General features: G+C 42.0%; 2 protein-coding genes across 2 annotated transcripts; both read left to right on the top strand.

Annotated features, from left to right (window-relative positions):
- The first annotated feature begins 13,530 nt into the window (after nt 1-13,530).
- LOC119655990 lies at nt 13,531-21,889 on the top strand. Its single transcript, XM_038062231.1, has 3 exons — nt 13,531-13,847; nt 14,776-14,940; nt 21,424-21,889. Exons 1-3 carry the CDS (start codon nt 13,787-13,789, stop codon nt 21,633-21,635), a joined length of 438 nt encoding a protein of 145 aa, XP_037918159.1. The 5' UTR covers nt 13,531-13,786; the 3' UTR covers nt 21,636-21,889.
- A 13,486-nt stretch (nt 21,890-35,375) lies between these two features.
- LOC119646638 lies at nt 35,376-45,671 on the top strand. The gene is made up of 3 exons (XM_038047151.1): nt 35,376-35,565; nt 44,755-44,919; nt 45,200-45,671. Exons 1-3 carry the CDS (start codon nt 35,508-35,510, stop codon nt 45,415-45,417), a joined length of 441 nt encoding a protein of 146 aa, XP_037903079.1. The 5' UTR covers nt 35,376-35,507; the 3' UTR covers nt 45,418-45,671.
- Nucleotides 45,672-55,796: the final 10,125 nt, after the last annotated feature.

Raw genomic sequence — 55,796 nt, 5'->3', positions numbered from 1 at the left:
ACATGATGTCTTCTCGATCTCAGAGGTTGCTGAGAAGGAAACATTAAAGATCGGAGAACGTATTAGTGAAGGTCAGGTTATGGGATTCCCCCATATTAACCGGTTGAACCTGGACTCGAGAAGTTCATAGGCACTTGAACCTTACATGGCGAAAGGAAGGGAATATCCGAAAAATTTGGGTGAATTTGACTAAACTGGATGGTCTTACTAAGTTAATCGCCTCATTAAGAGTTACCTCTTGAAGAAGTTTGCCTGGTATGAGATGGACAACGAGCTTCAAGGGGTATTTGACCTATGCGCTAAAGAAGGTTGCAAAGGTTACTTATGGCAGGCGTGTGCGGCTCATGTCTCGATGGAAGTGAATCGTGTTGAGCATGTGCAGCGCTCATAGGCAGTATCGAGCGGGGTAAGGTGTGCCATAGCAGGAATGATTTGTTTGAACTATCTCTTGAATGAGACGCGTTGTTTCTGCTAAAAAAGGAACGCAAATCTATTGAAGGATGTAAGATCTCCTAATTATTTTGAGCATGCCACTGTATCCAATAACACAGAGCATATTATGTTCTATCATCTGAGGTTCATGGATGAAAAGACGAGCTTAAGTGACATTCTCAATTTAGAGAGCGGGTCCCATAATAACCTAATGGAAATACTACGATCGGAATTGAATTGGTACGTGGGGAAAAACTGTAGCTGCCATTCAAAAATGGCTCCAGGAACTGGATCGTACCCGGAAAATGGGAAAATATATAATGGCCGTACCCTGGCACAAAAGCTCTTCCTAAGATTTCTAAGCTTAAACAATAAAAAGTTACACAGATAAGTTTTAACTTACTGTAGATTTGCTAAAAGATATAGGTTTCGTGCCAAACTTCTCATTATTTGCATCTCAACTGAAATAAAATGTTAAAATAAATTTTAAAGGCCCGAAAAAAAAGGAAGCATCTCTTGAACTAGACATAAAGTCATCGGGTTCACTGTACGCCTAGCACTTCATAGTTCCCATACTACCATTACATGTCCTAATGTCTAACCGTTTTTGAAATATTATAGATGACAAAAGTAATGAGTCAATTTTTATAGAATTACTTGCTAGACTAAAAAATTAATTTTGATTGATTGCAAAGATCCTCGTTACTTCCTGGTTTGTTTTGTTTGTCTAGTAATCGAAATTTCAGAGACCTACAAAATTTGTACTTAATTTTGTATTTCTTTGATCATTCAAAACTGCGTCTCGGCCAAAAGTATGGGTAGCATTTAGTAGTCATTCAGACGCATTGGACGAATTGGTATCCCCAACGTCCATGTTCTTCGCAATGGCCTTCAATTCAATAATTCTCCCTTGCTATTAATCAAAACGATTATCTTTGGAATTTGAACAATTAATATTTCGAACTAAACACGGATATTTGCATAATTCATTTCCCCATGGCGTCTTTAATGAATGTTAATTAGCTAAAAATTTGATATTCATTTTGATATTACACACAATAAAGATGACTCTAATTAGCTTCTGCAAAGTTACGTACAACCACTTCAAGCTGGCTAGGAAGCAGATGGCTGAATTTGGACAGAAAAGATGGACGGAGCAGATATTATTAGAGAAAATAAGAGCAAATTAGTACTAAAGCCGAGTGTATAGTCATAGTAATGGTTTGAACTATAATTTTGGACAAAATCATGTCTTTGGTTTTTTTGGGTCCCAAATTTGAACCTCTATGGCTACAGTTTCTATTCTATCATACTAAGTAAAAAGTTGATACCGTTTCAATTAAAATCTTTAACAATTTAAATAGATTGAATATTTCGTCCTGATCTAGAATGTTGGTATCTGTGTATGTTCTGAATAAATAAAAGCCTAACCTATGATTTGTATTATAAATCGACTTCAATTTTCCCTAATTCCGGCATTCAACAAGGATCCACTTCGAAATTCTAATGAAAATACTACACATCTTGATGGATTAGAATATAATTACCAGAATATGTTAACCCATCTATTTTTAGGACTTGAGTAACTTCTGCTGAAAACTAAAGCTAACAACTATGTTCCTAACTAAATTACGCGGAGGTAAAGTTCTGATGCGTAATAAATTAAAGCACTTTCAGCGCTAATGCTTCCAAGCCACGCAGGACAAAATCGTGGTATGGGAGTGTCGGTGATATCCAGTAAGCAATGGTATGGACACCATTAGACTGCTTCTCACTAACGTTGACTATCATCAAAAATTCATTGAACCGTCCAAACTTAAAATGAATGATGATTGGCTCATTAACAACTTTAATGTGTGTAGTCTACTTAGGGGTTGTTTGCTGATGTGAATATGATCTAATTGTGCCTTAATTACACTCCATAGACTGGTCTCATTCAAAAACCTAATGAGGACATTTTATTGTCAGTGTGTGCTGATAAAAAGCAGTTTTACTTTATTTAAATTTTTGGATGCAGGAGTTACTAAGGCACAATTATGGGAACAGTTTTGTAAACCATTTTATTTTTTAAGATTTTTGTTCAAAACAAAACGTTATTAAAATCGGTTGACTATCTGTTTATCCGTCTGTTCGTCTTCCTGTCTGTCTGCCACGGACTTTTTTTTTATTTTTAAAGGTGGTAACTATTGACATGAAATGTGGTGGGAAGGTATGGACTGTGAACCCTGACATTGGTCTACGTTGGGCTTGAGGGTGACCCCCATATATTCACTGAATATAGCCATGGGGGATATCTAATGAAAGGTTTTCATTATGACTTTCCGAATAAGGTTCTAGTTTTGACAACAGTTGTAAAGTAGAAACTGCGGGGGTTAGAAATTTTAAGTGGACACTCTCGGCACAATCCACCCGAAAAATGTGGAAAAAAATCATGATTATGCCAATATATGACATTTACGCCACGAAATATCTCTAGGACCGATATCAATACCAGAATATTACTATATACCATATATTGGGAATTTCCTGGAAACCCTGCTTTAGTTTATCCTAGAAGTACAAGAAGTAGAAAGCTTCTTTGTAATATATAAATCGCAATATAGAGCATCATACTGGAAAATTTGGTGCAAATTCTACCAATAATAATGGTGGTGAATATCAGTATCCCATTAAAGTAATAGTTTTACTAATTTAATATATATACCTTACGCGCTTTGTACAAATGGAACAATTAAGCACACAAATATTCTTGAATAAAAGTTTAAAAAAAAAATCGGATTTTCGGGATTTTAACTTGTTTTATTCGACATGGCATGCAACAGTTGGCTCACGTGCTCTTTGGATTTTATTAATTAAGTGAGCATCCAAATATTCGTTTTGAGAATGATGGGGTCCTAAGTCCGCATCAACTTAATGCTGGACTGGACCAAATGGGGAGCAACTTACTCCCTCTTTCCTGGTCCACGGACCCCTCGTTTAGGGCTTGAACCCAAACTTTTAAAAAAAAAAAAGTCAAGCGACGACGGCTTTACGGTTTCTTACCAGGGCAGAGGCAAATCGTCAGACGCTGCCTCACCTCTGCCTTGGGAGCAGCGTGACCGTAGCGGCTCGCAGGGTGAGGCAGCGTCTGACGATTTGCCTCTGCCCTAGTAAGAAACCGTAAAGCCGTCGTCGCTTGACTTTTTTTTTTTTCCAAGTGAGCATCACCTAAAAGTTGATTGCATTCATTACGTTAGTTGTCCGAGTCGCCAATTTGTACGATAGTTATTTAAGGTTTTGTGGACAATTAGGTGAGGTGTCCAATTTAAACCTGTACAGGTATTGACGGAATTCACCAAGGCCGGTGAGAAACTGTGTGAGATTATAATTGATCTCCCCATGCTTTTTCTCCAGCCACTCCCTGATGGAAGGGATCAACCTGTAAGTCCAACGACCCTTTTCTGACTGGTCCCATCGCTGGTGCCATCTGCTCATGGACCTCTCCTTATCGGCTTTTTTCACCTGAGCTAAGGAAGAGATGGACCTGGTGTTATAAATGTTCATCATTTCGGTTTCCATGATGTCAATCGGCATCGTTCCCGAGATGACGAATGCTGCATCGTCTGAGATGGTCCTGAAGGCAGAACACACCCTTAGGGATGTTCTTCTGCAAACCGTACTCAGTTTATGTGTATTGCCTAAAACCTGCAGTGCTTTTCCCCAAACTGGGACTGCATACAGCATGATAGAGCTCACCACCCACCCGATGTCTGTCTGTCACACCCGATTTATTCGGGAACGGCTGAACCGATTGCCACGAAATTTAGTGAGAACATGTGGTCTGTGAATCCCTTTATATGTAGCAAGTGGCACCATTTTGTGTTGAGTTTAAGAGAGGGGGCAAAATGTTTTTTCACAGAATATGGTCATGTGGGGTAGCAAATGAAAGGGCTGAATTAGTATTTTTCGAAACTGGTCCCATATTTCATACCGAGTGAAACGTAGGGGAGTCAGGGTTAAAAATATGACACCTAAGCTGTTAGCTTTTGTCAACGAAGTAAATCAAAGATATGTATACGATCGATTTATCGGAAATAGGCAAAGTTTATTTGTTTAGGGTGAGCATGATATCTACGTCTGTAATATGTAGGTACGCATATCTTCTAGTTTGAAAAAATATGAAGGAATATTTTGGGTTTTTGACCATAGCATCATCATCCACGGCGCAACAACCGGTATCCGGTCTAGTCCTGCCTTAATGAGGAACTCCAGACACCCTAATTTTGTGCCGAGGTCCACCAATTCGAAACCCCTAAAAGCTACCTGGCGTCCTAACCTACGCCATCGCTCCATCTCAGGCAGGGTCTGCTTTGTCTTCTTTTTCTACCATAGATATTGTCCTTAAATACTTTCCGCGCTGGATCATCTTCATCCATACGGGTTAAGTGACCCGCCCACCGTAACCTATTGAATCGAATTTTACCCACAGCTTGACGGTCATTGTATCGCTCATAGATTTCGTCGTTATGTAGCCTACGGAATCGTCCATTCTCATGTAGGAGGCCAAAAATTCTTCGGAGGATTCTTCTCTCGGACGCGGCCAAGAGTTTCCAATTTTTCTTGCTAAGAACCCAAGCCTCCGAGGAACACATAAGGACTGGCAAGATCGCTGCTTTGAACAGTAAGAGCTTTCACCATATGAAATAGGCTCTGTTGGCAGCCAACAACCGTGCGCGGTTGTGATTTTTGAACCTAGATAGGAGAAATTTTCAACGGTCTCAAAGTTGTAGTCTCCTATCTTTATTGTTTTCGTTTCACCAGTGCGATTAGCTGTTGTTCGTTCTTTGGTTTTTGGTTGTGTCTAATCTTCATTAATGTGGAGCCCGAGATCTTGCGACGCCTGCTCGATCTGAGGTACATCTCGGGTTGTTTTTCTCATAATGTCAATATTGTCAGCGTAGGCCAGTTATTAGGCGGACTTGAAGAGGATGGTGCCTCCTGCATTTATGTCTGCATTGTGAATCACTTTCTTCAGGACCAGGTTGAAGAGGACGCACATAGGGCATCCCCTTATGGCGCAGCAGGATTGACAACATTTTATTTATTTTGAATGTTGTTAATGTGAGCGGATAGATGACGCCGCCGGCGCTCTCCGCGCTTTTTAAGGTTTTGTGTAAAACAAAACCTTATTAAAATCGGTTTACTGTCTGTCTGTCTGTCCGTCACACGCATTTTTCTCGGAAACTGTCGCAGCGATTGACACCAAATTTGGTGGAAAGGTGGAAACTGTGAACGCTCACAAATATAGTGAGTTACGTCAAACTTAAGGGAGGGTCCCCATATATGCACAGGGGGGCGGGGTGCAATTTTTTTTTCACCAAATATAGTCATGTGGGGTATCAAATGTAAGGTCTCGATTAGTACTTTTCGACACGTTAATTTTGACATTTGTTGGAGAGGCTGGGAGTGCGGGGGGATAAAAGTGGTCATTTATTTAATGGGGCCATTTTCAGACACTGCCCGATCGAAGAATCTCAAAAAAATCAAGAGGCTGTCACTAAATGGTGGTTCGGCCCCGAAATACCTTCCATACCGATATCCCTTCAAGTAAAGTTAAGTTCTTCCTAGCACCACGAAATTTTGCGATAATATAGAGCTTGATCCTAGCAAGTTTGGTCGAAATTGCGCTATTACTAACAAAGTTATAATAGGTCAAATTTGTCAATTCTTTGAAAATTCAAGATTTTGAATGTTAATATCACCCGAAAGCGGATATTCTTACATAATTTGTGGGTTTATTACGTATTACGTACTAATGGGACAAATTCACACTCAAATGCCTTTATAAAAGAAATACACAAAACCTTTCACACCGCTTTCGGTTTCGCGATTTGTTAGAACTCGCCACAGGAGCGGTGAAAAAATTCCGCTGGCCGGAGACAGAGGGACCGCGTGGAAAACCAACCGGTCTCTTCTGCTCCAGCCGTCACCGAAGACGTACGCGTCGTTCGTTTTAGTGTTTGAATACTTCTTTGAAAATATATAGTAAATTCAGCCACATTAAAGTCGTTCATCCTTTCTTGATTTAAGTAAGCGGTGTACGAATAAGCTTTCAACATTCCCAATTCGATCTTAAGTGAAGCTATTTAAAGCTGCTGTTGAATAAATGGATCAGTGTATAAATAAAACTAAACCCTTGTCTTTAGGCGTTATTGATTTTGATTGGTCTCGAAAGTGATCCTGCTGCTTCGCACGTTGGTCGGTGTCAACCTAGTCAGTCTTATCAAGTTCGTCGGGATACCGAATTCTCTCATGGCGGTGTACAGTTTTACCCTGGCTATGCTGTCATAGGCGGATTTAAAGTCGATGAATAGCTGGTGCAACTGGTGTCCATATTCCAACCGTTTTTCCATCGCTTGCCGCACGGAGAAAATCTGATCTGTCCCTGATTAACCTGGGGTAAAGTTTCTTTGGTATGGGCCAATGATGTTTTGAGCTTTTGGGGCTATCCGGCTTAGCAAGATAGCGGAGAATATCTTATCGATGGTACTCAGCCACGTGATACCTCTATAATTGTTGCATTGCATGAGACAAATTGCCATCCGTCAGGCATTGATTCGCTGTTCCACACCTTGAGCACAAGTTGATGAATCACTTGGAGTAATTGGTCGCCTCCATATTTAGCCAATTCGGCTGTAATTCCATTGGCTACTGGCGACTTACGATTTTTTAGCCGATGAATTGCACGGATTGTTTCTTCTATACTTAGTGGTGGCAGTATTTGTCTGTCGTCTTCAGCTGGCGGGATCTCCAACTCGCCGATGTTCTGGTTGTTGAATAGTTCATCAAAGTACTTAACCCATCGCTCTAATATGCCCATCCTGTCGGAAATCCCTCTTTGTCTCGGCAGGATGAACATCGAGGTGTATAAGGCTTCGTCCTGCTACGATTACTCCCTGTACTTTTCTAGTTCACAGACCTGTTGGTTCTCCCTGGCTTCCTTTTCTCGTCTGTGAAGTCGCTTCTCCGCTCGCCGGAGTTCGTGATAAGTCTCTGCGCGATCCCGCGTTTCATTTTTTGACTAATTAAGAAACCCACTCCGAGTAGATGGTTTACTGGATGGCCGCTATAATATATGGTGTAGCTACTCTTCTCCAGGAAACCGGTCCCTGTCCAATGCATCTCCTGCAACGCTGTTACATCAGCCCTATATTGGGACAGGGTACCAGCTACCTGCTTGGCAGCTCTATTTCTGTACAAGGAGTGCACATTATATGAGAAAACGCGCAAATCGTTATATATTTTATGTGTCTTTCTTTAAACAACCCTTGCCATCACAAACATAATAGCAAAAAAGTAGTACTGGAAGGTAGCAAGGAACATATCGAAAGGCTGGCTGGCAGAGATTATCATTTTGCACTGACCACATGTGAGGATCATTCTGGGACAGTAGGATTTCCAGCAGATAAAATATGCCAATCGAAGAAATAATCTGCACCACATCATCAAAAATCAAATACGGACCATGCGTGCTTCCTAAAAGAAAGGCGAGAGGAACTTGGCGAGGGCTGCCCACTCCTCCAAACAAGATGACAGCGGAATAAGCAACTGAAGCTTCTCCAATTTTGCTGCTCCATAGGGTCCTTGTCAGTGGTAAGACAAGAATCACAAAACCATGTCTGAGCAACCGAAAAGAAGAAGGATATCAAAGTATTGACCAAGGTTGGGGTAGGACGAAACGGTCAATTAAAGAGATCTAAGTGCAACTTGTATTCCGGTCAAGTCAAGAGCAGATTGTTCACTGGTGGAACAAAAAGACTGCTGTTTGGACTATAAAAAACGGAGTATCACGATGATCTACAAAAAAATTTCACTCGAGCAAAGGTCTTGATGAGGTCATTACCAAATAAGGAATTTGCATAGCACTCGGAGTCAACTGAAACGGGAGGACGTGTGAGAAACGGATGTGAAGAGTCAGCGGAACACAAGCCCTAACTATATCTGTAGTGTCAGCTAGAAAAGTACTATTTGCGAGTGAAGTTCGCATCATATGGGTCGTGTGCAGCCTAGTTACGCGAGTAAATATCCCCAAATGAAGTGCCTTAAATGCGTCAGGTTGGGATACATGGTGGAGTGCCCGAACTCCAAATGGAGTGCTTTAAATGTGTCACACTAGCACTACCGGCAGGTCGAGGGTGTGTAGAAGAAAACTTTGATACCAGGTGCTCAGAGTATTGGATTGCTTTAAGTGCCTTACATAAATGAAGCTGAATTTGAACCACTGCCAAGCTGCTCAGGACATATTGGCACAGAAAGTCCATGAAAAGGAAACCAATGCTGCGCTGCTATTATCGGTAAAAAATGCAAGAATTTTCAGCAAGGTGTTTCGAAAACGGACGTAAATGGGAAGGCTGCGGCGTGGGCCTGTGGAAATGATGAAGCATTGCGGACACGACTTTGTGGTGTCTATTCCACTCCCTTAATGAGAGGAACCGGAAATCTGACTAAAGCCGGTCGGTCGATGACACTATTACCTAACTCTTCTAAAATAGGAGGGAGGAAGGATCGGGAGAAGGAAACTTTAGCCGCAAAGGAGAAGGGACTACAGGCTTGCCTATCAGAACCTTCTCCTCCGCATGCACCCAGAAAAACCGAATAAAGGGAAGCCGGTAATGTGAATGCAACTGGTCTAACGCCGATATGTGAAAATAGATCCATGCAGCCCGGACTCCATGAACCTGGGAGGGCTTCTAGCCGACGACAAAGGAAGGTACTGCGAAAGAAGGCGAAGTTTCTTGGGAATGAGGACATGGACATTGCTACAACACCAAATGTGGCGATATCCAGAGAAATCGGACGCAAAACAGCGGAACTTTCGGTGGAAGGTGAGGAAAAACTGGTAACCCGGGTGAGATCTACTCTGAACGCAGCAGACTTTTCAGTTAGCGGTGGTTTTCTTATAGGACTGCACTTATGGCTACAAACATAAGAGTTAGTCAAATCAATCTGCAGCATGCCAAAGCGTCTTCCCGTCTACTGACGGCAAAGCTGGCAAAGTTGGTATTGTGTTATTGGTATTGGATCAGCCAAGGGGACGAGGATCTTCTTCGATGAAAGATCCTCGAGACCGAGGGCCTGCGTTCTGATATCAAAATTGTTAGAGGCAACCATGCTGAGACAATTCTGTTCCCAGGACCTTGTTGCGGTCTACTTACAATACCAGGTAAATGGTAGGAGAAGAAACGTTATAGTTGCCTCTGCCTACTAACCCTATGATTCTTTGTGCTCTTCGCCGACGCAAGAACTAAGGGATCTGGTAGTGTATGCAGAATCAAGTGAATTTTTAATAGGTTGTGATGTGAACGCTCAGCATATTTGTTGGGGCAGTAGCAAATGCAATCCTGGATGAGAGAAGCTGTTTGATTTTATTACTTCAGCTGGTTTGATGACCGCGACGTACGCCTCTACGTTCGTGAGGCCAAGAAGAAGTGAAGTAATTGACCTAACAATCTGCACTTCAAAGTTGTTAGAGTTGATTAGAAACTGGCGAGTGCTAGATGAAGTCTCACTCTCAGATCACCGTTACGTTAGAATTTAGTCAAACTATTGCAGGCGGACAGCATAGATAGACGGAATCCTAGGAAAACAGATTGGACAAAGTTCAATGAACTTCTTGGCGACAAAGTTGAGCTCCCTAGGCGACCGAGGGCTCCTTTGGGGATAGAAGCTGAATTGAAAACTTTGAATTGCACACTTTTAGAGGGCTTTGAAGAGGCTTGCCCTATTTCTCGACGTGGTACAACGATTCCATGGTGGAACCGAGAACGGCAGAGATTCAGGAAATCAACCAGACGACTTCTAAATCGTACTTGTAAAAGCAATAAAGATGAAGACTGGCTAAACTTCCGGAACTCACATCGTGAATATAAGAAGCTCGTAAAACGTTCGAAACGAGACTCTTTTAGAGCATATTGTGAGAAACTGGAAGATGAAAGGGAGACTTCCAGGTTGTGCAGAGTCCTTAATAAGGATGAGTCGGCCAAGTTGGACTCTCTTAGAAAACCGGACGGCACTTTCACGATTTCCAGAGTTAAGTCTATACAGACTCTCTTGGAAGTACATACACTACCCGGGAGAACACGTCTCAGAAGTAGGAAGAAGAGATTTGGCGGTTTCTGCAAACACTTCAACACGACGGTGTTGCAAAGGAAATTGGGACAATGCGAGAGCGGTTGTTACCAATGAAAAAGCGAGAGCTGCTATACTATCATTTGAACACTTCAAAGCACCTGGTATGGATGGCATCTACCCAGCGATGTTAAAGGAGGGTATAGAGCACTTAGAGCAACTTCTAAGAAATATTTTTCGAGGATGTCTTGCTCTAGGCTACGTGCCTTCTTCTTGGCAGAAGGTGAAGGTAGTCTTCATACCAAAGCCTGAGAAAGATGACTATTCTAATCTAAAGAACTTCAGGCAAATCAGCTTAACATCATTTTCGCTGAAATGTCTGGAGAGACTGGTTGAGTGTCACATTCGGGAGAAGGCGCTAAAATCGAACCCCCTAAATGGGGGTACAACCCTTCAACTCTCCGAAGAAGTAAAATATCTGGGAGTTATTCTAGACAAGAAATTTCTTCGGAACAAACTTGTAGAGGTAAAGATGAAACGAGCTCTCACAGTTTATGGGCTGTGTAGGCGGACTTTTGCCTCGATATGGGGACTTAGTCCTCAGGTAGCATTGTGGATATATGTTGCTATGATTAGGCCGAAGATCACTTATGCGTCCGTAGTGGGGTGGGTTAAAGTGAAACAGAAGAGTTTTCGCTGTAAATTAGCCACATTGCAAAGAACTGTGTGTCTGGGTATCACCGGTGCCATGAGTACCACATCCGGCGCAGCTCTGAATGCATTACTCAATTTGCAGCCTTTGGATTTGTTTATTCAGAGCACTGCAATGATTCAGCTCATAGACTAATTCGATTAGATCTATGGGAAAACAATGGACGTGGGGAGCATAAAGCATTGGAAGAGTCATTGGGAGAACTGAATCTAGTTTTCACAATGCCTCCCGTTTCTCAGATCGCCATATATCTGTTTGGTAGAAAATATGATGTTATCTTGAAACGAAGAGAAAACTGGGACGACCCAGAAAAATGCATATCAGGATATATTGACGTCTTCTACACCTATGGCTCAAAGGCAGAAAATGGTTCTGGAGCCGGAGTCTACCTCTCGAATAAAAACGAGAAGTGGGCTTTTGCTTTGGGACAATACACATATGTAGGTCTTTCAGGTTGAAGTGTATGTGATCTTAGAGACTGCAACCTGGATGATTGACGAGCGGTTGAAGGGCAGACGCATCGCAATCTGTAGCGATAGTCAAGCTGCATTGAGGGCGTTGCGTAGTACTTTGATCACTTCAAAAATCGTTCAGGAATGTAGAAATCGATTGAATTCTGTTTCTAGATTCAATACGGTGGATTTACTCTGGGTACCTAGTCATTGTTATGTAGAGGGAAATGAAATCTCGGATGCCTTAGCAAAAGAGGCTTCAACTTTCCCCATGCTCGGACCGGAACCAACAGGGGTGCCGGTAGCATTGGTTGATGCTGCTATCAAAAACTGGGAACAAGCTTCCCATAATGACAGGTGGCGAGTCTTAATGCTGCAAGACAGACCAAACTCTACCTGTCAGAACCAAACAAACATACTGCGAAGTTTATCCTGTCGAAAAGCAGGAGGACTTGCAAATGTGTTGTGGGCATTCTGACTGGCCATAATGCACTAGTTGGGCATAGAAGTTATCCAAGATGATACGTGTCCATCCTGTAATGAGGAAGCGGAATCCACGGGACATTTTCTATGTCTTGTGGATGCATCAGACCTCATATTTTTGGTGCTCATGTGCTCCAACTGAAGCGAATAGCATCACATCCACTAACGGAAATTCTGGGATAAATGAACGAATCCGGGATATTCCGTTGAACGGGGCAATCGAGTACAATGAACCACTAAGGTCTGAGTGCTCAGAGGCTCTGCCTCTCCCCCACCTCAAACACCCACACATATAAACCTAAATATGCAAAGAAAGGTGCTGGGTGGGGAGGTCTCAGTCATAGTTTGGCGAGAGGTAGTTTTAGTGGGTAAAAATCCTACACTCTCAGTGATCGTGAACTCTGATATCTTTTGAAGATTTCCACCTCTTACAAACAAAAAAAGATGGGGAGAAGGAATTTGAACAAACTGCTGGGAAGGAGCATGATCCTGAAGAATATAGTTGAGGAGATGTTTAGGTCGAAGGGCAATTTGCTTGCGGCTTTTTCCGCAATCGTAAAATTAGCGAATAAGCTGCTGAAAAAGTAAGGAGGAGGAAAACTGAAAGGACAAAGAGTAGAAGTGCTTGAAGGCTGACTCACCCCGCGAAGTAACACTTAAATGGTGAGACCGCGTTGCTAGAGCTAGAGAGACCGGGGTAGTTTCTAGTGGGTGCGAATGCCGTCGCTCGCACGGCTGACTCTGAGGTTTTTGTTTGTTGTTATTTCACTTCTGAGGAACAGTAGTCCTAATCCTTCCTAAATCTTCATATCACAGGTGGAAATCCCTTGAATTTGATGACCAGCTGGATGTATCCTAGGGTATCCTTCAGTTATAGACGGTAACCTTACTTTAACTGGAATGTTATCGATGTTGAAACAAAGTTACAACCACTTCCTGAAATGCAATATAACTAGTTCTCAATGGCTCAATTTCAGGCATTCTTTCACGTTTCGTTCGAGCTACTATTTCGTTCTGAACTTTGTAAACACGCACATGACCAGCCCAAAATCGGTTACTATACATTATGTAACATTTTTTGGCATTGGATGTAAGCTCATTAAGAATGTGACTAGAATTCTGATTGATATATTCTCTAAAAAGTGGTCAGAACAACAAATTGTTCAATCAATTCAACACTTTGCCCGTGTAATGGGGAAGAATGCCGGTGCGTCCGTTTTCGCACACTAGAACCCATGATGCGTTCTTTCCCAGCCTAAGGCTGCCCCCGTCATTTTGTCTGAATTCGAAAGGAAAATCGTTCATGACATTGGCGTCTAAAAATATAAAGTTATAATGTGTATACCCAATTTTCGAAATGCACACAAGAAGTAGGAGTGGTTCACGCTTTTTGGCGCAGAGACACTGTTGTAAGTTAGCATTCAGTAATTGCGGTTAGCAGACGTAATTCGCTCGGCGGTAGCTCCAAACGACTCACCTGAAAGTGTTAGCATCCAGAACGTAATTCGCGGTGACATAAGCAGAATATTCGCCCAGTGAGACAGCAAAAAGGGTAGTTTTTCGTTAAGTAATTTGGAACAGTGAAGTGAACAAACACAAGATGATGTCCTTCAAACAGATGGGAATTTGCTTAATTGCTGCGATTTGTTTATTTGAAACCGGTGAGTGGGTCCCATTGTGATCTGAAACGGAGAATACCATTTCCATTACGCGCACTGAGTCGGATGTTTTTCAATGTTTTCCCAGTTTCCCTCGAAATTTTTCAATCTAAATTTGGGACTTTTCAAAAATATCTCATATTGAGTGGAATCAATTTCAAAATTGCTCCGCATTTGGGGCGTGAAGTGGAATTCCGTCCACATAGCGTGGTGGGCCCCTTGGTTTACTTAGTCAAAACATTCTGTATTCGCTATTATTTTGGGAAATATTGTGTCAAAGCGAATTCTGTATCTAAACCCGCCGCAGCCGCTTCAAAAACAGATTAACTGAAATTTACGATGACGGCACAATATGTAATTTACGGTGGCTATCTTCTATCTTTTGAGAGCGTTCTGAGACGTTCAAAATTCTATTTTGGAAGTACACAAGTTCCGGCTAGTGGAGTCATCATTGCATAGCCCACTTTAATGACTTGGCTATGTTTCGGGCTGAATATCAGTGCATCTGATGTTATGAAACATTCCTTAGAATTATTTTTAGGTAATATTCGCTAGACCGAGATATGTTGACTTCAATGTATTTTGCGAAATATCTAAAAGTGCTCGGCTCCCAGTTTAGACAAATATGTAGAAGAATGCTTCGACTTATGGGGAGGTTCTGATTCTACAACAATCCCAATATGTATCGACTCAAATTAATTCGTCGTCCAGATGTTCTTTGCTAAAATATTCTCCAATTTTGGCATATGACATAAGTATCTATGACAAACTGGTCGATCTCGACTTCATTGCGACGACATTGAGACTACCTTCGACACTGAGCTCGAGAAAATTGCATTATTCATTCAATTGATATTCATCGCCTTCAACCATTGGAAAATTGAATAATAATTTTCAATCATTTCTATTTTCATTCTATGATATTTCCTAGCCAATGCTGTCCGATGCTTCCAGTGCGAATCCAAATTTAGTCCCGCTTGCGGTGAAAGTCTGAATATTGACATGCTACAAGTCGTAGATTGTTCGAAAATTGCTCGACCCAGATACATCACCGGCAATAAGAACTCAACGTCCTGCGTGAAGATGATTACAGAAGGTAAGTGGTAGTTCTAGTTCATTAGGACAAATTCAATTTAAAAGTTAAGGAAGTAGTGAACGTTGGAAGGGGTAGGTATAATATTTTCTTGTTTCTTATTGTTCTGCAATATGCATGGCCATAAATTAAGGGAAAGTTCGGGTCCAGTATATTAAAAGAAAGGACATTTTTATAGAAAATTCAATCAATGAGTGCAAGCGGAATAACTTTGATGTATTTGAGAATGTTCCTTCTACTTAAAAAAATTGTCAAAAAATATAAATAAAATTAAAATATAAAAATAGGCAGCCGTAGCCGGTCAAAAACTCGGTTGTGAAAGGAGAGGGATAGATAGTTCCAGTCTAATTGCCTGTAGGCCACCACGGCGTCCAGACACTTTGTGGTCTTGCAGATACACAGATAATCCTCGAGAATTGTCTAACTTGGTCCCTGGAGCGGGTTCCGGTAATGGATAGCATGGCGTTGAAAGCGCTATTTGCGCGGTGGTCGCACGTCTAGATGCCACGACGACTAAGGGCAAGGTCCCGCCTACTGAAGCAGTTTCCACAATTTGGTGCAACCACTTCAGCAGGTTCGCTTCGGTAGCCAATGAAGTGGACTGAGGAACTGAACCTCTGTATCATCCAATCCTACTATCAAATAACAAAGGCGGGGGCAGGTGACCTTTTACCTCCCCTTGTTGCAATAGGTGCATCTGACTGTGCAGCGAGTTGCAAATCACTACAGCTTTATCACGCTCACCGAAACAATCCCGGTCGCCATCAGAGAGCGTGTTTGATTTGACTTCATACAGGAAATTGGTGACTAAAAACTGATGATCAGCACTGCGGACAACTTGTTCAGTACTCGTCGAAGCTGAATTTTGGGATAAATTCCAAGGAGTATACATAGAATTTTCTGAAATGGATCTTTTGAAGAGACTAAGTATCTTGCATCTCCAACAATTCCGAAAATTCTGCCTCAAATTACTGATGAGATTGCGCCTCCATTCTGCGCCTCCATTCTGCGCCTTCATTCTGCGCCTTTTGTGTATAGTGCTGCAGTTGCGGCTGTCAGGTTGCACTGCCAGAAGATTCACTAGCGTATTATAGGTTTAAGAGACCGAAGAGACCCATGGAAAATTCGTCTAGAAAGTCGGCACGATTCATTGAGGTAGGACAAGCAAAAGATTATTGTGATGGACTTTGGGGGCTATCCGCCCAGCATACTGAGTAGATTATTACCAAAAGCATCCGTCATGGCACTAGCTGGGCATAAATTTTCGGATGTTACCGAAGGAAAAGATTGGGTACAAAATATTTGATAGAAAAAGTCCAATATACACGGTCGGTTGGATCATAGTTAGTTAGTTAGTTTAGTTTAGTGGGAGGAACCGCAGCTCCAAGCGTTCAGACTTTTGCTCGGCCCATTGTACTATCCCCGGAGATCGTTCATTCATCGGTCTCTCGTCGACGGCGTTCGCAGGCTTTCGCGAATCTGAGAGCATTCTCCAGAGACAGAGAATGCACACACTCTTCGCTGAAGAAAACCATGCCAAGTTGTCTTCGTCTGAGATTTGAGGAAGCCGGACAGCTGCATAAAAATTGGAGGGCCGTCTCTTCCTGCTCATATTGGCTGCACATAGCCGAAACCACCACCCCAATATTTTCCATATGATATTTTAAGGAGCAGTAGCAGTAGCCCTACTAGGGGTTTTCATGTCCCACTTCTTCAGGGACAACAAAAATGCCGCTCTAGTGACTCTAGGCTCTTTTACAAAAATTTTTGCCTGCCAAAATTCAAATTTCTCCATTTGGCTGCGTGAATCATTACCCTTTTCCCTTTCAGAGTAGACTTGACAGTAAATAGCTGGATCTCAAAAGCTGGTTCTGGCTCCACCATTGTGGATTCAGAATCTCAGCGAGCCAGTTTGTCAGCTTCCTCATTACCAGGGATGCTTAAGTGCCCTGGCACCCGCATTAGGAATGTGTGGCGTAGGATTCTGCGCTCTTTGAGACGGAGCCATTCGATTTCGGACCAGAATATGAAGCCGAAAATGAGGAGGGGACGGATAAGCTGCTTGTAGCAAAACAGCATGACTTTCTGAGGTGTTGGGCTGCTGTATTTTAGGATTGGGTAGAGGCACCAGTTGCACGGCTTAGTGCCTTCGTGATATGCGGGAGGTGGGATAGACGAGAATTCATTGTCACCTTCCTTTACGGTTGGGATGGTGTCATTGTGGATCTTCAGGGATAGGGTTGATAGGTCGTTCCTCATTTTTGGTGTTATTTTAGGGTTACCGCAGAATACGATGGTCTCGTACTTTTGCAGGTTTAGGGATAGTTTCCAGCGGGTGAAATACCGGTAGAGCTCGTCTAAATAGGAATTCAGGCGGGCTTCACCCGCATTAAGAATGTTTCGTTCAGTCGGCCGTTCAGCAGCATCTGATGACAACTCCACACCAACTGGCTCGATATATCGTGCTGATCGAACGCTGCCACCTCCCAGCCTTGATGAATGTCAGAATATATTAGGGGGTGAATATAAACTCGGATCACTATCTCGTTGGTATGGTGCTCTGAGCTCAAATAACAACATCCCCCAAAATCCCCTCTGACAATCAGGTGAGAGTTAACACTGAAGAGGGAAATGGATGCCGCAATAACCGAAGTCAATAGAAATCCTGGAAATCAAGCATCAACAAATGATCTTTACAATCACCTGAAGAGCGTTATCATAAATGCGGCCACAAACATACTTGGCCCCAGCCGCAAAAAGTGTCGGAACGGTTGGTTTGACAATGAGTGTAAGTTAGCAACGGAACGGAAGAATGCTGCATACCGAGTAACGCTACATTCTCAAAGGACGCGGCCACAGGAAAAGAATTATCAAGAAGCGACTTCACAACTCGAAAGCCACAGGGAACAACAGCACCAAGCGCGGAAGTTTTACCAACAATTCCGCAGGATGAAGCCTTACACACCTCGATGTTCATCCTGCCGAGACAAAGAGGGAAATCTGATTTCCGACAGACATATTGGAGCGATGGGTTGAGTACTTTGATGAACTGCTCAACAACAAAAATATCGGCGAGTTGGAGATCCCGCCAATTGAAGACGACGGACAAATACTGTCACCACAGTGGCAATTCCTCGGCTAAAAAGTCATAAGTCGCCAGGAGTCCATTGAATTACAGCCGATTTGGTTACATATGCAGGCGACCAATTACACCAAGTGGCTCATCAACTTGTGCTCAAGATGTGGGACAGCGAATCAATGCCTGACGATTGGCGAAGAGGCATTATCTGCTTCATACATAAAAAGGGAAATATCACACAGTGCAGCCATTACAGAGGTATCACATTGCTGAGTCTATAAAATATTCTCCGCTATTTTGCTAGGCCGGATAGTCCCATCATCATCATCAACGGCGCAACAACCGGTATCCCGTCTAGGCCTGCCTTAATATGGAACTCCAGACATCTCGATTTTGCGTCGAGGTCCACCAACTCGATATCCCTAAAAGCTATCCTGACCTACGCCATCGCTCCATCTCAGACGGGGTCTGCCTCGTCTTCTTTTTCTACCATAGACAGTTTCTGCTTCTGCAGGCCGAAAGCCTACATATAATATGTAATAATATACAGGAAGTCATAGAGTTGGTGGGTAGGCATCAATGGCCGCTCCGAGGGGAACAATTAGCGATGTGGTGTGCTATTTTGCTGTCGCAAATTCTCAAAACCATGGCTCCTGTGGCAAGAAGCAGGGGACTGGGATCTAGACAATTCAAACCTTATCAGCATATACCAGCAGCGTAGCTCTTGCTTGAGGCCATGACTTCTGTAATGCTAATTCTACACTGCAATTAGCATTACGGAAGTCATAGAGAGGAAGGAGAAATCCTCGGGTGTGTCGCGGAATGGTCCTTTAAAGGCCATTTACCCGTCCACACCTCCATCTGGCCTGAAAACTCTTGCGGGCGGATCTGTTAGAACCAAATCTTCCTCGACTGAGTGCGCATGGTGAGCCTTCACTATTTGACGTCAGCATTTATTAAGTGATAAGAGTAGATTCGACTTTTCACAGTCGCTAAACAGCGGGACGTCAACTGTGCCTCTTATAACCAGTCCGTCAATCCGCTCATTTACCTCTCTGCTTCTGTGATTAAGAACTCAAAGAAGAGTGATTTCGAGCACTGCGACCAGCCTGTTCAGTGCGTCCCTGCTTGTTATTGACAAGTCGCCAGTATCGCCAATATCTCCACCTGGAATACATTGACGAATTCCGGGAAGCCGTGTGACCCGACTCCATAGATGTCTTTGATCCATTGCTGAGCAGTACTGTATCATTTATTTATTTATTTATTTATTTAATGAGGACAATACACAGAAAGCAAATTTCTTATTACATATTGTCCTCAGAGGGAGGAGCAAGTAAATGACATATTTTGCGCTTAAAGCTAGAGAGGGACATAGAGTCAAATGAACCAAGCTGTAGGGCATTGTACGACCGGCAAAACCTCGGCATCATCATCATAAGGCACCGCCAGTCACTTCACTCTGCTCCAAAGCCTACAGCAAAATGCCTGTCGAAGTTCCGCTTGCATGTGGCGTAATCCGGAATGCCCAGAGTTCCCGAGGTACATATACAGGATATTATATAGCTCACATAATCTGACAACACTGCACTAGATACAGATGGAGGAGATGCAGGGGTACTTTGAGGGCATCTGCACGGCAGAACTTCGTGCTACCACGTAATAGAACCGCACCTTAGAATAGACCGCACCGAAATATACGAATGTACATCCAGAGAATCATCCTCGGCCGATCCCATTTCCTTTCAACGGTCCTCTTGCTGGCGTATAAGGCTATGGCTGGCCTCTCAACCCTGAGTTCTATATTCAGTCTCAAATTTAACTTAGCATACAGAAGTACAGTCAGATACTTCACATTATACGAAAGTACTAATCTTTGTCCATTTATTCGCAAGTGGTGGAATTTAGTTACCCATGTTTTGGTGGTAATTAGTTCCGTTTTGGTTAAATATATGCCAAGTCCACATCTTGATTTCACTTACTGCGGAGGGAAATATCCCTGGCACCAATATCACAGAAGTCGTTGGCATATGTTACCACCTTTACCTCGCTCTTATCCAATATCAATAGAATTTCATACATCACGGTGAAGCAGACTACCGGAGAGATGGTGCCACACTGGGGGTGTCCCTCTACTCCCAGCTCTTACCAAGTGGATACCTACCAGATCAGATTGGATAGTATTGTTTCTAATTCTATTCTGCTTAGAGTTCTCTTGATGGTTTTGATGCTAATGCTGTTGAATGCTCCCTCTATATCCAAGAAGATAGCTACCATTTATTTTTTATCGCATAACGACCGCTCAAACGTGTTAATTTTCTAGTGAAGAACGGTTAATATGCACCTGCCTTTAAGGTAGGCGTACTGGGATTTGGTGAAGGGCAGCCTCTTCATGATTATTTTTAAGTAGACGTCCAGGATGAGCTTCAGGATTTTAAACACGAAAGAGATGAGCCAGATGACCTACTTTTAGTACGAAAACTGCACACGGACATTTTCAGGTTGCGGTACGTATCCAGACGAAATACAGCAAATCTCTACAAACCACAAATCTTTTTTCCTATAGCTGTAGCATGACCATCGGGAACCAGAGATTTGTGTGCCAAGAAGTTGATTATAGTTCAGCTGATTTTATCCTCGGTAATTACCAATTTGATAATTTTGAACTATTGGGGCTGCATACCTGTCGAGCAAGATACTGAATCAGAGTCCGGTTGTCAGCGGGGCCGTGCATATAGACAAGCTGTTCCAGGGACTCACCAGAAGATGAGCTCCTATGTTCCTCGGTCAAAAACCTATTTAGTTTCGTGGACTCGCTGGTGCTTTCAATATTCCGAAAACAGTATAGTCACGACCGCTTCCTGGTCTCTTGATACCCGATTTTACATTTTCAGGCAATCCCTGTATTTGTGGCTCTTAACAGATAATGGAGACATTTCTGGTCAAAGAAAGGTGCCAACTGTGAATCCCCTTGCATGCAGTGAATAATATAGTTCTACGTTGAACTTTAGGGGTGTTACATGCAAAAGGGAATATAGTCATGTGAAGTATTAATAGTTTCCGAGGATTGCAAAGGGGAGGAGTGCGGGGGTCCGAAATAGGCCAGTTACTTCAAGGACCTATTCTCGAAAGCTACTCCTACACCTTGATTTTCGCAGTTTTTAGAGAGTGTGCTAGGCAAGAAAGGGGCTTTATTTTTTTTTTTATTTTTTTCTGGACCAGGATCTTCGATTCCTTTCCAGTAAATCACATAAAAATTAAAGCAAAAATTGGCTAATTGATTAATTTAAATATCTGATAACAAGAACACAGTAAAACAGTTTCATGGGATCCCCCATATATCGGATCATCAACAAAACTTTCAATATACTTAATTTTAACTCATTTTTCTCTTAATATTTTTTCAGATAATGGTAAACCCAATATTGTGCGCTCATGCTTTTTCGAGAATTCACTGGATACGAAGTCAAAATGTTTGATTGATCCTAATTCGCAATCTGTCTTCAAGTCATGCGATCTATGCAATACCGATCTCTGCAATGGTTCATCTTCGCTCTACGGATCAATAGCATTTATTTGTTTTTCTATAGTTTTAGCTATTAAAAATTACATGTTTTAAAAGTAAGCTCCCAACATTTCAAAAACAAAATTTCCAACACTTTAAAATGTAAGAAAATATGTATTTACTGTATAATATCTTTATTAATTGCAATCAACACAAGGTAGTATTAGATGAAATTCCTCCTTTGTTTCTATTTTTTATTATTTTTATATATTGTTGACCATATTTGTTAGGATCCGTTAGTATTTATTGAAGCATTTAATAGGACCTTCAGCGTGTAACAATCTTAATAAAAGTAATTTATATATGTACTTTTGCACAGTGCAAGATGTGTTTCAATTATTGTGTGTTTTTATTATGTCTTATTCATAACTTTTTAGGTAAAATCGCGCCCAGTTTTAACTAAGTTATACTAGGTTAATTTCTATCAACTGCCCAGCGAACTTGGTCGTTCTGGTTAGGATTATCACGCCTATTTGCCAGCTACTGTTTATGTATTTATTTTGATTATTTTTTTTGTATTTTATTTTATTTTTTTTTGTATTTTATTTCAGTTGATTTATTTTGTTTTATTTTAATTTTTAATTTTGTTTTAATTTATTTTAATTTTTAAATTTTTTTTATTTTATTTTATTTAAATTTTTTTTATTTTATTTAAACTTTATTTTATTTTATTAATGTTCGAGGATGTTTCTGACAAGGAAGTTTAAAAATATTAAGGAGCATCCTCTGATAATCAGTGTCGGCTTGTTAACCGAGCACCAATCGACCAGATTATCATGGCAAATACTTTAAAGTCGTCAGCGTAAAGCAGACGTGGGCAGGTGGAGATAGATATTTGTGGAGCCTTGGGGAATACCAGAGAAAGAAGAGAAAAGAACAGAATGAGTCACCGTGACAAGAAACTCTGCAGGAGCGGTATGATAGCTAGTAGAAATGCCAAAAGATGATTAATGAGGGGAAGAGAGAGTGCGGTTGAGGATATCAAAGTCTATCTGTTCGTCTATCTGTCTGCCCTATCCATTTTGTCAGAAACGGTTCCTCCAGTTGGGAACTCTGAATTTCCTCGTATGTAGTGAGTAGCTTCGTTCTATGTTGAGTATAAGGGGGTCCCTATACAAGCAAAAGGCGGTTAAATATTTTTCCCAGCAAAATATGGGAATGTGGGGTATCAAAAGAAAAGTTAGTACTTTCCACCCTTATTTTTGATATTTAATGCAAGAGTGGGGAAGGCGGGGACTGAAAAGTGATACTTCCTTTCTCCGACCCATTCTCAAAAATTATTCAACCGAAAAACCTAGAAGAAAAATCACAAAGCTGCCACTAGATGGTGTCTTTTGCACATACGAGGACCACCTCTTAAACTCAACATACTCGTAGAACAATGTTGCTCATTGCATGCGTGGGGGTTCATAATTCCTATTTCAAATCAGCAAGCACTTTTCAGAAACAGTTACTTAACTAATGATTATTACGTGTGTACTCCCGCTGACATGCCACTGTGGGTCCTTGGTTAGCGCATCGCTGACGAAGGTGGGGACTATTTTTGATTGTAGGTCTCTCGCCCGAAAAGTGTTGACACTCCCAGAGTTCACAATTGTTACATTCAAATGTGAGAATGTCTACAGCAGTATTCGTTCTCTTGTATTGGATTCTCTGATATCACTTTCTTCTGCCCATGCTTTTCGAAGACCAATTGCTACGGCTCTGAAGCAGATATTCATCGTGGATATTCTATTTTCTTGTCGGTGCTCCGCCTGTAAATGTGATATATAACCGGGACGCCATTGAATCTAAAACTAGACTATTCCTCTTCAGATACATGAAAGCTTCCAGAGGGATGAAGCAACTGGTGGGAATCTTCTCATAATACAGGGTGTGGCAGCATAACTTCTTTTTTTCAAAACTCAATAAAAACTATTGTATGCATCGGAAAATATTTATTTATTTTTTATAATGTAGGTACATGTCTAAAGTTTTTATTTACATTGTTTTGAAGATCAAATCTGTTAGGTGACGTCCCCCATTCTCCATACATTGCGTAAACCGATTTCTGGCGTTTGTCATGACTCTTGTTAGCATAGCAGGTGTTATGTTGGCAATTTCTTCTTGGATGTTGGTCTTCAAATCTTGTAGGGTTCTTGGACGGTTCACATAAACACGGGATTTCAAAAAACCCCATAGAAAAAAATCACAAGGGGACAGATCGGGAGAGCGTGCGGGCCATTCCAAATCGCCTCTAATTGAGATAAGGCGCTCTGGAAAGTGTTCCCTCAAAACAGCCATCGATGCTCTTGAAGTGTGTGCTGTTGCACCGTCTTGTTGGAACCAAGTGTCCCCCAAATCCAAATTTTCTAGCCGTGGGAAAAAAAAAAATTCTGTAGCATGTTTACATACCAGTCCGAATTCACTGTCACTGTAACCTCATTTTCCTCAAAAAACCAGGGACCAATAATTCCAGCTGAGGAAATTGCACACAACACTGTGAATTTGGGTGAATGCAAAGGCTTTTGATGCAATTCTCAAGGGTTGATGTCAGCCCAGTAGCGCATGTTTTGTTTGTTAACCGACCCACAGAAATGAAAATGGGCTTCATCGCTAAAAAAAAATAGCACCCTCGGGAACGACATCGTTGATCCGAGAATTGAAGTCACGTTCTGAAAGTTCCTGCACTATCGCCATCTTATAGGGATGAAAATGAAGATTATCACGCATCATCACGATCATGTCGCACTTGCAGTTTGTCTGAATGTAGTGACCCATGTAACAATTGATTTGCGGTCTGGGACGGGAGCCAACGGGGCTAAATTAAAGCGATTTCGAAATGCACGCTGTGTTGCAATAACCGAACATCCGCTTGAAAAGTAAACCTCAACGGCAAAGGCACGCTCCTCACTATTCCAACGCATGACGTCGACTGAACCATGTCGGGACAAAACTTTACAGTATCCCCTCTTGAACGAGACCACTAGCGCTCCGCTATGACATCAACTAACTGAGTGGCGCGCATTTTAAAAAAGGAAGTTATGCTGCCGCACCTTGTATATGTCGTCAGGGTAATAGGGTTGCGAAACCCAAGCGCAGCAGATCTTACAATGTTGCCCCAAACCATTTTCCACGCTCATGCTTGGAGTTGTCCATCCCCATCCGGCCTGACTACCACCAACCAGAAGGGAAGAGCTATTTAAAAACCGGAAATTATATCGTACATTTTTCCTCACACCTGGGTCCAGGTCAACCGAGGTATTTCGGCGAGAGGCGCTTACTTATCCCTATATTAGTCAGGCTCGGAAATGTGGGTGTGATCGTTTGGACTTGCAGCCACTGCCATGTTGTTTGTTTTAGGCTCGCACCGCAATGATCCTGGGGTAGGAAATCGCGAAAGAATGTGAAGAACGGAATTTGAGAAGACATAAGAGTAAAATTAGGAAACACGTTTGAGGATAAAAAATCCACGTATTGTCCGTACCTTCCAGTATTCCATATCTGAGCTCGATGAATTGGAGGAGTTTCATCGTCTTAAGGAGGCCGAAGGCAAAGAGATGAAACGCATTGTCAAAATAAATGGTGAAGCTACTCCTTGGGGAACAAAAAGGAGAATATTCTAAACAGTTATTGTTTTCCGCATAGTTAAAAGTTATACCCAGATGACGCTGCGGAACTACTGACGTCTTGGCCACATTGTCGTTTCTGTCTTGCATTCCTGGATCTAAAGAGAGCGTTTGGTCATGTATCGTATAGGCTCCTCTAGTAAAGGTTGTGTCAATTATCAGTACCAGAGGACCTCATATGGTGGGTTAAATTTTTCTAATGAAATCTCTCTGTCAGTGTTCATCAAGGACGTGCCTATATTCTTGCCATGGATACTGCTACGTGAACACCTATACACCGTTCTACGTAGGTTATGTTTTTGTAGCACCCCACACCAAAAACGATTTCAAACTTGTCCCAAAATTGCAAGAACTGCCACAAGCAGCACGGTCTCAAACTGAACCCAGAAAAACTGAGTTTTTGACGACGAACTCTAATTTCACTGCCAGTGAAATCAACCTGACGAATATTGAGCGACTTACCAAATGTATCAATGCTATCAGTCAACAGCAAATCGCACCATGAAGCTGTTCCAACCGTCAACGCAACTGGGGTTAAGGGGCATTCTTTGTGATCGACACACCAATGGACGCCTCAAATTCGAAATCAGCCGACCGAAACAGCGATAGCTTGATACGCTAGATGATGATTTGACAGCCTCTCGAATTTACACGGGTTAAGCTTATGACCGAGAAAAATGGCGAGTCTTGAAATTGGTCTCCTTTATCATCGCATCGCTGTAGTACTCCACTCTGAGTTCTCGAAGTTGCTGGAGATGCATAGAGCCTGGGAATACCTGGTCTATGCAACGGATCCATTCCCGAGAATTCGATCCACGCTCTCTGGAATTCATCCCGAACCTCAGCGGAAACCTCAGCTGGACGGTGGAGAAGAGTGTTTCGGCGAGTACTGAAACTGTTGCCTGCAGTTTGGTGTGGTGTTGGTGATGCCGCCACCTCTGTCCCCATCCACTCTCGGTCACCAGTTTCCCCGATGACTTCAAGTCGAACACGCGCCCTGATGATGGCCGGGATTGTATCGTTACGCGTTATAAAGCCGAACTGGTCTGCGACTGTCTGCACAGTCACATGCACAAATCGCGGGAAACGCTCGAAGAATCTCTGGTACAGTAAGGGGCGGTAAGATACTGTACCCGCCCCCGCCATTATTTACTTCATTTGCTGCTTACGCGAACTTGCTGAAGTGGCCGCCACAGATTGTGATGAAACAGTTACAGCAGGCGGAGCAATGTTCCTGGTCGTCGTGGCGTCTAGACGTCGAACCGCCCATGACTAGCGGTTTCGATGCCGTACTGTCCATTACGGGAGCCCGACCCAGTCACCAAATTAGACGAATTCCGTCGGTTATCTGGACCGGACCTTCTTCTCACTTTTGGGTTTGCATTTGACAACTAACTGCTAGGTGTGGTGATAGCTTCCTCAGTGAATAATTTGCAAGATTGCAAAGTTCCTGCACTTTTCTCACCTACCCCTTGAGACGCTGCGGTGGTATACAGCCATTTAGATGGAAACTATCCATCCCTCCTCCTTTCACAACCGGGGTTGGAACCGGCTAGGCGGGAGTTCTCTGGTTCTTTCTATTCTTGTTATTTTAATTTCATTTATTTACTTTATTTCACCTACTTTCTTTTTATTCCGTTCCTGTGGATATTTATACTTTATATTATTTTCTACATGTGAGTTCGTCATATATTTTCTCAAGCATGAATTTGAGGAATTCTCTCTTTTCTCCTCTTCCTTAACCCCGCTAAATTCTAACACAATAGGGACATCCTCAAGAAAAATGACCTGAGGATGTTAAGGAAGGGGGGGAACCTCAGAAGCTGCGCCTCAACAAACATCTGAGCAGAAGAAACAGGAATCGAGGCTGTGTTCCGTCTTGAATCCCCCCCCCCCCCTTGATCGCTACACTCGGGTCCGGAGATTTACGGCTTCATTTTTCGGGTTTAGCTCACGTTTTGGTTTAAATCGTTAGGCTGACGCGAATTCCTATGTTTGTGTAGTTATTTTCAAGATCTGGTGAGGACCCACGGACTGATACAGGCACGTGAATTTTGAATAATGACGTGACGTGATGAATCGTAGCACTCAAAGGACCCCCACATTCCCAAGCCTGGCTAACACAGAGGCGTGCAAGCACGTGTTAACCGAGCTCTCCGATGAAGCTTCAGTATTTGTGCGCAGACCTTCACGGTCAATTTTGCAACTTTTTAGGTTTTTGGGGTAGCTCTTCCCTCTAGGTCGTGTTCGGTCACTGAGGATGGTCGTTTGATCATCACAATTCCTATAGTTTTTACTACAATTAACATATCTCAGCAACCTCCAAATGCATTAAATTCTAGGGTCTTATTTTGTATCCCTTCATCCCGTTAGCAGATCTCCAGAAGCTCATCTAGGGTTGCCGAGGTAATTCTTGTCACATCCAAAGGTCTTTAGTAGTCGTCAATGCATCTCTATATGAGAAGGGGGATAACCCTTGATAGTTTTCAGCATAAGAAGAAGACACGTGATCTGCGAAGTTGTACTGGCACAATATACAAGTGTTTCTTCATACGTTTACGTCCCCCTCTGAAAAGAGTCCCTCAACGCGCATTCTCTTACTTTGATGGCTAAGGTTTCAGCGGGCTTTATTAGAGGCGTGCCCTTTTTCTTTTGTCCTTCATTGGTGATTTATTCGGATTATCCTGAACCTTTGTGGTGTACTAAATTGGAGAGAGCGCAGACACATTGGCGAAGAAGGGACTTGACCGAGGAATCGATCAGATAAGATGGTATTGAGACCTTAATCGGACGTTAGCTAGGATGCTGTTATTGAATTGTTGTCAATTATTGTTGAATTGAAAAAGTAAAATGTGGTTTTGATGTGATTGCCAGTTACCACTTTATGGAGTATAGCGCGTCAGCCCTCCAGGATTTCCCGAGATGCTCGGACTCCTCCTCTACTGTTAAGCGCTGCTTCTTGGGGCGACCCGTTCGTGGACCATCTTGGGAGAGTAGCCAGCATGGCGTAGCCAGCAATGTATTATAATTGTCGCCTCTCCATAATATGTGGGTCAAATGATATTTAGACAGCTTGGAAAAAATAAGAGGGTATTTCAAAGAAAATCTGCTGTGGTTAAATTGGGGGACAAAGAAGAAGAGGAGAAAGATAGGGTTTATCAGAAAAAATTGGTAAGCTCTAAGCAGTTGGAGTCCACTGAGCTGATATCGATAATTCACAAGCTAAAATTCTAAATACACTTAAAGATTTTAAAATAAAAAAAAATGCAGGAGAGCAGAGTCAGTTTCACTTTTCTGTTTAAATTAAAGTTCAAGTCTACACGGTTTCCGGGTGAAGTTATATTGAGTCGGATTGCAGCTATTACTTTTTTTGTCTTTTTGATTATATTTCATGTACGTTTGCTGATAAGGAACAAGAATCGTATAATGACCATGCTAAATTCTTCTGCAGTCATTGAAAGTAATTCCCATAAATCGGCGGAAATCTTACTCACCATCTTAAATTCTGTAATGACCAAAAAATGTCTCACTATATAAAGAAAAAAATCAGTGAAAAAGATCGGAAATGACCATGAATATTCCATACTAAAATGCCGGCTGTAGGAAACATAGATAATCAGGCATAATTTTCGTGACAATATCTAAAATGTTAATGCATACATTGTACGTATATATTGTGAACACATTTCTAATGTAAATAAATATCTTTTGAAAATACGAGTTTATAAGTTTGTATCTGTAAGATGTATGTATATAGGCAAAGATACTCATTTGGATGTTCACAACGTTTTAGCTCATTATTATGCTGTCTGAGTGGAGGACAATCTTCCAAAATCTAAATTTATTTACGCGACTTCCAGACGTTCGAGTCTGTGTGTTAGATCATCGCGCAGAATCTATGATGTCATATCTTTGATGGCTGCTTCAACTAGATCTCCTAATGTCGATGTGGTTGTTGTTCGGCGCAAACAACAATGAGCTTCAGAAAGTAAACATGTTAATCATTGGGTGGACTTTCGTTGGTTGCATACCATGTGAGTGGCGTGAGATCACTAACTGGTGCATTTTGGAAAACTCAGTTTGATTCACCTTCACCTTTTGCTACTCAGCCAAGTTGAGCAACATTGCACGACTGCATGGTGGTGTGATACTCGTACTTCCACGACAAAGTTGCTTCAATAAGATCAGCCTACGCAAGGCTGAATTTCTAAAATCATTCGACCAAATTATACACTGTTAGACCGATTTTTGGTATCATCTGCGTTTGGTATGTAAAAAAAAGAAATTGGAAGGTTCCTTTACAGTTAAAAGTCAATAGGAATTTTTTTGACGGTGAAGCTGTTTCAGAAATCGGAATTTACCTTTACTAAATGGCTTCGGCAGTGGATATCTTGGTCTCCGTGTAAATTGCGAAGAAGTTTTTTTAATCGAGAGGTAAGGACCGAAGGAGGCACCTCTGGGGCCAGAGCTGATCCATTTAGAAGAACCCCCCATCTATTTTGAGATATCCTCCAGTCGTAGGGGTGGTAGGAATTTTAGGTCACACCACAAAACGTGATCTTCCCAGAAGAAAATTACTCCTTTACAGAAGGGGGGGAGAGGGGGGGGTGAAATCAATAACCGAAGTACCTCCAATAAAAAAGGAATCAAAACTTCGGAATCAGCGAAAGTATAAAAACCACCAAAAAAGATGACGTCCAAGTAGAAAGAGCATGATGACTGGACCAAGTTGTAACAAAAAGCTAGGAAAGGGAAGGGTAACAATTTAATATATGTTCTACACAGCTATGCTATGAAAGGTGAAAGCTGATTCCGATTTGAATGATCTCTCTCTCATATTGGGACTGAAAAAGTCCAGTAAGAGACAGGTTGAAGGCCTTCGATGCCGAACAAGGATTTTAAAAAGTCCACTGAATTCATGATATTAAAAGGTCCACTGAATTCATCGAAGGTTCTCTACCGGTTCATTAGAGCAGGTTAAAATGCAGGACCTGTAGAAGCCGTCTATAGTGAGTTTTATTGAGGTGTACAATTATATACAGAGATCGACCATATGATTACTAGCCGGGGCTGCCTATAATGCCCACATTGGATGAGTCAGAGCTCCTTCAAGGTACCTTGTGAGGACTTGTGCATCTATTATTGATCGTTTCGAAAGGTGCGACACTACTTCTTTCCAGGAAAGGGTCAAATTAATACGGAGTATAAATGCAATGGGAAGGAAAGTCTGAATATCAGACACACTATCGGTGGAAAGTCTCCTGAATTTAAAATGACACTAACTGCAATCAGGTTGATTAAAGTTATTCTAAATTAATGTGCGGATAGCTGAGTGGTTAGAGCACAAAGCTGTCGTAGGGAAGGTCGCGGTTCAAATCTCACTGGTGGCAGTGGAATTTGTATCGTGATTTGACGTCGGATACCAGTCGACTCAGCTGTGAATGAGTACCTGAGTCAAATCAGGGTAATAATCTCGGGCGAGACAATGCTGACCACATTGTCTCCTACAGTGTACTGTAGTGTACCGCTACGGTCTTGAATGCTCTAACACACTTCAAGGCCCTGATCCAATATGGATTGTTGAGCTGCTTTTGGTAGTGAAGATTATTTTGTTTTCCACGTCATCTTTGAGAGGTGGATGACGTCCTTTTAGAATCACTGATACATTTGTGGCCAGTTGCAAACTCTTTTGCAATGCGGTCCCGAAATCATTATTATTTGCGGCAGCTTCTGCTTCCCTAATCAGCGCATTGAAGCTGAATTTCTATAAAAGTCCCGTAGTCCGTGATATCCAATCAGAAAGATAGCTCCTCCATTGCCGAACGATAAGGGAATTACAAACCAGGCCTTTTTTGGACATGTTGGATCGAAGTTCCTTAATCTTGCGAGTAGGCAATATCACTACCACTTTTCTTGTGCCAAAGGCAACTCGTAAATATGTTGTTCATGACGATGGGGTCGGTCTGACCCGATCTGAGGTGTTCGTTACCGAGCAGTTTAAAACCTAAGTGACTTTGTGGCAGGCTCCGCTCTCGCAGAATATGCTATCATTGCGACGGTGGAAGTTGTAGAAAGGCAGAAACTTCTTATTGTTATCCTGGCAATCTATAAGGTCAGGTTTTCCCTAGCAACCATTATTAGGGCCAATCTTGCCATTCATTTGCTTTCTAGTGTACAATAATACATCGCCGTAAGAGGAAGACGAATGCTTCCCAGAGTTACACCACCTTACCTCACTTTATCCCATAATATCTCACCTGTACCGCTGGAATGAGTGTGCTGGGTAAGCTCAGTACCGTCGTCGAGGGGTGCTCGTACATTCTTGAATCAACTCATGTATCATGTAGCTGGAAAACATTCCACCTCCGAGGCACGGAAGACATTTCTGGTGCATAAATAAGATTCGATGCTACCCTATAAATTTCTATCCCATTTATTCGTCTTTTGACACATCTGTCTAGATAGCTCAGTGGTTAGGCTGTTCAGTCAGGTAGGTACATATCTCACTGGTGGTAGCGGGATTTATATGACTGGATGTTGGATACCAGTCGACTCAGCTGTGAATGAGTTGATGAATCAAATCAGGGTAATAATGAAATGCAGAGGGCCATGCTTACCCCATTGCCTGTGCTGTGGTGTTGTGTTGTACCGTTATGATCTCAAAAAAAGTGCTCTAAGTTAAAGAGCTTGATGCAATTGGATTGTCACGCCAATGATTATTATTTACAACATGCAGTAAATTCCCTATCCTTATATTTTTTGAGAATTGTGGGGTCCTAATTCCGAATCAACTTAATGCCGGACCGGAGCAACTTAGTTCTTCTTTTTTTGATCCACGGACCCCTAGTTTAGGGCTTAGCACCCAAACTTTCAAAATATTAGGCGGCTTTACGGTTTCTTACCGGGGCAGAGGAAAATCGTTAGACGCTGCCTCACCTCTGCCCTGGGAGCAGCAAGCGAAAAAGGCCAACGCTGTTGCTCGAGTGGATAATCACTAAGTTTTTCATGATAAATTGGGCACTTGGGAAGAGAGAGATCTGCTGGCGAGGAAACTTCTGTTGTGTTAATGACAAAAATCGTGCATTGAATTATTTTGGACAGATTTCAACGGTTATCATCCTGTATTTAATGTGAAGAAAAGAGGCAATCCTGTTGACTGAATTAATACCATGTGGCCAAAGAGAATCTCCACGCGATGATACCCCGAAATTCATGTGTGTTCTCTGCCCGGTTATTTGTAGTTGGCTCGTTAGTTGGAGTTTCATGGGGTTGCGGTTATGTCCACATTGCGGACAGAGTCCTTCGGAGCTCAAGCATGAAGCTATGCTCTATAACTTGGGTGCCGTACTCCTTAGTTAGTTAGAGGCTTTAAGTAGGTCTTGCGTTTACCAGTATCAGTGATGAGTCTGCACTCAGTATTCATGGGTACAGTTCAAAATTAGTCTGCGCCTTAAGAAGGCTGACATGGCGGGAAGTCACCTTAAACCACCAGGGCATAGCTGTCACTGCCACGAAATTTGAGGAGGCAATCAAACAAATGAAATCAATGACAGCAACAGTACCTGACGACACCGCAGCTGAACTCTGCAAAACGCAGAGCTGGGACCTAACATTCTGACTTAGTGAATGGGTTCAATCAGGCTATTGAGATACGAGGCATTGATGCGCGCGCAAGAAAGCACGATCTTTATAATATGGAAAAAAAGGTCAGTCCGTTAGAAAAGTCAAATTACCATCCCCCTCAGTTATTGTTCAATTCAAAGAGGATTTTTGAGCGTATCATCATAGACCAGGTTGCTGCGGAAGGAACTGCACAACTACTGACGCCATGGAGAATTTGACCCCCATATAATAACACACGATCATGAGAGCTCCTAAGAAAGACGCGTGCAAACGCATACAAGATTATGGCGGTCTGCACGGGGCACTGACCCATAGGTAACCATGACGCCAAGCTCATATCATACAGTTCGAATCACCAAAGCTGCGGAAGAGAAGGGTAAACCCTTAGGTACTTCCTTTGTGATTGCCCAACTCTAGCTAGTGTCAGGCTACGGACATTGGGTAAACCAGTCTATGAGGAGAAATTTCTTGCTTAAGTCTATACTTGACTTCTTCGAGAGTAATTGGTGAGACACCTGACGCTATGGCCACTTCCTTCGATTTTTTAACAGCTCCATATCTCCAGTGAGATTTTGCAAGATGATACATGCAGATGTAAGATGATACATGTCCATCCTGTAAGGAGGAAGCGGAATCCACGGAACATTTTCTATATGAGCGCTCCGCCTATGGATGCGGTGTTAATGTGCTCCACCTGCAGCAGGTAGTATCACATCCACTAACGAAAATTCTGCGATACATTAACGAATCCGGGATATTCTGTTAGATTGTAGAATCGAGTACAATGGACCACTAGACCCTGAGTGTCAGAGGCTTTGCCTCTCCCGCACCTCTAACATACACACACCTCATTCTGGAGCTTTTCAATATCGATCCTGATAGCTAGGCGAGCCTACTACTCGCATTATTTGCTGTCAGCATCGATGTTTTGCTCTGTCGAGATTAAGGAGGTAACACCTGCGGCCCGCTTCGGCCATGCTGCTCTCAGGGCAGAGGTGAAGCAGCGTCTAATGAGTGGCATCTGCCCTAGTACGAAACCGCAGCCGTCTTCGTTTCTCTTTTCATTTTAGTCCTCCCTGTCACAATTTTCCACAGTATATGCGGATTTCAAGGATGCTAGATGCAGCTTGTTTTTCGATGAGATGGTGATCAATCTGGTTGAACATTTGGAGATGGGATGAGGAAAAGAAGTAGGAAATTGTATTAGCTTGGTTCCATTCTCGTTAGTGATATCGTGGAGATTGTATACGAGGATGGATGATTCCGTAGCCTACATAACGACGAAATCTATGAGCGATACCATGACCTTCCGGTTGTGGATAAAATCCGTCTGAATAGGATACGGTGAGCGGGTCATCCGGTTCGTATGGATGAAAATGATCCACCCCGGAAAGTCTATAAAGGCAATATCTATGGTAGAAAAAGAAGACGAGGCAGACTCTGCCTAAGATGGAGCGATGGCGTAGGCCAGGAGGTCAGACAGCTTTTAGGGATATCGAATTGGTGGACCTCGGCGCAAAACCGGGATGTCTGGAGTTCCTTATTCCGGATACCGGTTGTTGCGCCGTTGATGATGATGATTTTCTCCAGAATTGATATGCTCGTCTTATGTAATTTCACAGCTGATCCGGATCAAACGGACACTAACACTATTACCACCAACAGGGAGCTACGCTTTGATATGATATGGATAAAATGGGATTCAATAGCTGGAGTTCTTTGTGATCGGCGCATCAGCAACCGTTCAATATCCAATAACCGCCGCAGTGTCGTTCGCCTTGTTTCCGTTTATGGCTCTGAGTGGTAACCGACTACCAACGACAATGAACGCTGCCTTGCAATAATGGAGACAAAGATGTTGCATTGAATTATTGGCATAACACGCCGTGATCACATCCCTAATGGGGACATCCTCGATCGATATGGGATTGAATCGAAAGAAAAATTTCGATGGAAAAGCAATATAACGTCTTAGCATTTTATCTGATAGCTGCGTTGATTACATTTTGTTACAATGGGACATGAATTAGTTCTTGAGTTTTACCCTCACCCCCTGCAAAGAACATCGGCGCAGGATTTATATAAAGGTTAGTTAGGGATTATAGATCATCGTTTCATTATTGTCTTTTTATAAATTCGCTTTAATGGTTAATGGTTTCTAGAAAGTCCCCATTATGTGATTATCTTCAGATAGATTATCTTCCCATTCCCTGCATCATTACTCGTCATCTACTAGACAAACCTCAACATTTATAGTTTTTAGCTCCCTTTTTTTACCAACATCCCAAATGATCCCAAGTGATCACGTACTAGCCTGGTCAGTGAGGATGTAAGCAATTGTGAAATCTGAGAGCCAAAATTATAAAATTCCAATAAAAAACCTTAATATGAAGCGAATTTAAACAATTTCCAATGAGTGGAGTTTTCTATAAGCTTAAAGCCATTTCCCATGATATAAAATTTTGTTGGTGCTTTTTTCAAAACAATTATCAACACATTCAACGTATCTGATGTGTGGTAGGAGTACGTAACGAAAAAGATACATTGGACCGGCCTGAGGCATTCAGTCCGCACAATTTTCTATTCTGTTAGTATTCAAAATATTGTGGTGCGAACACTATCTCTGAAAAAGTTGTCTATCCGATCAGTGCTTACCTGAGCAAGTGGAATATTTTATAATCTATTTCCCGTGAAAATGGCATTGAATAAAGTAGTCCTTGCAATCTTTGCAGTCCTTTTCATCACAGAAACATGTAAGTTTTTCCTTTTTTTGGGGAGTTTTTAAGAAGATCTAAACTGTGAAGTGCGTTTCCATTAGTAGCCATCTAAATTTGAATGTGAAGTTAATATTAATTGACCCGGGAGACCCGGTTCAATGGGTTAATGCTTTGGGAAAAAAACTGGAACTATTGTCGTGCAACGTATCTTAATTGTTGGTAATATGCAAAACGAATTTCCAATTATGTTCTTATTGTGCTTCATTTGCTCAAGCATAGATTGTTGCGGAATATCTTCTATTTTAAATTTCTGAGGTAGTTACGATCAACGAGTAATAAAAAAATGCAAATACAAATTTCTTTGATAACTTAACGCTTTAAAGTTGGCACCCGTAATACCAGTAAAAACAGAATATGATTCATATCTTTTCATACGAATGTCGTTAGAAAAATCTTAGCTCCTTGTTAGATACAATCTAACGTTCCACTAGATAACTCTGCATTGAAGCTACATCTAGCGGCAAATTGGTGTAAATTACGTAATTCAAAATCCGGTTTTAGATACGCGTTTACGCTTGTAGCGTACCAGATTGAAAGTCTGGAGTTTTCCACCACAAAATACACAATGGTTGGATATGTTTGTAAACAATGTATGCCGAACGTTGTAGAGAGCAAAAAAGCTAAGCAATATAATGAAAAAAAAAACCTGTTTTAATCTGTATTTGTGTTGGTTTTATGAATTAATTCAAGTTGAGGAAAATGTATCTATATCTAAAAAATGGCGGGAAATAATGCGTAGGTTGGTGTTGTGTTAAGGTGTTAGCTACGATTCTGGCTCTAATTGAAGAGCGATTGTTTACGTGCTTGGTAGCATCTATTTGCTACGTAGAAGTTTCTTTTGGGCGTTAACCGGATAATTGATGCTAAATGAGTAGAAGATTCTTAACAATCTTTTTTGTATAGTCACGTACATTCCTTTCATTGGGATAGAATGCACTAGCGGAAGTCATATAATGGTTTTCCATACATATTTGAGACACGTGCTTTTTAAGGGTTTGTGTAAAACAAAATTTTATTAAAATCGGTTGCCTGTTTGCCTGCCTGTCCGTCTGTCTTTTTTTTTTAAGAAGGTGGAAATCTTCAAAATGCTTTGGCATGGGCACGCCAGAGTGTGGGATTTTTACCCACTAAAACCATCCTTTAGGTATTATACCACGGGGCGGAGTTAGCTAGGTCTCCTTCCGTCTACTCGCGGGGTTCATAACCGCGCCTTCCTTACTTCTTCTGCTTTTCGCAGTTTATCCTGGATTACTGTGATCATGGAATTGATCGCATCCCAGTCTTTCCGGCAAGCTACCATTCTCCGGACAAAATTTTCCTGTGATAGCACTTCACCTAGAGTTTCCTCTAGGTCCCTCCTTTCTTCCACGAACCTTGGACATTGGAAGAATACGTGCGCTGGGTCCTCTGGGACCCCGTCCCTCAATTTGGACAATTAGCTGAGGTGTCCAATTTAAATCTATACAGGTATTGACAGTATCCTCCATGGCCGGTGAGAGACTGGGTGAGATTATAATTGATCAACCTGTAAGTCCAACGACCCTTTTCTGACTGGTCCCATCGCTTCTGCCATCTGCTTATGGATCTCTCCCGTTCGGATTTTTTCACTTGCGATAAGGGGGAGATGGACCTGGCGTTATACATGTTCATCATTTCGGTTGCTAGGATGTCAATCGCCATCATTTCCCCTTCCATGTGGATGCTTTTTTACAAGTATGCTCCATGTGTTGCTTAAAATTGAGTTTTCCGCCTATCATCACCCCCAAGTATTTGATTGGCGGCTTGGAAGTGATGATACGATTCCTGATTCTAATACAGGCGTAATTTCTCTTCCAGCGTTTAGTAATGAGGACCGCTTCCGTCTTTTCCTCCGTGAGTGCCAGTCCAGCACTCTCTAACCAACGCTGATTTTCGATTTTTTTTTACTCAGTATATCTGTCGTCCGATCAGCAAAATTCGAGGGGCAGCTGGGTTTCACAAGCGGTCAATGTTGAACTTGGGGGATCGCAGCTCCCCAACCCTGCGAGAAGGAGCGGACGCAACACGCAAGCCAACGTAAGCGACTATCATGATAATCGCTAACCGCGAAATGGACAATGTGATTACTCGTACGGTTTCGGTCAGTTCAAGCCCAACTGACTTTATGGCAGGTTCTGCGCTCGAATAATGTGGCACCGATGACGAGACGGTTAAAGTTGCAGAAATCCGTGAACGTCACGGTCGCCAAAACCGTGCTTCCTTATCAAATGACCGGGCAAAATGTTATCAGATTCCAAGAGGAGTACTTTCCAGAGTTACCAACTTACTTCGCTTAGACTCAGAACGTCCCGCATATATCGTTGGAATTCCCGTTCAAGTTGGAGAAAGTGACACTACCATTGTCGACCAACGTGCACACATTCCAGAAACCAATCATAGTCCGTTTTTGATAGCCAAACGTCGTTGGCGTGAAGTCCCTCCCTAGCCAAGATTTTATTGACATTTCGGTAGCTATAAAGCTAAATGTGCAGGTTTCTATCCACTTTAGTCGTCCCTTTGAGTGTATTCAGAAGCCGTAGCTTACAGTGCGGGGAAGTCACACTTTATAAAAATGGTGACACCTACGGAAGATGCAACTCATTCTCTACTCTGGGAAAGCGTAACTAAAATTCCAAGTGTATGTATATATTTGAAAACTGAAAATATGTAGAATTTAAGAGAAAACCTTCAGGTGTAGATCTAAATCGACCAAAGTGGAAACAATTGAGGTAGTTTTGAGTCCGCATGGTACTTGGAATAGGGGAAGTTGCTCCCTAGTTGTTTGAGGATTGAGGGATCCTAAGTCCATATCTACTTGATGTCGGACCGGACCAAATGGGGAGCAACTTACTCCCTCTTTTGCCGACTTAAGATCTCCCGATCTTTAAATAAAATATTTCAGCTCTAGTCAAGCTTTGGCCCAAAGTATTGACGGATTTAATTATATAATGGAGCATTTCGGTTACTCTGTTCCCAGGGCAAAACTAAGACAGCATCTGACGAGCTGCCTGTGCCATGGTATGAAACCGTAAAACTGTTTTTCCTTTTTTTTAGAAACTTGGGTGCTAAGGCCAAATGAGGGGTCTGTAGACCAAAAAAAGAGGGAGTAAGTTATTCAGCCCGACATCCAGTGGATGCGGAGTAATTGAGGGAACAAATAAGTTCGAGAAATGTTCTATTCAAGAATTTCGATCTGTATGACCCGGACAATAAGTGGGTTGGGATGAGGTTGGCACACGTCACAGAGTTGAAGACATGATGGGCTAGGATGATGTAATTACGGCGAGTCTGACAGGAGTTGTACAGGATATAATGGGAGATATATTTGAAACGATCTTTGTTTTCGAAGGCGTAAGAGCAGTGTCCGGGGAGTCTGTGTTTTTCTCGTCGGAATTGTTTCGTTTAGAATGGGGTAGTGTCGGATCAGAAAATGAAACCGAAAATTAGGAGGGGTCGGATAAGCTATTCGTAGCAAGACACCTTAACATGGGTATTTGGGATGTTGTATTTAATTATGATTTCATATGGATCTAAAGACATTGCGTTCCACGGCCTTGTTGTATGGGGTATGTTGGATAGACAGGAGTTCATAGCTACCCCAAGAGAAATTATTTCTTTGACGGTTGAGTTGGGAGTATTGTGGATTTTGAGGGGAAGGTGGGGGGAGATGTCCCTCCACATTTTCGGCATCAAATAGGCACTTCCGTGGAACAGAATGGTTTCGCATTTCTAGCGATTTGGAGATAGTTTCTATTTGAAGAAGTAAGGTGAAGGTTGTCTAAATAAGATTTAAAGCGAGCTTCGTCTAATGGGATGTTCTTGGTGCAAGTATAGAGGATCAGGTTGTCCGTTTATTGACGAACTCGGGGGAGGTTTGAGTGTGATGGTGGTTTAGGGAGGTCAGCGATGAACAAAAAGGATTCCAGCAGGAGGCACGTAAAGTACTGTGAAAGTCGGAAAAGTCGACGCTCTAGGGGCAGTGATTGATGGTTTAGGATGAAATGATGAAAATGCTCGAATCGCATTTCTAGAAGACGATGGAATTTTTGGATGCGGCTATTGAATCCACAACAGAGTTCGTACCGATAAAATGGATCTTCCTGGCGGGAAGATGTTTTGGGGAAGGATGACAGATTGTTGGGAAACTTTCACAAGAAAAGGCAGCATTTTCTGGGTTCCCTGTGGCATCGACGTGGTTAGCATACATGGTCAGAATACTCTCGCATTTTTAGCTGTCTAGTGATCGGATTTCATATAGGTGGTATGAGAATTGAGAATATCTATTTATAAATACCTTCTGCCGGAGGTTCTTCTTATAATTGATATCTCGAAGGGTATCACTGGGAAGGGAGAGTAGATTATTATGGGGAGAGTTGGACTATAGTGGTACAAGTTGATGCTGTCATGTGAGTTGTTGAGGAATCGGTAGAGGAGAGTACCATTGCAGCTGAAATTGGAGGAAGGGTAGAAAACTGGGTGGAGTCAGATCCATAGATTGTAAGAGAGATTTTAGGATTATAAGCTGGGGGCCCTGGTTCTCAATCAACTCCAAAAACTTTCATTAAATCTAAGAGTCAGATTTCTCAGTATAATTGGACGACCCACATATCAGCAAATTGCTTTGAGAGTAGACTAAGAGCTTTTTGCCTACACATATCACCCGGATGTTGGTCCAGCACCCAATTTTTGGGTGAGTTGAATTCTCTTTGTAAAGGACGAGCAGTTTTTGAGTAAACCAAAACCTTACTAGGATTGCCCCACTGTCTATCTCTAGTCCCTGTCTGACTAATTCTCTAAAAGTCTGACATAAGTACGCACAGTTTGTCCAGAACATGTTGCATCTATTTCCATTTAGATATCATCATTGTAAGTTTGGATTTGCCTCGCAAAGAGGGAGGGATAAAGAGGGCATGTAGGATGAAGAAAGAGAGCCCCTCTTTTTAACACCGTTGAAGAATTGTGGCAATTATCTCCCGTTGAAAGGGCCTATTTTCACATCATTATTAAGCTTATTGGTGTGTGACGATATGCAAGGAGTGTCGTAGAGGGTAAGGCTTTGTTTTCCATAAAACCTTCAAATGATTAATTTTATAATATACTTGAGTACAAACCATCAGTACATCTATTCAATTAACGCATCGATGATCCGTGCTACTACATGCAGAATATAGATGTCATATTGTGTACTCATGATATCTAAAGTGAATCACTCCCCATCCATGATCAAACAAATATGTACGTATATTATGTACACACCTGAATACGTGACATTTACGTAAATAACTACGATAGAATTCGAAAAGTATATTTGAAGTCACCATTAGCATGCAAACTCAATAAAAGGCTGTACAATGGCGAAAACCCCCATCGAAATGAAAACATTGTATCTACCAATTATACTAGAAAGCAAGTTGCTCAGTAGTTCGAGAAAACTTTGCTGGTTATCGCTATAAGTTTTCCACCTTCTGAGCTCCCGCTTATTTCCTAGAATAGTCGTAGATTTCTGTATGACATAAAAACTTCCCTAATTTGAGTTTGCTGGTATATGCGTTACTTTAATAGCTTGAAACCATGCTAGGGACATAAAAGTGAAACCAGAACTATTCCAACCAGTTCTTAGGCCTACAATTTCGTAAATATATCAAAAGTTGTTGGTGCTGGACTGCATACTTGTATCTAACTACGATTGCTCAGCTCATCCCAGTCAACTGGCGTTTAATTACTAATCACCCTAAACAATTAGCAGCTGGAGCTAAGGAAAAACAATAGAATGAGAGGTTTATTATCTTTTCTATTCCCATGAACAGCGATCTTGAAAAAAAGATCAAATTGCTTTGGTGCGCATTAGGAATTATTTGCAATTTATATATAACTCTCGAGGTCAAATGAATCACATGTTGATGAGTGCGTCTCGTTTGTATTTGTGGTTGTTGCATAGTTAAATTGTTTAACCACTTCTTTAATTTGAATAATTCTAGGGTTTTTTTTTGCTAGTTGATGTTAGCTAAATGAAAATTGATTAGAATTAAGTTAATTTTAGGTTGTTCATTTAGAAATTTTGGAGACGAAAACCTACTAAAGATTTCCTCAAAATACTAGGAGAATGATTTCTTTATGTTTTACCTTTCGATATTTATTTGAGTAAGGGCAACATTGACCATGATCTTTCCGTAAAGGTTTAAGATTTGTGACAGTAGTTTGTTGAATCTGCGGATTTCAACTCAAGAAATTCGGAGACAAGAACAAGGCCGAAGAGTGGAGAAGTCCTTCCCTTCAAACCCGATGAAAACTTGCGGTGATTAATCTCTCCTAATACACTACGGCATTTCGTCTGCAAGATGCACCCCTAGCCGTTTTTGTTGATGCCTCTGACATCGCAGTAGGTGCTGCTCTTCACCAAAAGGTGGATCAAGTCTGACAGCCGTTGAGCCTCTTCTCTAAGCAGTTCCCGCTCAACGGAAATACAGTACCTACGATCGTGAACTGCTCGCCCCGTACTTGAGCATCAAATACTTCCCTTTTCTCCCTAGAAGGCACGCCGTTCACAGTGTTCACGGACCATAAACCTATCACGTATGCTTTGAAACAAAAGCTCGACAAAGCGTCCCCTCGTCAGCATCTACACCTGAGCTTTATAAGCGAGTTCACGTCAGACATCCAGCACGTGTCCGGCAAGGACAACATAGTTGCTGACGCTGTGCAACTGATGGCCATATTCTAGTAGTTTTTCCATCGCTTGCCGCACAGAGAAAATCTGATTTGTTGCTGATTTGCCTGGAGTGAAATCTTTTTAGAATGGGCCAATGATGTTCCGGTCGTATGGGACTATCCGGCCTAACAGGATAGCTGAAAATATCTTATAAATGGTACTCGGCAAGGTGATACCTCTATAATTGCTGCACTGCATGATATCCCCCTTTTTATCCATAAGACAAATAATGCCTTGTTGCCAATCATCAGGTATTGATTCGGTGTACCACACTTTGAGCATCAGTTGATGAACCGCTCGGTGTAATTGATCACCTCCACATTTCGGCTGTAATTCCATCGACTCCTGGCGACTTATGATTTTTAAGACGATGAATTGAACGGACTGTTTCTTCCAGGCTTGGTGGCAGCGTTTGACCGTCGTCTTCGTTTGGCAGAACTTCCAACTCGCCGACATTTTAGTTGTTGAACAGTTCATCAAAGTACTCAACCCATCGCTCCAATAAGCCCATACGGTCGGAAATCAGATTTTCCTTTTTGTTTCGGCAGGATGAGCGTGGACGTGTATAAGGCTTGAACTTCCGAGCCGGTTACTTCCTGTACGTTTCGAGTTATTGGCTTATTGGTTCTCTTAGGCTTCCCTTTTCTGTCTGTAAAATCCTTTTTCCACTCGACGGAGCTCGTCGTTGGCCTCTGCGCGTGCTCATGTCGTTTGATTGTGCAGCATTGCCCAGAATGCGGCATTCTTTCGTTCCGTTCTTAGCTTTCATTCATCGACGGATCAGCTGTTCCAATGTTTTTCATGTGGTTGTCAAGAGAATTTGTTGATCCCGCATCTCCAGACCTCTGTTAACTGCGGTTATTGCGGCATTCATTGCGTATTTGTCGTTGTTCTGGAGGGCTCTGTTCGGGGTGGCTCCAGTGTTTACTCTCACCTGATTGTCAGAGGGGTTTTAAGGTAGTATTGCTATTCGAGCTCGAAGCACCATGCCACCAAGATAGTGATCCCTTGATGTTCTGACATACATCTTGGCTGAGAGGTGACGGCGCTCAGTCAACACGTGGTCAATTTTGTTGAAAGTAGTCCAGTCTGGAGAGACCCACGTATGTTTGTGATTGCTTTTACTTTCCTACGAACGAAGATGGTCCAAAATGTATCTCGCCTAACAAAAACTTCGTGAAGTTATATTTCTCTTCATTAGCACGATCCTCTTTTAGTTTGGGAGACTTTTCCAGCAATGTTGAGTAGCATCCGTAACTCTATTTACATTGACAGCTGTCTAGCTTCTCAAATTGACCAATCACCAGGAACCCCATCTCTTCATTACTCACAAATATTTTACCTCCGAGTTAGTTTTAAAATAGAAAATAACCCGAGAGGAACTAAATCTTCCGAATTCGTGAATGTTAATCACCACAATGAAGAATGTATGAACTACACCACTTTTTTAATGAAAAAATATTAAAATACCACCATCCAGCTTGACGTTCCCTTAAATCCATCTTTGCCTATGAATCTATGCAAAAACTTCATTGCCAAAGACTTAATTAACATGTCATCAGGATACCTCTTCTTTTATAGTGAACAATCGTGGTATCTACCTTACGCACAAAAAAATCATATTTGGTAGCTTGCACCCTTGCAATCAACGGTTAGTTTTCGTTTGTGTGTATCGTTTGATGTGATTTTGTGTATCCTTTCTGACAGTGTTCGCTTTGAAAGGCTTTAAAGATGTTTAAAGATTGGGATCCAGAGTCCGTAGCTAATTGACTTTGGACCGGACGATTTAAAGGGATATTTACTCCCACCTTTCCGGCCCTTCATTTCCAGACTTATAAAAAATTTGGTTTCGATCTAAATCAAGCCTGAACAGGGCGCTTTACACCCTGGCTGCAATTCGTACTCCTGTTGTGTCCCCGAATTTATAAGGATAATGGATCGGTTAACAACTTGGAAATTTTTCAGTCATGCTGCTCCCAGGGCGGTGAAGGAGCATCTGATGGTTGCCTTTGTCCTGTACCAAACCACTAGTCGTCTTTCTGTTTTATCCGATGTGCTTTTATTTTGAACCACGGTCCAGATGCTGTCAGATTAGAATCTATGATAGATATCCCGTTCTCGTAGACTTTGATACCCCCAAATGAAAGTCTTGTACCAGATAGTGATGGAATTTGCTCTACAATTTGCTGAGAATCTTCAGTAATGACTGCTGTCAAAAAATACAAAAAAAAACTTCGAATTTAAGATTCATAAGGTTGATTCTTTCGGTGATAATTATCTTTCAAAAGAATGAGTGACATTCCACACTCATTCGTCAGGTCGAGCTTCTAAGTTAACCCTCATAAAATTATGATGAATTAAGATTGTTATTATTTATTATTTTTTAAATATTGATTGTAAAAGCATAATTCTTATAAAATTATTCGCTTCTGTTTTAGGTAATGCTATCAAGTGCTACGAATGCCAATCAGACATCGATCCAAAATGTACTGAGCGTGCTAGCGCATCCGACCTTCGCGTTGTTGACTGTGCTACCAGACGACCACCAGCATGGTTACTCGGAGCTGGCCCAGCCACCAAATGTGTGAAGATGGTTCGCAATGGTAAGTACGAGTAAATAATTATATTTAACGAAACCTATTGAAAATAATGACAAAATTACCTTATTTAGTAACATTATACAAGGTTTACCTAAATTATCCCGCATTTTGTGGATACCGAATATACTCTGGTCATTCAAACTTTTGAGTCCTGGTTAGACAATTTAATATTTTTGGATCATTTAGATTTGGCCTGATCTGTAATTAGAAGACTTTCTCTTGTGATTCTGTATCCAAAAAAGATACGAGACTTTGAATACTAATTTCTTCTTATCTATTTCAGTATTCGCTAGCGGTGGTCAAACCGTCACCAACCGTGGTTGCTTCTTTGAAAATCCTGCTGTCTTCTCTGGAAACTGTATGAGCAATCCATTGGACCGTGTTGTTGATTTCAAATCATGCGACGTTTGCGATAGTGATATGTGTAATTCGGCACCTGGTCGTTATGCTACATTCGGAGTTACAGCAGTTCTTGTCGCCCTGGCTGCCTACTTGCTCTAAGCTCCTTCAGACATGTACCTGACAACTCCGTCCGTTTGTAGTTATGACGAAGATTTGTAATTTTATATTTTTTAATAATTAGGAAAATACATAGATTTAATACCGAGTAAAGTGAAGAAAAGAATAGTTATCCAGTTACCGAATTTCAGAGATCTAAAATCTTGTTATGAGCACCTAGATATCGAAAAATGTAATTTCAATTACTTGTTTGACAATGGTTAATTCTTTTAGCAATAAATTTGATGGATAAGTGAGTTAAATGTTTGTTTTTAGAAGTCGATGCAAGAAGATGTTACATGTGGATTGGAACAAACTATACGAGCCATTCATCGTAATTAATAGAGAATTTTGAGGATTATTACCGATGTGATCCAACGCTTTCACATATTCTGCATCTCGGCATTCATTGAAGCAATATTTTCAAACAGTGTCTTGTGTGTGTGCTATTTTACAACTGCATAGTCACAAAGATATCTCTCGAGGTAACCTAATTTAAGAGTCCCTACATACGGCCAAAGGGTAGTATAGGTCCCAGGACGAAATGTGGATTGGTACCGACGATAGAGCGTAAAACCTGGGAAACTCTTGTTGAACCGACACCAGCAGCTCTACTACCCTTTCTTTGACCTCCATGGGGTGGTCGATGAGGGTTCTTTTTAAAGAAAAACTGCCACGTACCCCAGGATGCAGTTGAGTCTTCTGCGCCTAAAAACGGCACAAATTGTACCAACTAGTTCTCCAGGTTGGTTGTTGAATAGGGCTTACAAGCCGAAGCTACGAAATGATCCTCGGACTGGACGGATTTTAGAACGCGAATCCGGCAACGAACGATTTGGAACGTGCGTTACCTGTACAGACCGCATGTTATTCAGCAGCTAGTCGATGTCCTATCCCAATATAAGGCTAATGTAACAGCGTTGCAAGTGATGCGTTGGACAGAGTTCGGTTTCCTGGAGAGGAGCCACTACGTGATCGGAGTAGGTTTTTTAGTTAGTCAAAAAATGAAACCTGCACGTTCGCACGCCAGCAGGGACGACTGCAGAGTCGGAGAAGGATACCTTCTACGAGACAGTAGAGAGGACCCTCGAGTCTTGCCCCATGTCCGTCTGATTAAGGATCGAATCCAGCTCAATAGGTTGCGTTGGTGGGGACCCCTTAATTCGTATAGGTGAGGATGATCCAGCCCGGAAAGTCTATAATGGCAATATTTATGGTACAAAAGAAGTCGTGGCAAATCCTGTTCCAGATGGAACGATGACATAGGCCAGGATGCTAGACAGCTTTTAGGGATATCAAACTGGTGGACCTCGGCGCAAAATCGGGATGTCTGGAATTCCTTATTAAGGCAGACCGAGACTGGATACGCTTGTTGCGCTATTGATGTTGATCATGAAGATATACTATATATTTATATTATATAACGGGCTTTATTATTAGTTATAGATTAGGTTCACGTTTTCGGCACTCTTGCTGGGGCTCATTGTAACGTAAGATGATGCTTTTTTACTTACTTACTGTTGTTCATCCTTCGTTTCTTTTGTAAAGGTCTGTCTTTTTATGGAGATGAAAGTCTTCAAAAGACACTGACCTGGACATGTGTGTGGGATTTTTGCCTACGCTTTTCTTATAACGAATGCTATATCATCCGCATAATCCACCTCTTCCGGAATCGGAAGATAAAATACATCATTGTATATGTTCCACAGTAGTGGACACTTGTGAAATTCCCGCGGAGGCAAAATACTCCTCCAATCCGTCAGCAATAGTAACGAGATAGTTGGGAGCAATATTTGTTGTTATTACCTTCTCCTTGAATCGCGTCCTTAGCCAGTCCAGTAACGAATTTGATAGCACAAATGGTTTATCTTGCTTTACGGAACCGTTTAGGGCGAGGTGAAAAGTTTTCGGCCGGATAAAGAAACAAGTCGGGAAACCGGAAGCTGGACGCTTCAGGTATGAAGCCGTCAGCTCCTGTTCTCGAGATTTGTCAGCTTCATCTTGTTTTATGCAGCTTCAGTCTGGGAACTGCATTGCGAACGTCGTGCGCTTACCGAAAAACTTCAGACGAAGCAGCTTGTGTGATAGCAGGCATGATCCCCATCGACATCTTGACGAATGAGGGTCGACGCCTTTAATACCCATCATATGCAATTGGCGAGCCCTATACCTCTCGTCGGCAATTGGCACGAAGTGAATCTATTATGGAATGGCAAAAAAGATGGGGTGATTTACCTAAAGGACGCCAGACACACAGGATTATACCAGATGTCTCTAAATGGATCAAACGAAGGCACGGTGAGGTTAGTTACCACAGACACGGAGGGTACCGTGCATACCTTTATCGCTTCGGGCGTGACGACTCCCCGTATTGCCCGACATGCGTGATGATTCCAGAGGATGTGGAGCATGTTGTTTTTAACTGTCCGCGGTTCGCCGTACACAGAGCGGAGACCGAAATTAACGCCAGGGCACGGTTGACACCCGAGAATATCATGGACTACGTGCTAGCCTCTGAAACATCTTGGAGGGCGGGGGAAAAATTAATGAAGGCGATCCACAATCTGCTGAGGAGAGAGGAACTTCGGAGGAAAGTTACAAACAACGACAGGAGCCGCAAGCCGTAACTGATCCTGCCCCGCGACGTAATACCGAAATGGCAGTCTCGCGGGGTTAGGGAAGGAGAAGGAGGTGAGTAAAAGTCTCACATAACCATTTGTTTTACACAAGACAAACAGTTTTTGTTTTCGCGTTTTTCTCTTTCTATTTTATACAATTTTCATAACGGGCTCATATCAGTAGTCACATTCTTATAGTGCGAAATATTAAGGGGGGTATTTTGGTCAGGAAACAAATGGAAGGGAGAATTTCGACTCGTTCATTCTAGCCATTGCAATGAAGGGTGGGCGGTCTTGGAGAAACCAAAATTTTTTCTTTGACAGATGCGATGGTATTTGTTTCCATTACTTCCTTCAAACGGTGCAATTTACCAGTAGTGGTTTGATGCTCCTCAAGGTAACCAATGAAGATCGTTTCTTTTGCTTTTGCTTTTGCGGTCGCTAAAAAAATTATTTTTACATTCTTTGGCGTTGGTTCACCTGTCCAATATATTTTTTCGCCAAATGGCGAAACCGATCACGACGTGCCGACGCCGCTTGTGAACGTGACAAAGGCTGAAGAAAAAGAAGAAAAAGAAGAGATGTTGAACTCACGTTTCATCGACAGGTCAAAATCTATGCATAAATTGGGGATTTCGCTTGTAGAGTGCCGAATTGGTGATCGAAATAGTTTTCCGGGCTAACTCCTGATCGGGTGTTTTGATCGCTGGTCTCTTTTGATCCCAAAATTTTCAGTTGATATTCCAGTTGTCTCGATTATCTCACTTTGTGTTCTTTGTCACGATTTTATGAATCTGTTCAATCATTTTGAGAGTTGTGACCTCCATGAGGTGTCCTGAACTTGATGCCGTCATTAGTGCCCTTGCCACTATGGAAAAGAGTCTCTCAATGTTGAATCCACTTTTCTTTTGAGCTGTGCTTGACTTTTTAAATAGAAGTATTTAATGACAACACGTTTCCTAGTTTTCTCCATTTTCACGTTCACTACGAGGCGCCTTCTTCAATAAGCTCTCAAACCTATACTAACAAAGCAATTGACTTTAAAGTTGGTATGCGTGCTAATCAAGGATAGACAGATAGAATATCAGTAAAAAATTAGACCTCCTAACATCAGTAAAAAATTAGACCTCCTAACACCATTTTTCATTCAAACTTCGTAGAATGCTGATCTGAAAAGATTTCTTACCTTTCAAAAACCGGTAGTAATCTATTGGAGGCTACCCCCTCTAACGTTTTCCACATAGTATCCAAAAGACGCTTCCATGCTGTAGAAAATATCCCTTCAGATATGCACGTTTCAACCGACTCAGCGAATATGTTCGGTTTGGATTTCACCATGACTTTATGGATCTCATTCGGTATCCTGCCCAGGCCCAGTTTTATTTTCGCATAGTTTGCTGCAGATTTCCAACAGCTCTTTGGTTATTGCAGAAATTACCGTCTCATAAAGAGATTTCTGAAAATTGTCAGTGTTATTTTCAATAAGAGGATGTGACTTTTGGGGATGACCCGCCTCGTGTCATCCCTTTACGATTCACAATTCGATAGACGCCCTTCCAAGGGTCTATACCCATTTCCGAGCAGAGTTGCTGGAAGCATTCTCTCTTGCTCCGCTACATGGCTATCTTTCTCCAGATTCCTAATATGTGTGACACTTTCTTAGCACTTGGGCTGGCAGAGGTGAGGTTCGCGATTCCCAAAATTGCTTATATTACCTTCATTGGACAAAATTGTATCGAACTGGGCAAAAAAATCTAATAGATTTTGGCCCATTGTGTTATTCCCCCTGCTTCTCGAAACAAGGTCCAATGGATTAAAATGATCCTCAATCATCTGTCCGGATAGCTTGCTGGTTAGAGCACAAGATTGTCATGCGGAAGGTCGCGGTTGAAATATCTTTGGTGGCAGTGGAATTTCTACCATGATTTGACGTCGAATACCAGTTGACTCAGCTGTGAATGAGTACCTGAGTCAAATCAGGGTAATAATCTCGGGTGAGCGCAATGATGACCACATTGCCTCCTATAGGGTAATGTAATCCTGCAATGTATCGTTATGGTCTTCAATGAAGTGCTCTAACACACTTCAAGGGCCTGATACAATTGGATTGTTGCGCCAACGGTTATTATTAATCTTTGGGTTTCGTACTTGGCGTTGAAAATAAGGTGGTCTAACATGATTTAAAATTCAGAAAATATGCCACTTGGTGAGGTAGAGCAGCTGTACATATTTACACCGCTTATTTTCGCCCACAGGTATTGCCTGACTGTAGGGCCACTCCCATCTCAGCTTCAGAGGTGGAACGCTCAAATAAATTCAGAGCTACCCTGCAGGTTTATTTGAATGAACTTAAATTTTTTATGGCAGTGAACGCTTTCTTAAATTCTGGGCATTTAGCACATCTGGCAATATGTGTGGTATTCCGCGTATTCCGTCCTTCTTTTTTCTCATACAATAGGCGTTCTGAGTTTTTATTGCATTCCTTGGCAAAATAACCTTTCTTTTCACACCTTCTGCATCGATCGAGCCGATTAAAACCGCTGGTGTATGACCTAGCGAAGCCTTCAAATATGAAGCACTTGAAGCACCTCTTTAATGATGTCTGATGTCTCAGACGGTAGACGATCCATCCGATTGGAACTTTTACGGTCGATGGCAACTGCTGCGCTGCCTTCACTGGTAATTGTATTGTGGTCGTTTGAGTACCGTCGTAGGCTTCTTGCAAACTCATAATTTGAAACCTCTGCATGTTCTTACTATTTGAATTCTTGCTTCAATACTTTAACTTTATTCGTCGTCCTTTTGTTCATGACCTGGGTCTGTCCAACAGTTTCGTTCCCCTTAGATTTCACTTTGATTGCAGGCGCTTGCGCTTGTGACACAGACTTTTTTCCTTCTGCACTTTTATTTCCCTTCTTTGGAACTGGTAATGCACTTTTTTACTCTCAGGGGTCTGCTGATTCCATAGGGGATCCCTATCTTTTTCCCGCATTCTTTTCTTTGGTTGCAGGTCGATAGTAATACGTTTCTTGTCACTAATGTTGCGTATGACCTTGTTGGGACTATAAGTCTTCTCCCTGTGATTACAAAGGATCTCAATCGGTCTCACTATGTTTTTGAGAGCTCGGTGCAAGTCGTTGATAAAATAGGTTACCTGAACTATTTTCGCTAAAAGTTGCATGAAAGGTAGTTGGTTCATGCCTGAACTCTGCTTTGGTTTCAAGAGTTTTATTTTGTACCGTCTTTTGCATGGATCTAAGATCTAAGAGTTGAGGAGCTTTTCCTGAATTTATCAATCTCTTCGTCTTGCGGTGAGTATCGAAATAATCTTAGCAGTCCAGCTTTCTCTTTTCAGTATATCATTTTTGGCTCCTGTGGTTTTTGTGTTCTTAGTAAGGACGTGTCTCGTTGGAACACCTTCTTCTCTAAATATTTAATAGTTGTAGTATTAGATGCAAGGGTGATCAAATTGGCGATCACCGAGTCACTACATTCAAGGGATATGACCGACGAGAGCCCACTTGCTCACTGCCAAAACCGGCAGAGCTGGGATTCCGAGCCTCGAGCACTGCAAATTTACTCCTTCTCTCGTCTTCCATGGTTCTTTTATGTTCTGGCTATCCTTTTCATAGCCATTTTGGTTAACACACCAGGGATGAGCAATCGCGTGGCCATTCACAGTCTGAAAACGGGCTGCTTGAATAGATATTTACACGTCAATAGCCATGCCCTTATCCACCACCTAGAGTCGCGTTTTATGGAATATCTGGTAACTACTCAGGTTGTTTGTATGTCCGTCTATTACACTCAGTTTTTTTCAAAATGATTTTACCAATTGGTGTACATATGGGAACCCCAAAATCCCGGTCTTGAATGAAGTGCTCACTTCAAGGCCATCATCCAATATGGATTGTTGCGCCAACGATTATATAAAATCCCAGACAGTGGCATTAATTTCAGCGGGGGGGGGGGGGGGGGGGTAATCTCTTTACATATAGTAGGTGGTAACGTTTCAGGTGAATTTCAGGGGAGAATATAACCATGTGATGTCTCAAATGAAAGGGCTCAATTAGTATAATACTTTTGGAAAATTCTATGATTGAAGTTCGTGGACGGTGTCCAAACCAGATGGATATTACTACATTTCTATTTTAGATGCGTAAATGTACATGTACAGTGTAGAGTAACAGGCAATCTTTGTTTGTTTAGGATGAACATAAAATTTATGTCTTTAATATGTACATGTATCTTCGAGTTTTTAAATATATGGAGGAATGGAATAACATTAAAATTTAGCTTACATTTCAGGCCAGTTGGGGAGAGGATTGCCCCAGAGCCGGAAATTTCCCAGAAGCAACGAATAGAAAAATTGAAAGTGAGGCAAAGCGTGACGGTTTGAAAAAATTGATTTGGATTTCCGAACATTCGATTTGATTTTTCTACCACAGTGAAAAGGCGGCGGTTTTTGATTTTTAATTGACTAGAGAAACAGACGTCGAGAAACGTCCTAGCCGACCTTTTTCGAGTCGGCCTCAACCCAATAGCATGCAGCTGGATTCCAGCATACGCATACGCAATATTTATCTTTAGTCAGAAACAAACCTTGGAAATGCATTTAACAGTATGCAACATGTTCTAAAACCATTTGAAAACAACAAGAAAAAAGCCTAATGATTGTTGTTTCGAAATATTAGAAATATTCTATATTAACTTTGAAATATGTATTTAAATGAATTTAGGGTTTTGTGGGAAGTTAAAAGGGGTTTGTATATAAAATTGTAAATATTTAGAAAAAAAGATCATTCTTGAATTATTCTTTTAAAATGAGCGTAGAGTAATGGATGTGTTGAAGGGATTACAACAGCCGAAAAGAAAATATGCTGCATACAAACAACTGAATCTCTCAAAGACTGAATTGGGTTTTGGTTGGGTAACGAATTAGTAGGGAGGACAATGATTATTACATGCGGAATAATACCCAAAAAAAATTTTTTTTTTATTCGAATGGAAAAAATAGAAAATAAAACCGCGAATTATAGGTAGCCAATTGACATATCATTACCATTATGCTGCTTCTTCTGCTATTGAATAGACATAGCTGTACTTTCAAATATGTACATATTAAACAGAAATTTACTCTACTTCAAACGAACTACATAAATTCATAAAGACCAGGCAATTATTCAATTTGAATTCAAATGTTCACAAGTTTCAATTGAAATTGCTTTTACTTTGCGTAAATGCTCTTTCACTCCATATGAAAGGGCATTTCTTTTTTTTTGAACCCACCGCCGAAGTATGAGACTTGGGGTCAAAATGCATTCAACATTTTACAACTCAACAAGCATCAACAACGCCCAACTGACCGTCCTCCAATTTCTAAAGACTAATTAAGTTACTTCCGACGTATTCAAGATCTTGAAGTCCAGTAGACGTTAAAAGTGAAACGGAATTGAACGCATAATTTTAAGAGGCAATAGCAAATGTACTGGTCAATTGGGGACTTGGTCATTAATTAGAGTGTACACGAGAACTATGGACCAACTCTATTCAAGTGTGATTAAGTATCTGCTTGGATGTAATTCACTTTCAAACTTTTGTACAAGAAATAAGTCGTGGTGAAAAGTTTTGCATTGACAGCAGCTTACAGGCAAACTTATTTGAGTGTGATCTTTGTAAATTAAATGGCGTTGTCTCCAGGGCTTCCGGAGAGGCTTGCACTTCTCCTCAAGTATTCTGTGCCAGCTGTGTGTTTTTGATAAAAAATTGGAATAAAAAAGTTTCAAAAAATGGTTACAAAATTAATAATACAAATTTAACCATGCAATAAAGGAAAAATTTTATTGTCTGCAAGGCCTTAGTGGTGTACTATCTGGTCCAATACAATATCTAATGAAGAGGTCCACTAGCGTACGTGCCAGGTGCCGGTAGATGGGTTAATTGGAGGGCAGAAGTGACAGTATATGGATCACACTTCAAGAGGGGGTGCCAGCCCCAACGCTGACTACCCCCATGGGCAAGTCCTCACACGACCTCCTCGTGGTGGCCGTTGGAAACCATGTTTGGACAGGCCAAGAGTGTGTTGGGCCGGGCTGGTAGTAGGCTCATCCAACTGATGAGGATCTGCTTGTCTGCTGTCATGTGTTAGGGGCAAGTAGATCTGGCTGGGGGGATGGACCGAGGCAACAGCCCGGGAATTGTCCTCCCTGCGCTGGAGAAGGTGGTAATAGGACCCCAAGCCAAGGTGGAGCAGCATACGCTGAGGGCTGTGTGGCCAATGGGGAGCTTGGTTTTTAGTATGCGAACTCTGAATACCTTGGGCACCTTCAGTTTCAAATAAGACCCTTACCCTGGTGTCCGGGCTAGCCAGGGTAGACATTCTTCTCGGACTATTCGTGGGACCAAGCCATGAAATCAATTTTAAAAATAAAAATAACTAAAACCGACTATAGAAGAAGAGGGGGTGATGCCAGGCGCATCATCGGAGGACGAGCTGCTAACATTCAGCCAGGAGACAGTAGCCGTCGAGAGCAGTACACTCGGTGCCAGCCATAACACCGCTGTGCTGAAACCAACCGCAGGGACCCCGGAGCGAGGCGGCAGACGAACTAGTGGTTTCAAGCCTGGAATCCACTGCCATCAAACTGGGTATAGCGAGTACCAGACATAGTACTCCTAGTCCGAAACCCTCGGCATCGGGGATCCCTCAAACGTGAAAACCGACAAAAACGTCGGTTGCTGGAAACCGACTAAGAAGAGAAGGTCTACTGGTGTCCTGCTCAAGAGCCAGTACCAGAAGGCCATGCTAATTCTCAGCAAGATTGTTAAAAATAAGGAGGCCGGTAATGTTGATGAGCGGAATGAAAAATACCCTCGCTAAATATCAAGCCATTGTTGGGGAATACAACAGCAAACGCCTGAAAGACGACTAGAAGGCGAAGCCCATCGTTTTGAAACGCAACCGATCTCAAGACGAGGTGGAGCAAGACCACAAGCGGAGCAGGGTGCGCAAGAGCTCAGAAAATCAGAAAAGTACCCAGCAACAGTCAGCCGACGGGCCACGAAGTGCGAAAACCTTCAGCGACATGGCCAGGAGCCACATACGTGTGGCTGGCAATTCCCCTAGCAGCAAATTAGCGCCGACGGTGTGGGCCAGTCTTGAGGCCAGGCTGTCGGAGATGGTTATTGAGCATATTCTGGACACCATAGGCAAACACATGGGATTCATCCTCTGCTTTGCTTCCTCTCAGGTGGTCCGTGGATTTCATGTTATAGCTTGCAAATTCTCTAGGGACTTTCTCGGTTCGTGCGTCGCTAAGATCAGCGAGTTCGCAAGTTTCTCCTCAGTTACCGCAGGTATGGTGTAGACATCCAATGCTTGCTTGTGTTGTTTGCGCTCCCCTTTATCCGTAGGGAAGAACGCCATCTCAATATCGAGTAGAAGGTGCGGGCAGGTCAGTTGTGGTGTTCGTCCTCTCATCTTCTTCATACCCATCCTGTACGCTGTTCCCCACGGACTCTAGCCTGCCTTTGCGCAAAGCTCCTTGAAGCTTTCTCGGTTGCAGGTCCGTATAACTTGCTTAAACCTACCTCGAAGGTTCACATATACTTGTCGTTTCTCGTCGAAGTCCGATGCTCCTCTAGATCGTTGGCAGATCCTTCTAGTTCGAAAACGCCAATAGCATCTCTATGCATGCATCCTCTTCAAACTTTTTCACGGATCAGCCCTGGTTTCCAGCTCCGCGGGAACGCACATCGCCGCAT

This window comes from Hermetia illucens, chromosome 1 (genome assembly GCF_905115235.1).
Source record: "Hermetia illucens chromosome 1, iHerIll2.2.curated.20191125, whole genome shotgun sequence".
NCBI classification, from domain to species: domain Eukaryota; kingdom Metazoa; phylum Arthropoda; class Insecta; order Diptera; family Stratiomyidae; genus Hermetia; species Hermetia illucens.
This window is presented reverse-complemented; position numbering and strand designations above follow the sequence as displayed.

What these genes read in the sequence shown, in the direction of transcription:
- LOC119655990 (XM_038062231.1), top strand. Translation starts at nt 13,787, where the DNA reads ATGATGTCCTTCAAACAGATGGGAATTTGCTTAATTGCTGCGATTTGT. An exon ending in GATTTGTTTATTTGAAACCG is followed by an intron (nt 13,848 to 14,775) that starts GTGAGTGGGTCC and finishes GATATTTCCTAG; the next exon opens with CCAATGCTGTCCGATGCTTC. An exon ending in CGTGAAGATGATTACAGAAG is followed by an intron (nt 14,941 to 21,423) that starts GTAAGTGGTAGT and finishes ATATTTTTTCAG; the next exon opens with ATAATGGTAAACCCAATATT.
- LOC119646638 (XM_038047151.1), top strand. Translation starts at nt 35,508, where the DNA reads ATGGCATTGAATAAAGTAGTCCTTGCAATCTTTGCAGTCCTTTTCATC. An exon ending in CCTTTTCATCACAGAAACAT is followed by an intron (nt 35,566 to 44,754) that starts GTAAGTTTTTCC and finishes CTTCTGTTTTAG; the next exon opens with GTAATGCTATCAAGTGCTAC. An exon ending in TGTGAAGATGGTTCGCAATG is followed by an intron (nt 44,920 to 45,199) that starts GTAAGTACGAGT and finishes TATCTATTTCAG; the next exon opens with TATTCGCTAGCGGTGGTCAA.